Raw genomic sequence first — 72,089 nt, forward strand, 5'->3', positions numbered from 1 at the left:
ATTAATTGGTCCTTCGATGCCGGCTCCCTGGGATCGCATTCACCGAGGGGGGGGGGAGGCATGCTGAAAGACTGACGTCAGCCAGGAAGTTCCTGTGGATTCGCTGTCTGTCTTTCTCCTCGATGAATGGCGATCGGCGGGATTCAGGCTGATATTACACGCTAAGCAACGCCAAGTAAGTTTAAAGAGGCCGACTCTATAACCGTGTCGTTGTGCAGTCTCCGCCATTTTGTGAGGCGTTGAGAAGTTCGCTGCTTTGTGGAGCGATAACTGGGTTAGTGTCCCGAAAAAGAAGTTTTGGTTAAATCGCCCAAGGGTCCCAAGCGTCCGGTGAGTGTCCGGTTTTGAAATCGCCCTGGGTGTGTGTCCCGAGCGTCCCTTCATTGGGTTTTGTCGCGCGAGTGGGTGAGCGTCCCACAACTGGGTCAGGGTCCCGAGCGGTCCGGTGTGAGTCCGGAGTAGGCCTATTTTGTGTTGTTGTCATTGTTGTTGTCGTCGTCGTCGTTTTTGTTGTTGTTGTTGTGTGAGTGTGTGCGGAGCAGAACACGTGGTCTGTAACACCGACTGTTGTTGTTATCATGGGTTTCTAAGCAACCAAGAGTGAGTTAGAGGGAGAAAGACGTTTGTGCTGGACTTTGCTCCTGGCAGCACAAAGTATTTATGTATAAAAGAGAGAGAGCGAAGGCTCCACAGCTGCGTGGGTGCACGCGAATGCGGTCGCGCGGGTTTCACGCGGACCTGAGCCGTGCGGTTAATCGCAGGCTTATAAATGGAAGAGATTCAAATGTTAGAAGTTTTCAGAAAACACACCAGCCTTGAAGAGTGTGTGGAAAAGGCCAGCCCACATCAGCAGCTGTGCTCTGGTGGGTGGCTTTCCCCCCACCCCTTCCTGACACAAAATGTTAACAGCCTGTGTGCCAAACCATTGAGGTGGATAGTTGTTAAAAGTAACCTACATTAAACTTGTGGTTGCTTAAATTCAGTACAATGACATGTGAGGAGAAGTGATATAGGTAAATATTTAAACTCATGAAGTGCATAGAGGCACTTGACCTGTGTGGAAGACTGTCGTCTTATTATGAACCATTGTTGAGATGTAGAGCACATCTGTGAAAACAACTAATATGCTCAACCCTGTATGAAACATCTAAAAATACATGATGGAGAAGCTGTGTTGAATATGAAAGTGTAAGACTTTGCCACTGTGGGCAGAGCATGCAACTACTGTGTGATGTCGCGTTGCAGTTTTGTTTTTGTTTTTTGAGCTGATGAGCAAGCTACACATTATCAGATCAAGAGCTGTCTGAGAACTACTCAAAGAGAGGGAAACAGAGAGTGTGCAGCGTTTCCATGAGCAGTTTTTCTGCACCTTGACTCGTGTGTGTGTGTAGCATCAGCATCATGTTTTTGTTTATTTGTTTTGTTGGATTAAAAATAATTAAATAAACTGGTGATCATGCTTATGGATCACCATGGCACATATCTCCAGCCATATGGTTTATTTATGCAGATGAAAAAGTGAGTGTGAATGTGTCTGACATCACAGTGTTTTTGTGCACTGTGCAAAAGTGATTGCCTCTGATTGTGAGTGAGAGCGGTGATTTTGCAGACCACCAGCTATTGTGAAGAAAAAAAAAAAAGAGTGAAAAAGAGACAAATTACTACATTGTAGACGAAGAGAAATAATCATAGGAAAAAGGTTTTGTGTTGATCAGCCGAAAAACAACTACAATGTCATTTTCTGCTTTTAAGAAAGGATTGTTCACACAAACACAGACAGAGAGAGAGAGAGAGAGATGTGTGTTGATTAAGCAGTGATGATAATAATGAAATGTCTTAGTTTGTCACTTTCAGGTGAAAAGCAGACCTGAATCAATTTTCCACATGCAGCGGTCGGAAGAAAGTTATAGTTTAACATCATTGGAAACATGCAGGCCAAGTTTCTGGCTGACTTATTTACAGTGCCATGTGTTTCTCAACCTCACAAGCGAGCTCACTCCTCCCTGAAGATAAGGAATGCAGCTCCAAAGCAATAACATGATAAAGAGACAGCAGCAAGTCCTGAGCACAAAAAGTCCCAGCAAAGCAGCAGTAATGTGGACAAACAGCAGCAGCAGAAGAAAGCAAACCCATCTTCCTGTCTGATTGGATGAATTCCACGGAGGGGCGAGCAAGATGGCGGTGGCAGCATGTTGAAATGCTCAAAAAGGACTGAGTGACTCGGGCAAGCCACATGCAGCTAGCATGCTGGCTAGCGACATGAAAGAAATGGACCCTTCATGATGCGTTCAACGTGCCAGCGCTGTGGTGGGAAAGGCTCCATCATAAACACGCCCTGCGCCCTGCGCTGAGGTTCAGGCCAAGAAGAAGAAGATGATGACTTCCAAGCCCAAGAAGGTCGGCCTCAGCGTGGGCGAGCTGATTGTGAAAGCCGTGGCCGCTTCCAAGGAGCGCAACGGCCTGTCTGTGGCCGCTCTCAAGAAGGCTCTGGCTGCCGGAGGCTACGATGTGGACAAGAACAAGGCCCGTGTCAAGACCGCAATCAAGAGCCTGGTGGCGAAGGGCACTCTGGTGCAGACCAAGGGCACCAGGACCTCCGGATCCTTCAAGATGAACAAGGCTACTGAGAGCAAAGCCAAGAAGCCCGCCGCGGCCAAAGCCAAGAAACCGGCAGCAGCTGCTAAGAAGTCGCCCAAGAAGGCAGCAGCAGCACTTCAGCTACTAGACAGGACAAAGCTGAAGGAGAACTGCCGGGACTGTTGAAGTGGGAGAGGACAAAAGAGTGAGAGGACAACAGAGTGAGAAGACTAGGTGAGAACACATAGGAATTATTTAATGTGGGAAATCAAAATTTGGGTTAGCAAACCTGGGGAAAAGAAAACTGACTGCTTAAGTTGGAAAATTGAGACGGAGTCTGAAACATTGCGAAAATAGAAACATATACAGAATCACACACACACAAGCAGAACATGCATTAACCCTACTAACAATTCCAAACACAAAATGACTCATGAAGACTCATAGCACATTAGTTAAGAAATGATTAAATAATAGCAGAGAAGTGTGTAGGAAAGGCAGCTTTAAGAACATGCTCTGCTGGAGATGCAGCTCCACAGACATGCATTAGACCTGCCTAATAACACAAACCCATGCAATGAAAATTAGCTTGTTATCTTTCATCAGTGTTAAAATAGTGTCAATTTAGCAGACACTTGTTATTAAATACTGAATTTATCCAATGCAAAAAATTGACTCTCCAGGTTGCAGGACAACAGTTTAACTTTTGTGGGAAAAAAGATCCTGGTTTGACCAACCAGTGATCAGATAATAAATTTAGTTGTTAAAATGGTAAATTGGGAGAAGCTTCCTGCTTGATTGAGGCAGCACATGTAATTTACTGTATGAGGGAAATTGTCTTTTGTGATACTATTTTGAACATGCTTTTCTGTCGTCCTGTCAACTTAGTGGGTTAATAGCTGATATGCAAATTAGTTGATTGGTTTTAGATTAATGAAAGGTGACTGAATTCTAGTACGAGTGAATGAGATGTGTTGGAGTTGTTGTGTGTTGAGTGGAGACTCTAAAACACTGAGTTTCCTGTTTTGATGTGCGAGTGAATCCTGTATTTAGATACACAACTCTGAATACATCAGAACAAACGTCTTTTGTGAAGTGCATGACAGCATGTCACATGTTTTATGATGAAGGGAAAAAGGAAAAATTGAATAAAATAGATCTGTGGCTTAAATGAGTGAAGAGCACAGACCTGGTGATTAAACTCATAGCTAATATGACATTAGGGTTATGTTGTGTGTTGTGCAGTTGATGGTTGGTTTGGAGTGAATCTAGCTGATGATTCTTCTCCTGTTGTGAAGATGATGAGGAGTTTGTGTCATGACTTAACAAGGCCTTTTTATTTTGATACTTTCACAGTGCACTGAGAGTTTGGTTTGATAATCTCTGTTATTTTTTATTTTTCATTTTTGAACAAGCACTGATTTTTGCTTGTGAATTTCTTTTCTTTGAGCAGATCTGCAAGTCGGGAATTAAAAGCGTTACACGTCGTCAAGAAAATTGTTGCAAGTGAGTTTCTCCACATTTAAAATGGGTTCAGGAGAAAGCCACTTATTTGGGACAATTAGGAAATGAGAGTCCCCCCCAAAAAGGATTCAACGAGGAAATCCAGTCTAAATTATTTTTCTTTTTGAAATAACGTCGTTTTGCTGAGCGTGGAAACGAATGCGATGATAATTTCCACAATTAGCAAAAGAAGGAACCACTGAGTGAATGAGTAAGACTTTTAAAATAACTGACTGACTGACTGAACATGACTGTGTGAAGTTAACCCCCACCTGACAAAGGTGCAGATGAACCCATGTGTTTCCTTTTACAGGAGCAGAAAGATGACAGCAACACTCGAGGTTGCATGATGATTTAACCTTTTAAATGCCATTTTCTGTGTCTGTGCATTTATCAGGTGTGTTATTCATAGGCTTGAGTTGCTCACAGAGATAACTGTGACAAAGTATGCATACGCCTGCGCAAGCGCTAATATTTGCATTTTCTTTTCTTACAGCATGCCAGTTCTTCATGTGAATTGATGATGCGATTTATACCAGGACAACTGGTTGATGTTTTTTCCTACTACAGGATTTCTGGGTTTATGTGTGAGGAAAACTGTGTTTACAGGTTATGAGTGGTGATGCTGTTGCGTTGTGTTGATGGGAAAATGTGAAGGTTACTTTGATAATGTGAATAACCTGTGTGAAATTTCCTGTGTTGAGAACTGGTGTTACTTCTTTCCACAGCTATAGATGGCTAACTTTATGGTGTTTTTATGGCACCTCTGGAACCTGTTGACCTGTGTCTGACCTCTGTCTGACTACAGTCAATGTGTATTGCTAATGTTAGTTTCTTTGAGAATGCTGTGGAAGATTCAGCTGAAACGGACAAGTGACATGAGTAAAACAAATAAGAGATACAGTGTTTCTGGGATAGTTTGATATGGGCTCATTAGCTGGCCACTTTTGAGCCCATAGTAATATATAAGTGGAGTGACTTTGCTTAAGAGCAGTCACCGATTACATTAATGTTGCCTGAGTACATGGGATGATCCATGTCTGAGGCGACTTATGAAAATAATTGTAGTTTACTGATTTGAGAAAACCTGCACATGACACTTGTCTTGCTGATGTTGAATGCTTCTTGTCCTTATGATACAATTGTTTACAGGTATGGAGTTTGATTTTACTTCCAGATTTTGTTTTCCAGGCCATGATGGTGTGTATGCAGGCTCCTGGGAGAGCCGGGTGTTAAGCAAACTTAATATGCAAAGCACACTAACATTTTCATTGCAGGATTATAGGTCCAGGGTGGTGCTGCTCCAGGGGAGGAGATGCCCTGATGTTGCCTGGGATATGATCTAGCTAATCTTTTTCTTTAAGACTGGAATCCAGGTTTGGTGAGTTGACGCATGGGTGTGTCCATGCGTCAAGAGGAGGGGTCCAAGGATTAACATTAAACAATGTTTTTTATTATTGTTGCAGTGATTTGTGTGATTAGCCGTTTTATTTACAAATATTAAACCTATGCAAGTGGTGCATCCATGTTCAGATGAGGTTTTGATGGCCTATAAGTGAAGTTCACTGAACTAAAGAATGTGGTTTGATGATTGTTGACATACTCTCCAAATAGTTTGTCTTCCTAGCAAGGAAATACAGGTGCAGCAGTAATCTCCTGAGAAATCTTCAGAGGCCCAGTGAGAAGCGCATAGCTGACAGGACCAGGCAGTGGTTGAGGTCAAAGATCAAGCTGATTGGGGCCCATCATGAAATCAGACCTTGGAGCCACAGCAAGGACCATGAAACTGCCTGCAAAATAGAGGAGAGGATCGTCCACAAGATGGGAGAGAGGCTTCAGGAGGATCAGAGATCATCTTCAGCACAGCAGTAGCTGTGCTACTAAGCTTCCAGGAAATCAAGAGGAGACTTCCCACAGCAAGATTTTAAATACATTGAAAGATTCAATATTGACGCTGAGGAAGACGACTAAGGTGTACGACGTGCTCTGCCTTAAACCTTCAGCAGCGTTGGAACATAAACACTCAGGGGATGAGGAGCGTGCCAAGCTCCATCGACAGCGCAGAAGGAGTTCGAGGATGACATCATGATTCTGTGAAAAGCACAGGAACCAGAAGCTATGGTGGTGATAACAGCAGTTTCCTATGAACATCACCTAACGCTGTGCCACTGTACTGTGCATACGATGACACTCTGAAGGCTGCTGGGATCATAATAGCAGTAAGACAACCCTGCACCCTTTCCACAGAGGTGTTTTCTGCAGAGTATGGACAATGAAGGACAATGAAGGAGTCATAAATATCCCCCTCACAGGACGAAGGCCTGAAGTGAGGTAATGGGAGGCCATAAAACTAGAGTGCTGAGAGGTCTGCAGCTTTGGAAATAGCTGAGAACCATGTTGACAAACAACAAAACCAACTGGTATGTTTGAATGTCTATTCTACATACATTTGGACTCTGGTCCTATGGACAACGATGGAAACAACTGGAAGAGACATTCATGACGCCCTGCAGAACTCAAACCACTCTGCAGAGAGACATGTGATGTGCACACCTGGAGGAAGCATTACCAAGCTGAGATGTTTTTGAAAATGTTACTTTTTTATTTTCACTATTAAATTAACAATTTCTTTGTTTGCTCGTAAGATGCAGTTTGCCATGAGATGAGCTCAATGAATGGGATAACTGCTAATACATTTGTTGAACTGTGTACCTTTTCAGTAATTTAGGGTGATTTGACATATGCTGAGTATAAAAATGTTTGCATTGAAACTGTCAGACATGAGGTATTCATACCTGGGAACTTTTCAGGCATAAAGGTCAAAAAGGGGGGAAATGTTAGATTTGTATTGTTGATTGTCATTTATGCTTAGAAATATTTACTTATATATGCTTAGAGTTTTGTAATTAGTTGTAGATTGGTAGAGGTTTTGATCCTTGATAGTCTGCAAACTTTGTGTGTATTAGACAGCACTTTGGGAGCATGAGAGGTCATACCGTGTCTTATTATTTTATGGTAGGATTAACGTAGTTGCGTCTGTTCTAGTCTAAGTGCTCTTTGTTTAGATGAACTGCAGGACTTCCTCACCGTGTTATCTAGGATGAACCATCTAGGGTGAGGGGGAGGCTACCCTCTTCCTGACCAAGGATGTTTGACCCTTTGATCAGCAGTCCACACACACACACACACACACACACACACACACACACACACACACACACACACACACACACACACACAGGCAAGGTACTCTTTGTGTATGTAGACGTCATATGTTAATGAACTTATGCATATTCATGTAACCTCAATAAAAGGACAGTGATACGGGAGAACGGACGAGAGCTACTGGGGTCAAGCGAAGGAACGGTGCCTGTCCGGTTCTCTCCCGTGCACGAGTACCATGAAGAAGTTTGCCTACTTGTGTCTTGCTTGCAGTGTAATTATATTGTCTTAACGTTCCAGCGAATAGGTTCAAGCTACAAACCTAACAGTTGGGTATGCAGGACTCACATGCGACGAGCGCTCATTTTCAAAATTCTCTAATACCTTTAATTTAGCATCAGAGGCAGCAATAGCAGTTTGCAGATCTAGCTGCTCTCTTTTTGCTTTCAACTCAGTTTTCTGTCGTTCAAGCTCTTGTTTTTGTTTGAGAGCAGTTGCTTGTGCAAGCAATGTGGCTCTCGCCATTTCAGCTTTGAGGCGTACTGAGGAAGCAGTGAACACTTGGCTCCCAACGGCTGACCTGCGCCTCCTGCTTTTACTGCTTAATGCAGCGGACATCACAGAAACACTGTCGGAAGGCTGGATGTCTGCATCACACTGTCTAGCTTGTTCTGTGCGCTCCTCAGCTGCTTTAACCCACGTTTCCACATGTTGCATGAATCCACGAATACGACTAGCATTAGGTTCATACCAAGAACTTTGGTCCTTTTCAAATTCGGAGGAGATTATCCCCACTGCGAGAGTCACCACATTCCCAAACCAGAAACCGTGGATGGACAGATCGATCCGCACTGCAGTCAACGCCAGGACCGCCTCCTACAACGCAGGTCTCGCCACTGGCGATATGAGCGCCTACAAAGCGGCCTCATACGGCGTGCGGCACGCGGTGAGAGATGCCAAACGCGGTACCGGGAACGTGTGGAGTACCGCTTCCACCAGGGCGACACACGGAGTATGTGGCACGGACTACGCACCATTACGGACTACAAAGCCAGGGACACTGCGCCGATCAACGCCGACTCAGCATTCACCAACGAGCTGAATCAGTTCTACGCCCGTTTCAAGGTTAGCCAGGCGGCTAATACTATCTACCGCCTGACTACCGAGGACAGTGACGTCATCAGCGAGAGACCGGTGACCAGCATCGCGGAGCATGACGTCCGAGCGACATTGAGGAGAGTGAACACAAGGAAAGCGGCGGGGCCAGACGGCATCACCGGCCGTCTGCTGCGCTGCTGTGCTGACCAGCTAGCAGGTGTGTTCACTTACATCTTCAACGAGTCCCTGGCGAAGTCTGTGGTCCCCACATGCTTCAAAAGATCCACCATCATCCCTGTGCCCAAGAACAGCAAACCCTCATGTGGCGTTAAGGTCATTTCAACGAGATTAACCTGAAAGCACTAGTGGGAACACAACGAATATGACTGCACATTTACGCCGACATCATCCTAGTGCAAAGACAAGTGGAAGCAGAAAAAAAACAAGCAAGCATGCTACTAACTTTAGCCGAGTCATTTAGACAGCTGTTTAATATGCTGCTGACAATATAGCCCAGAAGAAGCGGATAGTATAGCTTTTATTTTGGAAAGAGACATTTCTCTGTAATAAACTCTCTTTTCCAAAGATGAGTGATTCCTCAATCAGATACAGGGCTCGCAATATCGCTAGCCCGACGTCCCGGGGCTAGCGATTTTTTTTCAGTCGGGCTACCAAAATCTATCGCTGCCCTGCCCATAGGAAGGAAAAATATATGTCAATGCTTTTGCATTCTTTCAGAAATGTAGCTGGGTAATTATGTCATTGGCATCGGTGAGCCACTGTCAATATGTGACATATTGCAATCGCGTTTGAATTTGCGCTTATTTTTTTGCTTTCACTTTGCAATCGCGCGAACTGTGTATAGAGAGCGACAGCACTGATCTGTGAGTGATGATAATTTGTGCACCAATTCCTCTGACATCGTCTTATTAATCGTTAGCTTACTATGCAAACATGACAAGTGAAATCTCCCGCAGCAAGCTTAAACATGTGAGAGGTTGATCGCGCAGAGAATCGCTGAGCTTATGTGAGTGAAAACTGTACTTTTGAGTTAAAATATATATTTATAATTTTAATAAATGACAAATTAAAAAGGCATGAACATTTTTTTTGTATCGAAAAAATATCGAACCGTGACACCAAAGTATCGAACCGAACCGAACCGAACCGTGAATTTTGTGTATCGTTGCACCCCTAATATATATATATATATATATATATATATATATATATATAATGTTCTTCCTCTACAGCCCCCCCCCCCAATTTTTGCACATGTCGAGGAGCGTGTCAGGCTACATTTCACTGTGTGTTATAATAATAATAATAATAATAATGGATTGGATTTATATAGTGCTTTTCAAGGCACCCAAAGCGCTTTACAATACCACTATTCATTCATTCTCGCATTCACACACTGGTGGAGGCAAGCTACGGTTGTAGCCACAGCTGCCCTGGGGCAGACTGACAGAAGCGAGGCTGCCATATCGCGCCATCGGCCCCTCTGGCCAACACCAGTAGGCGGTAGGGTAAAGTGTCTTGCCCAAGGACACAACGACCAGGACAGAGAGCCCGGGGATCGAACCGGCGACCTTCAGGTTACAGATACGCTTCCCAACCCCCTGAGCCACGGTCGCCCCATAGTTATACTTGTATAACTATGCATGTGACAAATAAGGAACCTTGAATTCTTCCTCATGCATTAATACTCAAACTATCATTTATCTTACACAGTTCTCCAAATGAATTTTGGTAGTCTAAACGCAATTTCTGCTTAACAGCATTCACGTTAGCATCATCTTCCATTAGCTGTTCGAGCTGATTAGCTTGGCTAGTTAGGTGGCCTAGCTTAGCCTTTCTAGACTGGGTCAACCTGTGCAGCTTTTCCTCGACAGCCTTTTCTGTCATTTTTTAATTCTCTTTTTCCACACACTAGTTCTTCATCACTCTCATGCATTATGACAAATTTCCACAGTAGCAAAGCTTGTTTTCACTGCTTACCGTGATTCTTCCTCCAAGTAGGCTATTACCTTCAATCCACAGTGCACGGCCATTCGTTGCTAAGCATGATCCTTTTCAGTATTCCTTTTCCCAAAAAAGGAGCAAGAGGGTTTTCTGACTAAATGTAGGGTAATTTCCAATAAACCAAGTTCAAAAAAAGGGAGTCTATGGCTGACGCGTGTTCCTGGTTTCCAAAAGAAATGCTTCCAGTTGCATTATGATTTGAAGACTGTTTATTTATTACAAACTGAAGATGTAACAATGAACTCCTTCCTAAATAAGCATGAAAGTTCCAGAAAAATAGCAGTTATCCAGAACTACCTGTGCACACGGTCAGAAAACCATGAGACTCCGAAACCTCTCTGTCCATGCTCCTCCCCTTCCCTCTTTTAGGTTCCAATCCCAAAACAGTGACTTAAAATTACTTTATGTAAACACATATATTTTCACATTTATTAATCCTGAAAAGATGACTTATGTAATGAATCTATGAATTATAAAACAAACATGAACTCAATTGTAAATAAAAATATAAAGCAGACGTCTGGCGCTTACAATTGGTGTAACCAACATGTGGTGACATGTAGGATCTGATAGGCTCCATTTACTGAAGATTTTGTTGAGATCAGAGCTCAGACTAGTCTCAGTTATACGGAAGAGAAACTCACACAGTCACTGACACTGAGAGGAGAAATGGCACAGAAAGGAGTTCAGCTGGACCGAGAAACCTTCTCTTGTTCCATCTGTTTGGATCTACTGAAGGATCCGGTGACTACAGCCTGTGGACACAGCTACTGCAGGAACTGTATTAAAAGTTTCTGGGATGAAGAGGACAGGAAGGGAATCCACAGCTGCCCTCAGTGCAGGAAGACTTTCACACCGAGGCCTGTCCTGGAGAAAAACACCATGTTAGCTGAGTTGGTGGAGGAGCTGAAGAAGACTGGACTCCAAGCTGCTCCAGCTGATCACTGCTATGCTGGACCTGAAGATGTGGCCTGTGATGTCTGCACTGGGAGGAAGCTGAAAGCCATCAAGTCCTGTTTATCTTGTCCAGCCTCTTACTGTGAGAAACACCTCCAACCTCACTATGATGCAGCTCCATTAAAGAAACACAAGCTGGTGGCCCCCTTCAAGAAGCTCCAGGAGAACATCTGCTCTCGTCATGATGAGGTGATGAAGATTTTCTGTCGTACTGATCAGCAGAGTATCTGTTATCTCTGCACAATGGATGAACATAAAGGCCATGAAACAGTCCCAGCTGCAGCAGAAAGGACTGAGAAGCAGAAGGAGCTCGAGGTGAGACGACTAAACATCCAGCAGAGAATCCAGGAGCGAGAGAAAGATGTGAAGCTGCTTCAACAGGAGGTGGAGGCCATCAATGGCTCTGCTGATAAAGCAGTGGAGGACAGTGAGAAGATGTTCACTGAGCTGATCCGTCTCATCCAGAAAAGAAGCTCTGATGTGAAGCAGCAGGTCAGATCCCAGCAGGAAACTGAAGTGAGTCGAGTCAAAGAGCTTCAGGAGAAGCTGGAGCAGGAGATCGCTGAGCTGAAGAGGAAAGACGGCGAGCTGGAGCAGCTTTCACACACAGAGGATCACAACCAGTTTCTACACAACTACCCCTCACTGTCAGCACTCAGTGAGTCTACACACTCATCCAGCATCAATATTCGTCCTCTGAGCTACTTTGAGGATGTGACAGCAGCTGTGTCAGAGACCAGAGATAAACTACAGGACATTCTGAGAGAGGAATGGACAAACATCTCACTGACAGTCACTGAAGAGGATGTTTTACTGTCACCACCAGAGCCAAAGACCAGAGCTGGATTCTTAAAATATTCACGTGAAATCACACTGGATCCAAACACAGCAAACAGACGTCTGTTATTATCTGAGGGGAACAGAAAAGTAACATTTATGAAGCAACAACAGTCTTATTCTGATCATCCAGAGAGATTCAATGGATGTCTACAGGTCCTGAGTAGAGAGAGTCTGACTGGACGTTGTTACTGGGAGGTGGAGTGGAGAGGGGGAGGAGTTTATGTAGCAGTTGTATACAAGAATATCAGCAGAGCAGGGTTTGGCAATGAATGTTTTTTTGGATATAATGAAAAATCTTGGGCATTAGATTGTGACACAAGCAGTTATACATTTTGGCACAACAATGTCCAAACTGACCTCTCAGGTCCTCGGTCCTCCAGAGTAGGAGTGTACCTGGATCACAGAGCAGGTATTCTGTCTTTCTACAGCGTCTCTGAAACCATGACTCTCCTCCACAGAGTCCAGACCACATTCACTCAGCCGCTCTATGCTGGACTTTGTTTTTATCCTTCAGCTGGAGCCACTGCAGAGTTGATTAAAGTCAAATAGAGAAGACAGGTTCATGTTTATCCCTGACCAGTATATGTACTTGTGTAGTTTCTAAATGAGGCTTTACATTTTAGAAGCTGAGAAGTTCAGTGGTCCATTGATGTGTGAAAATAATATTGCACTGATTCAAACTGTACTTACATTTATATACCTTACATCAATATAAATCTGAATTTGTTCTTATGGCTGATAACCATGTGAGTTTAAATGATACTACTCTTCATATTCAGCATGTTTGAAATCTGTCATCAGTCTGGTTAGTGGTTTTATTCTGTAGTTGCTGTAGTGGGTTGTCAAATGCAACAATATATTGGAGCTGCAGTGATTCATCAGTTAGTCAATGATTAGAGAATTGATTGTTTTATCATTATTTTAGTCACATTTAAAGCTGGTTCCAGTTTCTGAAATGTGAAGATTGTTGATTTTCTTGATGATATATGACTGTAAACTTAATGTCTTTGAGCTTTGAACTTTTAAAATGTAACATGTAAGTGATGACATTTAACGTCATTTTTCTAGATGTAAAGTTTGATCACACTCGATCATTTATACATGTAAATATAAAAACTAAATAACACAGGCCTGTATATTGTGGAAAATAGACATGTTTCTTTGCCCTGAGCTGTGTCTGGCAGGCAGAGCGTCTCCACAAATCTGATGCAGAGCCATGGCGGGGGGGTGGTATGAAAAGGGGGGCAAAAAAACAAAACGCTTGGACACTGCTAGCACAGGGCACCTACACAAACGCAAAGCAGGAGGCTGAATATGTTTCCAAACCAACTTCATTCTAAGCCAAAGACTAGAAAATATGGTGAAGCATGTCTGCCCTTTGGTTTCACCTGCACAAGTGCCAAGGTAGGTCTCCCCTGCAGAATTGGTTTTCGCTGGGCTCTTCAAATCACGGACAAACAGTATCCCACATTCTTGATTTTTAGTTCACGAACACTTGTTGTAATGACTAACTACTCCTGACATTTTGGAGATGTTAGCTCTTTATACAGTAAAGTTACAGCGGGATACAAATAATATCAGGCTGATCCTGCCACGATTTGTTCCCCGGTTCAAGTCACAGACAAACAGTATCCCACAGCTGTTTATGTTTTTAAACCCATTTTGCACAGAGAGGCATTTTTTGATTTGATTGCATTGTTGAATATTATTACACAAGGAAAAAACCCAACTACACTTAAAATAGTCACACCGTGATGCCTCTGCCTTTGTAAATGGAGGGACAGTAACTGCGTGTGTGTATGTAAGTGTGTAAAACCTGCAGATAGTCAGATTAACAGTATTTTGTCTCTATCTGCCATTCTGCAATTCATCTCATGTAAACAATAACGTGGCACACAACGTGACGTGAAAGAAGGCACATACCTTTGATGTTGCATGACGAACTCTGTATTCCTCGTCCACACGTAAACGCAACCCGTTTACCCACCTACCCGTGTAGGTGTGGACGTAGCGTAAAAGAGTTAGTAGTGTATTTTATTACTGCCTGTCATTTATTGCAGATTACTTTTATTTGCTTAATTGTTTACTAAATGTTTGAGGTGTGAAATAAACCGCAATGGAGCAAAATATGGGTGTGTGTGGTTGGAGGATATGTGCGTGCGCGCATGCGGGGGGGGGGGGGCGAACATTTTTCTTGTAAAACAAAGGGGGGCAAAAAAAGTTTGGGAACCACTGGTCTAAGCAATCGTGAAGAAAACAAAACCAGGCAGATTCTTGTTCAGTTCTTCTTCATAATAAACAGACACACTCTGGAAGCGGACCAAGACCTGCCATCTGTAAAAGAAATGGCCATTGGCTTTATAGAAGATCTCTTCAGCACTGGCAGGTAGTCGTGAGTTTTGCTGTGGCCAAAGATTCAACAAACAAGTGCAGCTGGGAAATGGGCTGGCCCCATTACTGACCTTTATTTCTTCATTTAACTCATTCCAGAATTTAACTTCGCTAGTGAAATAGACATCCTTTTTCATGTTGTTCTTACTCTTTGTATTTTTAAATTCCACTTCCCTCAAAAATTATACCTCCCTTCCCTCTCTAAGAACCATTTACTTATTTCGATTGGGAGCATCCTTTTCCTTGCCTTATATATTATTTGCACTGTTTTAAACTTCACCAGATCCTGGAATTTTATAGTTTGCAGCTTAATAAGGAGTGCATTTGTGTGAGCCCTATACTCCTCCTGATTTATTAATCTAATAGCGCTTTTCTGTGTTATGATTATAGTCTAGGGTGACCATATTTTGATTTCCAAAAAAGAGGACACTTAGCGCAGTTATGAAGAACTTGCTTAAAGAAACATATTTAACATATTTAAATGATGCCTTCTCTGTGCGGTTAATGAATTATGAAATAAAATATGTCATATAGGCTTTTACAAGTCAACAAGTGCAAAACACAAACAAACTTAAAAACGTCTGGAATTAAATAATGGTACAGAAATAATGCCTCATCTGCATAAGAAAAATTACCAGTACTGGGTCAGTATGAGGGCTGAACTGGGACAAAAAATTGACCAGGGCATTTTGACTAGAGACCGGCCCACCAGGTATTATAGGAAAAGCCAAAAAAGCCTTTGAATGAAAACAAACACTGTTGTGATAGTGATGTACACTGTCTTGTTGGTATATGTATGATTTCTATACATTTTACATCAGATGGAAACTTTGGTTGTAAGATTCAGGAAATTACTTATTAAAAGCTAAACATTTTAAATGAGAATAAGAAAGAAAAGTATTTCTTTGAGCCCCCCTTTCCCTGTTAAAATATTTCAGTCTCTAGATGTGCAAAGCTGGTAGAGACATACCCTAAAAGACTGGAGCTGTAATTGCAGCAAAAGGTGGTTCTACAAAGTATTGACTCAGGGGGCAGAATAATTACGCACACCCCACTTTGCAGTTATTTATTTGTAAAAAATATTTGGAATCATGTATGATTTTCGTTCCACTTCTCACGTGTGCACCACTTTGTGTTGGTCTTTCACGTGGAATTCCAATAAAATTGATTCATGTTTGTGGCTGTAATGTGACAAAATGTGGAAAAGTTCAAAGGGGCCGAATACTTTTGCAAGCCACTGTATTTATCATACGTATACAGACACACCATTTCATGAGTTTATGGGGGTCTAAACAAAGCGCAAGCGAAAAAGGAGAGAAGGCACACACAACAGCCATGGTTCGTATTTGCTGTGTGGTCGGCTGCAATGTTCGATTGCACGACCGGCAAGAGAATAAGCTTTAAAAGGGTTTATCTTTTAATTCTTTCCCAACCTGGAAGCAACATGAGGCCGCTCGTGTATCGATGTTACCAAACAAAGGCGTCTAACCTGGATAGCAGCTGTGAGACGAGCTGATATCCAGTTCTCTTCCATCTCCAAATATCTGTTGGTGCTCCAGACAGTTTCATTCCGGTAAGCTCTAAATATGTTCCTATCACTCTTTATAGCCTATTAGTTTTATTTTCGATGCGCTCTGAGCTCATAGCAAATTAGAACAAACATCCTACTGAGTGATTTTGCAGAACTACCTTCTATTTATAGAGTTGCTAATTATTTGGCATTATTGCAGCAAACCAGCCTATGAAATGGATGAAACACATTGTGACTGGGTTCCAACGCTACACAAGGGGCACTACAAAATCCCTGCTTCAAACTACATGCTCCATACCACCATGCCAATCAGATTATTTCTTCCATGTGAGGGTGAAGAGGTGACCCTTCTGGATACAATCGTGAAGGTTTGCTGTGTTTTAAGATAAGATAAGATAAGATAAGACTTTATTGATCCGACAATGGGGAAATTTTTGCGTCACCTCAGCTCAGGTACAGATATCAGAAGGAAATACAAAAATACAAATAAGTACAATCAATGAAAAAAAGTAAGATACACTATATACAATGGTAGCATACTGTTATGGTTCGTTCGATTCAGGTAAGAGAAGAAAGCAAGCCCAGGCCGAAGTAGGTGTCAAAAAATAGTGATCTTTATTACACACTTTGCGCAGTCAGTGTGGGAAAGACAATTTGCAATACAATCCTTCGTCGACTGGACCGTCCCGTCTCCTTATATTGCCATCATGACATCACAGTTGGATCTTTACTGGAAATGATAACAATTGCCCTCCTCTTCAAAACCTTGTCCTTATATAGACATCAACTGCTACTCTTAAGAGAAAAACAAGTGTGTATTACATTGTGCATTTTGTGAAAGTGTATCTATCAGAAAAACTGTCCTCAGACGACCCTCCTATTATTACTAAGTGTGTATGTGAACGTGCGTGTGTTATATAAGTGCGTGCATGTGGTTACAGGCCGGCGTACGTGCAGAACTGAACGCAGACGGGCCTGGGTCCAACAGGACTGGTGGGTCTGAGCGGTGTGACTGCACTAAAGTGCAACAACTTAAGCAGATAACAAGAATGATACAGAACCTCAATAGACAGTCAGTGTGCATTAATATTTGCTCAGAGTAACACAGATGTAATTAAAAGATTATTCTGTCCACTGATTCAACAATGGTAAATGATTAACCAATGATAACTGATTATAAGAATACAAAATAAAATATCCCCTGATCACACTCCTCCTCTTTGGCCTTTAGAAAAAAGGCCAACTTTTACCCAGATGTTGTGTCACTCCTCCGTCCAGGCGGCTTCCCGCAACGGCATCATATGTTCCGGACCAGCTGACCCAGCTGAACCAGAAGCTATGGCCCTGCTCACCAGATTACCCAACACCTGCCTCACCAGAGGAATGAGACAACACCCGATCAGCAATAAACCTAGAAAAACTAAAAGAGAAAACATGGCAGACATAAACACTCCCTTCCATTGCCCAAAAACAGATGTGATCCAGTCTCCCAGCCTCGAGTTCACGCCTGATTGCTCATGCATGGTTCTAGATAACGCTTTCAAATTCTCCAGCGCCCGCGTGACCGTTCCGTCCGGAGCTGTATTGTTGGGAATAAAGGTGCAACATAAGTCCCCAAACATCGCACAGACGCCTCCCTTCTCAGCCAATAACATGTCCAGCGCCATTCGATTTTGGATTCCCATTAACGACGTCGGACCTAATTGTTCTGCAAGACCTTCCACCGCGTCCCTAGTGAGATTAGAGAGTCTCAACACATTATAATGAACATAGTTAATGCGATCAACGTTTTTATTTGGAGTTACCCACAAAAACACACTTTCAAACCCGGCCGCTATCTGATCAACTAACTTATACTCATCTGGAACTCCTCTGGGAACTCCTATTGAGTCAATCCAGGTTGGCGAGTCCCGTCTTGGATCATACCTGTGGATACCCCCTGTGGCTCTCCTTCGTCTGGCTGTAGACACATCCGCGCCTCGCTGTGGAACTGTCTCTAGCCTACTGCCTATGAGCATCAAAGGTGCAGCTAGGCGCACCAGAGCACACGTTCCCACACTCCCCAAGGGAACCTGCACCAAAAGGGTGTACTCCCCACAATAATAATATAGCCCACCTCTCGCCCAGGTGCCTATAATTGTGCTTGGGTCACTTACATCATTGGTAGTCCTACCTGTGATTGTCCTCTGACACCAGCTTGGATCAATCCTCCCTACCCTAAATCTCACTCTGTCTGTAGAGAACTCAAAACATGTATAATTATCTCGTTTTGGTGTGAATGAACCTGGTTGTGTACGTTTATCAATTGGCGGATATAAACCTGACAAAGTGGTGCAGTTACCTGTGTCCACCGCCTCTCTAGTTAATCTCAGCATGCAATTATAACCCCACTCATCCTCTGGATACAGAGGAGCGGGTTCAGTAAACAAATGAGGTCGAGCGGTAGCACAAGCAACACAATCAACCACTTCCTGCTCTTTAGCATTTTGAGCCACCCAATCTAACCAAAGATTCCTATCTCCGAAACCTGTGGCACGCTCTATCAACTCCTGAGGTTTTAACCTAGTATAATCAGTGGCAACAAACCATTTCTCTTCTGAGTCCTTGTAAGTAACTGTCTCTAAGGGATCCATTTGCTCCGTGAGATTCAGTGCTGAGTCATTCCCCAGCGGTTTAGACCTGGGATTAAATAAATTCACCCGAATTAACCCGAATGGATCTGTCCCTACTTTATCTACCCCTACTACTAAATAAAACGCACCTCCATCAAACCCAGGTTCAAGGAGTTCACTCCATGGTCCTAAGGAAAGAGTAATAGGGTTATTTGTAACAGAATAATCTCTCTGAATAGCTATTCCTTCAAGGGCCGGTGGCACTGTTGGCTGCCATCCTACCCCTGTCCATGCGACCACATCCTGCCAAGAACACCACTGATCCGTTACATAGGTGTAAATGTCACTATCCCATGATGGGCCCCACACCGACTTAGGGTAACACATCATTGGATGATAACAAACCCACACATTATATGTTCTCCAGCTATTCCCGTCACCCGAGCATTTAATTACCTCACACAAATCGAATGTGAACGCTGTCGTGGACCCATTAACATACCCAAACTCGACTCCGCCACTGGCTTTGAGACACCCATCATCCCCACCTGAACCAACCGCACGCTTGACTTTTTTCGACGATTTGATCGGTTCGGACTCTGGAGCGGATAGACCTCTGCGTCTGGGCAATTCACCTGTCTGCCAAAAAACAAAGAAACACGTTATAACACTTATTAACCCCAACACCCCCGTTATTTTCCAATTTTCCCACAATTTCATGATGACTGTTCCCAGGCTCGTTTACTTTTACTCTGTACTAAGAAGATAAAGTTACAAAAAGAAGAGTATAAAGTTATGAGTATAAAAATATGCGATTAACATACAAAACTATTACGATTCCTTTAAACTATCAGATACTTTAGACTAGAGCCCTAGCCTATTTAAGAGCCTGGAATGGATTCCTCCTTGGCGCGTGACGCTCCTCTTCTTTCTTCGCCTCAACTCAGGTTAGACTACTGAGGAGGACCGTGGCACAGGGGGAGAGAGGATTATTCTGCCTCTATGTTCCCCCCTGCGTCGATGGGGTGGAGGTTAGCTCCAGCAAGCTCTCGTCCGCGACTGCACACTGAGACCAATGGAACCAGGTCTCCCCTTTCCCCTTCAGACGGACAGCACTGGTGGTTCGGGCAGTTACTTCGAAGGGTCCGGTCCACCTCGGGTCTCTCCACTTTCGCTTAATGACCTTCAGCCACACCGCCTTGGCATCGGGGATGGACCTGTCCTCCGCTTTCACCCCTTCTCCAACCTGTTGTGTGAAACTAGACACAAGAGCTTTTAATTCTTTCCAACATTCAATATGTTTTCTGTTACTTTTTACACTTTCTTCCGCCGGAACTGTTGTCCAAGGACCTGGAAACTGTCGTCCTGTCAACAGCTCATATGGTGTGAAACCTGTGGATTGATTAACACAACATCTTATTATCATCAATGCAATTGGCAGGGCTGCTACCCAATTTAGCCCCGTGTGAGCAGAAATTTTAGCAATTTTATTCTTCAGGTTTAGATTCATTCTTTCTACCTTTCCCTGCGACTGGGGGTGATATACCATGCCAAATCTATGTTGCAACCCCAGCTTCTGTTCTACCTCTGCCAAATCTTTGTTTTTGAAATGAGTCCCATTGTCGGACCTAATCCGCTTCGGGAAACCATAGCGGGGGATGTAATGATTGATTAAACACTTAATCACACTTTTTGCATCCTCCCTCTTGGTAGGCCATGCCTCAGGCCAGCCCGTCAAAGCATCTACACTTACCAGTAGATATCGAACTCCTCCTGGGCCTGGATCAATCATGTCAGTGAAGTCAATGACAATCTCTTCACCTGGTCTTTCTGGAATGGGGAACTTACCTGCCTCTGGTTTAATCACTGGCTTCGGATTGTGCCTCCCACAGATCAGACACGTCCTGGCCTTCTCCTTGATCATATCCTTCAAAAAGGGATGCCACCAATGGCACAGATGTCTCCCCATCTGGGCGACACCTACATGTCCAAGGCCGTGCGCTTCGGCAATCTTCTGTTTTGCCAAGTTGGCTGTCAACACTGGTCGACCGTCAGGTCCTCACCAGAGACCTCCTTCTTCCCAGGCTCCTCGACTCTTCCAGATCCCCTTCTCTTCTGGGGCGGCCTCCCCTTGGGCCTTCCTGGCTTCCTCTAGCATGTTAACTCCTAATTCTTCCTCCACCGTTATTTGTACCATCTGTCGTGATGCTTTATAACCCGCTGCCTCTTTTGCAGCTCGATCGGCTTCCTGATTTCCTCTGGCCAACAGGCCGGTCCCTGAGGAGTGGCCTTTGCATTTTATGATGCTCACCTCCTCTGGATCTCCCAAGGCCTGCTCAAGTTCCTCCATTTCCTTTTTGTGGCAGATTGGTGCGTTATCTGCTGTCCTGAATCCTGCTCTTCTCCATTGGGCCAGCTCCACATGAGCCGCTCCAAAGGCATAAGCTGAGTCCGTGTAAATGTTGACTCTTTTTCCTTTTGCAAGTCTCAAAGCTCGACTTAGAGCAATTACTTCTGCTCTTTGGGCTGACTGCTGCCCTTCAAGTCTTCCAGCCTCCTTCACTTCAAATGCAGCCCCTTTTCTGCAAACTACCGCGTAGCCTGCTTTTAATCCTTCGTCATCCCTGTAGCAGCATCCATCCGTGAACCAATCTTCAGCTCCTGTCAGAGGTTCTGCTTTCAAGTCTTCTCTTATCTTCTCGTCCACTTCAGCTCTCTTTGCGCAGTCATGAGGTTCTCCTCCTGACTCCATTAAATCTGCCATGTTAATTCCTTCATGTGTGAAGGTCAAGTTAGGAGCGTCTAAAACTTTACACACTCTCTGTTGTGTGAGAGGTGTCATGGTGAAGGCTTGTGAGTTAACATATGCCACCACACTGTGGGTGGTCAGCACCTTCAACGGATGGTCCCTATATGTGCTGTCTTTTGTATAATTTTTGACACCCCAATGGCATGCTGAGTGCATCTCGGGTGCCTTGTCTCTAATGGATTCAGCCTGATGCTGACGTACATAAGTACATCTCTTCCTCCCCCTTTTTTCTGAAACAACACACCATTAGCTATCCCGTGTGTTTCTGAAACATCAAGATAGAAGGGTTGTTCATAATTAGGGATAGCAAGATCAGCCGATCTGGACAAGTCCTGTTTTAATGCACTCCTCCCCAACCGGGTTTCGGCACCAGGAATTGTTATGGTTCGTTCGATTCAGGTAAGAGAAGAAAGCAAGCCCAGGCCGAAGTAGGTGTCAAAAAATAGTGATCTTTATTACACACTTTGCGCAGTCAGTGTGGGAAAGACAATTTGCAATACAATCCTTCGTCGACTGGACCGTCCCGTCTCCTTATATTGCCATCATGACATAACAGTTGGATCTTTACTGGAAATGATAACAATTGCCCTCCTCTTCAAAACCTTGTCCTTATATAGACATCAACTGCTACTCTTAAGAGAAAAACAAGTGTGTATTACATTGTGCATTTTGTGAAAGTGTATCTATCAGAAAAACTGTCCTCAGACGACCCTCCTATTATTACTAAGTGTGTATGTGAACGTGCGTGTGTTATATAAGTGCGTGCATGTGGTTACAGGCCGGCGTACGTGCAGAACTGAACGCAGACGGGCCTGGGTCCAACAGGACTGGTGGGTCTGAGCGGTGTGACTGCACTAAAGTGCAACAACTTAAGCGGATAACAAGAATGATACAGAACCTCAATAGACAGTCAGTGTGCATTAATATTTGCTCAGAGTAACACAGATGTAATTAAAAGATTATTCTGTCCACTGATTCAACAATGGTAAATGATTAACCAATGATAACTGATTATAAGAATACAAAATAAAATATCCCCTGATCACAATACACAGTATGTGATTATGGATATAGTTGGAAATATTGAAGACATAAACTATATAGCTTGATATAGCTATTGTACCACTAGTATTCCTATTTATAGACATTGGTGAACAGTGAACAGATTTTGGTGAACAGTGTGGTAGTGAAACCAGGGAAAAATGAAACTTGCTCTTGTTAAATACTCTTTATTGGCGACTGTCAAGCCTTTGAGTCGCCGAGCAGCTGAATAGGGGAATAATGTTGACGCGCCCGCTGTTTAAAACGTTAGTCAAAGTTCCAAGTTAAAACTCCTTTATTTGTTATCAAATCCTTAAAATCTGTAGAAAAACAGTGATCAAAAACATTCCAAGCTTGAGCGGTCAGCAAAAGTCGACTTCCCCCATCACCCACTCATTCACAAAATTACCCTCAGGCCGTGAACAGGTGATATAGCAATCACTATTACTGACACCACGTGACCCAAAGCTACGCCTATCCACAACACTCTTAAAAGTCTTGTGTTGTATATATAGCATTAATTTTTCAAAAGCTACAGTAAATTAAGTAGTGTTAATAGTGGGTGATATCATGTAAACGCTGTCATGATTTTTCATGAACATTTTGTCATTTGTAAGCTATAAATGAAAGCAATTCTACACTGTAACTGATGTGATTTTCTTTAAAGTGGTTTTAATTAGAGATGGACCGATCCGATATTACCTATTGGTATCGGTCCGATACTGACCTAAATTACTGGATTGGATATCGGAGAGAAATAAAAAGTGTAATCCGATCCGAAGTATCACAAAATCACCTCACAAAACACGCTACTTGGCGTAATCGAGCTCGGCACATCGGAGCAGTATGCGTCACGTGATAGAGCGGCTGTTGTCTGTGAGACCTGTCGGCGGTCTGTTGGAGCATTTGGAGCCTCGCTGCATGCTTCCTAACCCCAGCATTTCAAGTGAAAAGGGAGCGAAGGCACACACAACAGCCATGGTTCGTATTTGCCGTGTGGTCTGCTGCAATGTTCGATCACACGACCGGCAAGAGAATAAGCTTGAAAAGGGTTTGTCTTTTCATTCTTTCCCAACCTGGAAGCAACATGAGCAGCTCGTGTATCGATGTTACCAAACGAAGGCGTCTAACCTGGATAGCAGCTGTGAGACGAGCTGATATCCAGTTCTCCAGATATCTGTTGGTGCTCCAGACAGTTTCATTCCGGTAAGTTCTAAATATGTTCATATCACTCTTTATAGCCTATTAGTTTTATTTTCGATGCGCTCTGAGGTCATAGCAAATTAGAACAAACATCCTACTGAGTGATTTTGCAGAACTACCTTCTATTTATAGAGTTGCTAATTATTTGGCATTATTGCAGCAAACCAGCCTATGAAATGGATGAAACACATCGTGACTGAGTTCCAGCGCTACACAAGGGACCTGCTTCAAACATACCACCATGCCAATCAGATTACTTCTTCCATGTGAGGGTGAAGAGGTGACCCTCCTGGATAAGATGGTGAAGATTTTCTGCGTTTTGGTGAACAGTGTGATAATAAAACCAGGGAAGAATGAAACCTGCTCCTATTAAATATTCTTAAGTCTTGTGTTGTTAAAATTGCTGTATTTTTTCAAAAGATACAGTAAATAAAGTAATGTTAGTAGTGGGTGATGTCATGTAAACATTTTGTCATTTGTAAACTATAAATGACATGGATTCTACATTGTAACTGATGTGATGTTCTATAAAGTGGTTTTAATAAAAAATAAAAAAAAAAGAGGCAAAAATTAGTTTGTTTCTTTATTCAACTTTTGAACAGCGGGACTCAGTCAGTACATATTCAGTAAATGCAAGTTATTTACATGGCAGTGCACTACAGGCATAAATCTAGTCCCCTGGATAAAACATTAAGCATTATAGCAGTGACAACTCCTCCACAGCAGCAGGTGGGATTTTTCTTTTTTGAGGACGACTCCTTTTACCTGTCACTACAGATGGTCTGTTTATGTTTTGATCAAGAGCCTTTTTTTGGGCAGCTGAAGAGGAGAAGTCTATCTTATGGCCAACCTCTGACTGTATCTTGGTCACATTACACAGCAAAACCCAGTATGCAGGTTCATCTGTATCAGTCCTTGTGCCACGGATCAACACTGTTGCTTCTACATTAAACAGAAGAGCAGTGAAGTGGGTGCAGGTCTCTGCGACTCCGGCCATACAGGTGCAGTGGGCGTCTTCAACCTTCCCTGTGATGCTCACAGTGACCCATGGATGCAATGCTGGTTCGTTCAGTCTTTGAGAGTGCAGTACCTGAAACACACACAAAGTTCATTTAAAGACAAGAACTATGAGCCGAGGCAGACATAAATGTGTTTTATCTACTTTATCATAAATGTAACAAAGTGTTTAGAAAGTTAGCACATACATGTAATTTTTCATTTCTTTATGTGTCCATCTATAGAACGCTGCATGTTATATTCTAAACCTGCCTGTTCTCTGTCAGAAACCTGCTTGCAGAAAATGAACCTAAAGTATGTAATGCAAGGATGTCATCACTTTAGAGATGGAGAAAGTATAAAGTGACAATTATGAATCACTTAACATGATAAGGAGATTCTGCAGGTCATTAATCAATGTATAAAACTAAAATAAAATGTATTTTTAGTGACACAGGATACAAACATGGGAGCAAGATGTATAATTAGGATTATTTATAATAAATATGAATAAATTAGTGCAATTTCTTAAACCATAAAGAATAACTAAATCCTTCAGGACAATGTCACATCAATGCACTGAACTCACTATGTTATCCACCTAACAGCCTCCACATGTTCTCACTGTAATTTCCCCTCATGAATGAATTTATGCTGCACTAATCTGAATGTTTGCAGGGAAATCAAACACATTTCACACGCAGTACTCAAGCTGACTTACCTTTGTTTGAATGACGACTTGTACGCGCTGACTCCACAGACAAGGTACGAAAATATGTCAGGCTACGTCAATAGCGGTTGGTCTTCAGGGTTTCTACTCCACGGCCGTATTTCATACGGGTCCACATTTCCAATGCACGCTATTTTCTACAAGTACAGCTGCTTCGCCTCTGGACGCAATCAGTCTCTATACAGTTCATTCTCTTTTGAGCTGATTTTAAGCATCTTTCTTGTAGTCGTCGTTCCAACACAGTGTGTTGTTTCGATTCGTAGACCCCAAAAATGGCGCTGGGCTCCCACAATGCATTGCGGCGTGACGTCAACTCCAAAGCCCTATACACCCTAGTAAGCTATAGTAGGGCTGGGCGATATGGCCTAAAATCCATATCACGGTATAATTTGAAGCACGTGCGGTAACGATATATATCGCAATGTATTCTTTTCTTCTGTATAACGTATTTTCCACACTATAAGGCACACTTAAAATCCTTTACTTTTCTCAAAAATCGAGAGTGTGCCTTATGTATGAATTCTGGTTGTGCTTACTGACCTCGAACCAATTCGGGCGTGCAGAAATCTGTTAAAAAATGTTTTAGTACAACTTTGGTAAGCCGCACTGCTTGATGGATTGTCAGAGCATTACGGCTGCCGTAGCGAGGAGCTTCGTGGAGTAATCTGGGTCCAAAACTCCGTCAGCTTCAGGTCTAAATTCTTTCATCTTTAATAAAATCATCAGTGTTGCTGCTTTACCAGGTGTAACAATTACGTTTAACATCCAGGCATCCATGAAAACAGAATTTATTAAATTCAACGGAGTTACAAGTTAACAGGAAGTTAGCTCGCTAGTTTCCACCTAAACATGACATACCAAGTTCTGACTGAGAGACTTTTGAAACTAATTAAAACGTACAGCTCTGCTACCACCACTTCCAACATAAATGAAGACAGAAAACTAAACAGCAGTGACGTTTGCAGGGTTACTGAAGTTGGAGTACCTGGTATATAATGTTGTGCTACGTGATTGCTAGCGACACAGCTATGTTAGCATAACATTAGCACAGTGAAGCTGGAGGATGAACGCCAACTTTTTTCCCACTTGATAAAAGTTAACATGAGGGATTCTGGTGGTTAAGGACAAATGCAATCGCATAGCAGGATGCTATACACGGGCCAAACTTCAGTCAGGAGAACATGAGATTCTTCATCCACAATACGAGGTTAGTTATTAATATATTGCAACAACATGGGAATAGAAAAGCTGCGAGAAAATTAATGAACATTAATGAATCAATGTTACGGAAGTGGAGGAAGCGCAGTTTTTGTCTTTCCCCATATTTCAAAAGTGCTTCATCTCTTTGCTATGACTGTTGCGCGGCATAATTTGCAGATGATAATGGTTGTAGCCGCTGCGATGCTTTCGACCAAAACAGGTGCAGCTTGATGACATCATCTACATGCGCTATCGCGGTAGAGCGGTATAGTCAAAATCTCTATCGTTGGCCAAATTTATATCGTTTCTATCGTATATCGTTTATATCGCCCACCCCTAAGCTATAGTACTTTTTCCTTTGGGAAGGTACCATCTGTGCAGTATGCAATTCTGTTGAAAAAAGATGTTGAATCTTTTTAAATATTGTAGAAAAATAATTGATTTCTGTGCATTTGTTTTACACTTGCATTAAATTAAAGTGGATTACATCAATTAAGGGTGGGGTGTGGTTCCCTAATATTTTTGCTGGGAGTTGGCAACCCTATTAGTTAGGTTGCTTAATATTTCCACTAAGTACTCTTTAAAATACCAGAATAGGGAGGATGGTGTAGGTTTAAATTTATTAGATTGATCAGTGTTGCTGAACTATAAAATGTTTGGGGTGGAGTGTTTTTTTTTTTTTGCATACAGGTATAACAGAATAGCTTCAGTCTCTTGTTTTTTAAAACTTGAGTATGAACTTATACAAAATGCAGCAAGATATTTATAAAACACAGTTTTATTGATTACAAAATACGCTATATCAGATTCATATCGGTATGGGCAGATATCCAAATTTATGATATCGGAATCTGTATCGGACATTAAAAAGTGGTATCGTGCCATCTATAGTTTTAATAAAATAAAGGCACAAATTTGTTTGTTTCTTTATTCAACTTTTTGAACAGTGGTACTTAGTAAGCACATATTCATTAAATGCAAATTATTTACCATAATTGTCGGGCTATAAGCCGCTACTTTTTGCACAAGCTTTGAACCCTGCGGCTTTTAGTCAGGTGCGGCTTTTCTATGGATTGTCCATGATTTTTGTCATATCGTAAGAGGATTTTGTTTGTTCCGCTGTTGTACGGCACTACGTTGCCTGGCGGAAGGATCGGGGTTCAAGAGTGGTATGTTAGTCACATGTCCGTCCGCCAGGCAACGTAGTGCTGTACGAAGTAGCGCGAAAAACAAACTTCAAAGTAGCACTACGCGTTCAGCTGGAGTCGTGGATGACGAGCGGCGATAAACTTGCGAAAAGCAAGTTATGCCCAATTCCACCAGTGGATTCTGACAGCGTGGAAACAGCACAGATCTGATATTTTCAAATCCGATCTGGGTCACTTTCAAATGTGGTGCTGAATCCGATACATATCTGATGTTTTAGAAAGCGACTGCTGTTTGAACGGTCAAGTCGCATTAAATTCGTCTTTTACATCACTGACACAAGACAGATGCCGATTTGCAACTATCCTTTGAAACACTACTCCTGTCTAAAACAGCAATAAGGATAAGTATTAGGCCATATATAAATAACAAAATAACAAAACAACTTAAAGCAAAAATGGGAAACGTAAAGTCCCAAACAAGTCTTCATATTAAGGGCCATCATTCAAACAATACTGTTTGGTCTGGGTCTAAACGAAGCGCGTTATGTGAGACGTCTTCTTTTGCACATGTGGGCCGCTTTGAGGGTTCACAATAGAGCGCGTTTGCTGTCACATTTTATTTGTAGTGTGAATAAGCAGACAAAAAAATCTTATTTGATCAAAAAATTGGAATTGAGCATTAAGACCTGCAGTGTGAACTATTAAATCCTGTTTCTTTGTATTCTTCAACGGCCAAGAAAGACACGGCTCAAAGTGGTCTAACTCAAAAGATGATCTTTAATTTTACATTTTCTGGAAAATGGAGACTTAGCACTAGGGATGGGTACCGGTGTCCGGTGCCATTCTGACATAAACGGTAGTAACCAGACCGAAAAGCAGCGCACATTTCGGTGCTTTATTTCGGTGCTTTTTTTTTCCTGAGCTGTGATACACTTCTAGCCAATCATTTTACGTTTCCGAGGATAGTAGGCGGGTCCAGGTACGTACGTTTTTTTAGAGCAGAGCTACAGATTAAAATGTCCAAGGCGAAGCGGTCAAAAGTCTGGCTGTACTTCACAGCAAAATATGCAAACTCAGCAGCCTGCAACAAGTGCTTTAAGCTGATACTGTGATACTGTCAAAGGAGATAACACCTCAAATCCGATGAAACACCTGGCGACGCACAGCGTTTTTTTAAAAAGCCGAGAAATGCGCCGTATTTGATAGCTTGCTGCGAGACCTCACACCTAGCACATCTACTGCGGGTGGGTTGCCTGTTATCGGACCCGGAGTTAGCAACATCCCCCAAAAACACGAAGAGGAGAGTCCTGGCCCCTAGCCCTGCCAGTGTAGTGATGTAGTGATGACGGATGATGACGGCAGCAGCAGCCGTTCTTCTCTGCGTGAGTAGCTTAATGTTGTTCGGGTGCAATTTACGTTGAGTAGGCTAACCACGTTATTAAATTAATGCATGTAAGGTGAACTAGCAAACATCATCATAGCTACATGCAGCTGTCTTCTTGTTTGATGGCAGATGCTCCCTTCACCCTGGCCAAAAAGGCTAAAATGACCAAAGAAAAAGAGGGAAACAGCTAAACATGAGGTTTTTGGACAAAGTTTGTGTTTTTTCCATTGTTTAAGCACTGCTTCCAGCCAAGAGTGATACCATATATGCCCCACAGCTGCAGAAAAGGCTAACATTGTTATCTTTTTACAAAAAAACCACCTGAACATGAGAGGTTTTTGGACCAATTTTGTGTTCTCCATTCTTTAAGCACCGGTTTGAGCACCGTTTGAGCACCGGCACCGTTTCAAAAGTACCGGTTTGGCACCGGTATCGGATAAAACCTAAACGATAACCATCCCTACTTAGCACACCCAGCAACGCCAGCTCAAGTCTCAAGCAGAAAACAGGAAGCCTGATTATTTATATTCTTCCTCTAGACATCACACACACTTTAAGTTTCGATCAAACACTCTACTTAGTTTCACTTTCTGCCTGCAGCTCCTATTTTCTGCAAAAGCATGCAGTTTCCTGTCAGCCTGCAACCAAGTTTTACACTGAAGTCTGGGCCTCTCATAAAACAATCTAATCAGCAAATAAGCATTAAGAATATATATTTATTTCTTAACAGAACGTAGACTAAGAGCCCATGCTACCATCCACGATGGTATTTGTACATGCTGCTGGACCCTTCAGAGTTTTAGGTCAGTGGTGCTCTCTGTTCAACAGAGAGCACCACTGACCTAAAACTCTGAAGGGTCCGCTGTTGCTCTTCAGGGAGAGATTGACCATCCTTGAAGCTTCTTTCCAGGATAAAATGCACATGTAGGTAAAGCTGTGGAATTTCAGCCAAAACATGGCCTGGGTATGGTTTCAATTATGTTAATCTATCATTTTGCTCCAGCCACTGTGCTCGTGAAGTAAGTTGATCCAGGTCTGTGGTTACCTGTACTAACACACTAAGACATTTATTTAATGTCATTTTCATCACTTCTATCCACATTTTAAAACGTCTCACTCTCATCATTCATTCCACTCACATCAGCCAATTTTCTTCAGAGTGCATGCAGACACTCTTACTTCCTGTTGTTACACACACACACACACACACACACACACACAGCGCATCTTACACACACACACACTCTCCACGTCACTCTATTTCCTCAGTTTCTACACCCTTTCATTCCTCAAAGTCTCTCAGTCACCCCTGACAGCTGGTTGTATCACTTCCTCTATTCAGCACTCGCTGCAATCACACACCTCACTTCCTTTCTCTACCTTGGTATTTTCTACTTTTACACTAACTTGACAGAACTCAACACACATCTACAGGGAGTGCAGAATTATTAGGCAAATGAGTATTTTGTCCACATCATCCTCTTCATGCATGTTGTCTTACTCCAAGCTGTATAGGCTCGAAAGCCTACTACCAATTAAGCATATTAGGTGATGTGCATCTCTGTAATGAGAAGGGGTGTGGTCTAATGACATCAACACCCTATATCAGGTGTGCATAATTATTAGGCAACTTCCTTTCCTTTGGCAAAATGGGTCAAAAGAAGGACTTGACAGGCTCCGAAAAGTCAAAAATAGTGAGATATCTTGCAGAGGGATGCAGCAGTCTCAAAATTGCAAAGCTTCTGAAGCGTGATCATCGAACAATCAAGCGTTTCATTCAAAATAGTCAACAGGGTCGCAAGAAGCGTGTGGAAAAACCAAGGCGCAAAATAACTGCCCATGAACTGAGAAAAGTCAAGCGTGCAGCTGCCAAGATGCCACTTGCCACCAGTTTGGCCATATTTCAGAGCTGCAACATCACTGGAGTGCCCAAAAGCACAAGGTGTGCAATACTCAGAGACATGGCCAAGGTAAGAAAGGCTGAAAGACGACCACCACTGAACAAGACACACAAGCTGAGACGTCAAGACTGGGCCAAGAAATATCTCAAGACTGGTTTTTCTAAGGTTTTATGGACTGATGAAATGAGAGTGAGTCTTGATGGGCCAGATGGATGGGCCTGTGGCTGGATTGGTAAAGGGCAGAGAGCTCCAGTCTGACTCAGACGCCAGCAAGGTGGAGGTGGAGTACTGGTTTGGGCTGGTATCATCAAAGATGAGCTTGTGGGGCCTTTCCAGGTTGAGGATGGAGTCAAGCTCAACTCCCAGTCCTACTGCCAGTTTCTGGAAGACACCTTCTTCAAGCAGTGGTACAGGAAGAAGTCTGCATCCTTCAAGAAAAACATGATTTTCATGCAGGACAATGCTCCATCACACGCGTCCAAGTACTCCACAGCGTGGCTGGCAAGAAAGGGTATAAAAGAAGAAAAACTAATGACATGGCCACCTTGTTCACCTGATCTGAACCCCATTGAGAACCTGTGGTCCATCATCAAATGTGAGATTTACAAGGAGGGAAAACAGTACACCTCTCTGAACAGTGTCTGGGAGGCTGTGGTTGCTGCTGCACGCAATGTTGATGGTGAACAGATCAAAACACTGACAGAATCCATGGATGGCAGGCTTTTGAGTGTCCTTGCAAAGAAAGGTGGCTATATTGGTCGCTGATTTGTTTTTGTTTTGTTTTTGAATGTCAGAAATGTATATTTGTGAATGTGGAGATGTTATATTGGTGTCACTGGTAAAAATAAATAATTGAAATGGGTATATAATAGTTTTTTGTTAAGTTGCCTAATAATTATGCACAGTAATAGTCACCTGCACACACAGATATCCCCCTAAAATAGCTAAAACTAAAAACAAACTAAAAACTACTTCCAAAAACATTCAGCTTTGATATTAATGAGTTTTTTGGGTTCATTGAGAACATGGTTGTTGTTCAATAATAAAATTATTCCTCAAAAATACAACTTGCCTAATAATTCTGCACTCCCTGTATTTTCTCCGCAATAGTACAATTAACACAATTACTACCTCAACCACCTACATACAAACATTATTTCTTAGACACACCTATTTTCTGCCGTGTTCCCTACACAATTTCGACGTCTTAAGAAGCGTTCAACGCCCGAGGTCCAACCTCTGCCACTCAATTAAGCCAGTGCTCGATCACGTTCAAACAATAACAATCTTTTATTATTCACATATGTGCATAATAAAAGATTTCAAAATGATATATGTTAATTTGGGTTGAACCCAGGACTGTATAGGCGTTGGCTGAATAGCAGTGGTGTTCACCTTGGGGTGTCGGTCAGAACACACAGGACGCACAGATAAAGGTTATACCATCTTTACTGTGATTCCTCAGCTTAACAGCACAGTACAGCAACACAGTAATGGAACCGCAGGCTTACAGAGTGGTGAGGGGTGTGGGTGTGTGTGGTCTGTGAACAGAACATATACAGAATACTGAATGTAATAAACATCTAAGTCATGAATTATGATGCATTAGCGTTCTTCGAATCTAACCAGAACTACAAATGGGAATTCCTATATGAACATCTACATGCACGAGTTTCATACACTACTCCCAAACCCTTACAGTACATGACATTGATTGCCAATACACCCAACAACAATATATCACAAACACCAAATCGTTTAATTTACAGCTAGCAGGTATGTAGCATAACAGGTAGCATTAGTAGCATGAACTAGCCACATAGCGAACAGGTCGATACACATTGCACTTCTACATCCACTAAATGTCTAATTGGCATAAAAGACTAAAACTGTCCTTTTCAGGCATGGCTCCACGTCTACTCACAGTTCTTTAGCGACGCACACGACTCACACCTTGTGTAGACATCCCCTGCAGAGTCAGTCTGCCAGGCGGCTCTTGCTATGTGTTAGCTCCAACTCTGATCACTGGAACATGTGCTCAATAGTGCAACTGTGCTCTCTCGCCACAAGGGCCCTCCCCCCCCCCCCCCCCCCCCCCCCACACACAGCTGACAGCCTTTCCAACAATATAGGTTAAAATAAAAGAAAAAAATCTTTCATAGAGCCATAGTAGTAGCTGCATTAAAGATCTTTCTATACATAGTATACATTGTACCCTAGGCAAATTTGCCTCCATTTTTATTATTTTTTAATTAATATTTTGTACATTTGTACATTATAAGGACTCTCCTATTTTTGGACTGTATTTTTTATGTATCTGTATTATATTATACATACACATTAAAAGTGAATCTCTGTCCAAAAAATGCACTCAGTTTACTTTTTACTCACTGATCATCATTCATTATTCTCCCCCAGTAATTAAGGTTAGGATATGTATTTTTTTTTATTCCAATCCATTCTTCTTTTGCAGCATTTAAATAACCTTTATCAGATTTGATGGTTTTGTTTCAGACTTTTCAAAAAGTGTTTTGTTTTTCTTTCACAAATGTGGGGATTAAATTGTGTTAAAATGTACAAAACAGTGATGTCATGTTATGTGACGAGGACCCCGGCACAGAGAGACTCAATGAATTTAAGAATCTTATGATTTAATAAAGAAATTTGCAGACTTGGTAAAATTATGATGACTGATAACAGAGATGAGGACAACCAAAGACAAGGACAGGGAGGAACAGGGGTTTAAATGCACCAAGGAGACGGTCAGAGAGAACTCGGGACAACTGGAGACATTTAAGGATGCAGGGACTGACAGAGACAGGGAAGACGTCTCATCGTGACGAGTAAAGTTTATCTTGCCTGGCTGGGCAGTTCTCTTAACTGTTTTTTTGGTTTCTTTTTTTGGGGGGGGGAGTTACGTTAACCGGTTTGTTTACATATTCCACTCTCCGTGTTCCACATGTTGCATTTGCAGATTCTCATTTTCACCAAACGATTGTCTCTTTCCGCCTGGTCTTGTGTCTCTGTGCTTCTGTAACATAAAGAACGAGCTGACATTTTTCTCACGACACCAGCGATCAGCTGAATAGGCCCTCAGGTTACCTGCATGCATCCTCCTCCTCACCTGTCAGCAGTTGTTTAACACCTGCTGCTAATTCAAGAAACACACCCACATTACCTGGTGATAGTCACAGTTTAACTGGGTGCTCCATATAACGCAATGTCGAGCACCGGCTGTCCAATGTCCCTGGATTTATTTGCTCTCTCTCCTCCTTAAAAAGGTTTTTAATGTTAGTTATAATTCAGAATTGGCGACTGGAACAGGTATGACACATACAAACATCAGGAAGTAAAAACCCGATAAATATAACCTCAGTAAATGAAGTCAGTGTACTGCGGGGGTTATGGCAGCTGTGTGCCGGGGCCTGCGCTGTGAGATGTGAAATAAATAAATAACTAATTAAATGTGTCAAAAATATTTATTTAATTAATTATTTCCAATTTTAATTCATTATTGCCACATTTAATTAATAATTTCATGGTGTATTTAATTAATTCATTATGGCAGTCCTGGCGTTCCATAGCTACAGCTGCGACAAAGGTTGTATATTTGATGAATTCATCAAATCCCAGCCTCTAACACAGTGCGCTGAATCTTAGCTTTGAATGTCCAGTATATTCTAATCAGTGCAATTTAAGCATTCACTGAACCTACAGTATCTACATCTGTGTGGGAAATGTGTGGTAAAGACACAGATAATGAAATTTAATTATTAATACAATATACATCATGAAAAACGAAAGCTTTATTTGTGAAGAGCACATCAGCTTACAAAACATACAAACATCGTACAACTGCGACGTAAAAATTTCATAAGCTAAGGTGACCTTAAAATAACGGGGCTATGTGCAGTGATGCTAGTGTTACCCATGATAGCACGTTACCTTCACAGGTGGTCAGACTGCGTAAACGGGCACTCAGTCAGAGGTTGCGCTCTCCGTTTCGCTGCAGGGTCCCTTCATTCTTCACATATCCGTGTCGAGCCGAGTGTAAATCCTGAGGCTGAACGGCCTTTGTACAAGCACACGCTTCTTAGCAGGGCGAAGCTATGAGCTAGAAAAATCCAGGCTGGCAGACAGCCTGTGTCTGACCAACCAATCAGAGAGCTCCTTACATCCCACGGTGTAGCTAATTTGAATAGCCGCAGGATTTTTAAAATGAAGTTGTTTTTCCAACTGCTAATCCAAATGTTAATCCCTGAGCGAACAGGAAAGGGAAATGGATTTTGACATGAGGAGTGGAATCGCCATTTTAAAAAGCATTTTGAAAATCACTTTATTAAATTCATTATTTAAGCACAGAACTCTTTATTTTGATACGCGTGGCCACAAGCCAAAACGTGTTGGTCACTTAATAAAACTGTTCCTTAATACTGTAAGTGTCGCTGGAGTCTTCAAGTCATCAGATCTTTGACTTCTCTATGAACTTTGGAAGTAGGTGAAGTTGTGCCAGAAAAGTTAGTTGTTATTTTTATATAAAGAACATGGTTATTTCTCTTGCAGCAGGTATTATAAATGCAAAACCAAAAGATAATGCAGGATTCTTTTGACTTTTTGCAGAAATATCTGTAATTATATGTGCAGACTCTGCTGACTTTATGCTGTTCAAAGCAGTGCAGTGGCATTTATCAGCCCTCATCTTGTTACAGCAACATAAAAAAACAACATTGGACAACAACAATATGTCTGCTAACATATTGTAGCGGGTCAGGGCTGTCGGGGTTCTGTTTGTACAGTTATGTTTTGTTTATGTTGCCATAGTGATGGGTGACGCCCTCTCGCTGTGACGGTGTGTCCTTCCGGGGTCAGAGGGCGCCCTGTGTGTTGTCGTTGTTGTTGCCGCGCTGAGCAGTTAGCTAGCGGCAGTGTTCTTCTGCAAATGTTAATAAACGGCTGTGCTCCCTGGCTAGCTCACGGGAAGCAAGACCAAACGATACCTCCATCTCCTCCTTATCTGAGTTCGCCACATTGGTGTCAGAAGTGGGATAGCTCACCCTCGTCGTAATGGAGAGAGACATTCAGAGGCTGGAGCAAGCTGTCGAGGAGAACATTCCCCGCTTGGGAAACGGGCGATTGAAGAGAGAGGATGTGAGTGGCCATGTAAGTCCCCCGACGGGTCCCGATGGCGCGAGCGCACCGCGGCGGTGGCCCGTCGCGACAGATGCTAGGGCGATGCTTCATGGGCTACCTCTGTTGACCCACATGCCGAGCCCCCAACCGCGAGCAGTCATGCCTACCACGCCAGTTAAGGTACCGAAATACAATGGGCTAACCCCGCTAGAGCCCTACCTCATAGTGGCCAGACATAGTGGCTGGAGCGAAGAGGAGACTGCTACACACCTAGCGCTAGCATTAGAGGGAGATGCACTGCAGATACTCCTTGACCTAGCCCCGGCAGAGCAGCATGAGCTCCAGGCCCTCACCGCGGCACTCGAGAGGCGATTCGGGCAGCGGCACTCCACTGATCAAAGCAGAGAGCAGCTGACCAACCGGAGCCGTCAACCGGGGGAGAGCCTGGGCACCTTTGCAGCAGACGTGTTGCTCGTCGTGGCTACCCGGAGTTTCCAGCAGCAGCCCGTGAGGAGCTTAGCCTGCATGCTTTTCTGCAAGGACTTTTCCCAGAGCGACTACGCCAACACGTCCGCCTGGCCATGCCTCAGACCCTCCGTGAGGCGCTCCTTGAGGCTGAAAGGGCCAAGCCGGTGCTCACCTCGCAACCTAACCAGCAGGCAGAATGTGGACATCTTTGCCGCCAGTGACAAAGACTGTAGGCAGACGAGTCTGGTCCAGCACACCATCGACACCGGCTCTGCTCAGCCCATCCGTCTGCGTCCACACCGGCTGCCTCTCTCAAAACGGCAGGTAGCGGAAGAGAAGATCCGTGAGATGACTGCGGCTGGGGTGATCGAGCCGTCCAATAGCCCATGGGCGGCACCCGTGGTTCTGGTGGGGAAGAAGGATGGCAGCCCGAGGTTCTGCGTGGACTTTCGCCGTCTCAATGCAGTCACCAAGAAGGACTCGTACCCGCTGCCGCGGATCGATGAGGCCCTAGATTACGTTACCGGCTCCAGTTGGTTCAGCTCCCTCGACCTACGCAGCGGTTACTGGCAGGTGGAGCTAGCCCCCGATGCAAGGCCTAAGACTGCATTCACCATTGGACAGGGGCTGTGGCAGTTCAGGATCATACCATTTGGGCTCTGCAATGCGCCAGCGACGTTTGAGAGGCTGATGGAGAGGGTGCTCATGGATATCCCTCGTAGCCGCTGCGTTGTGTACCTGGATGACCTGTTGGTGCACGGTGGCGACTTCAACAGTGCACTGTCTCACCTGAGCAAGGTCTTGAGTGCCATCCGACGAGCTGGGCTGCGGCTCAACCCCTCAAGGAGGTGCTGGGGGTGGCTACTGCTCAGGCCACAGCCGGCGGAGGAGGGTGGCTCCCATTGACAACGCAGCAGCTGAAGCGGGAGCAGGAGGCCGACGCGACGTTGGTTCAGGTGGGGGCCTGGCTGGAGGCGGCGCAATGCCCCGCCTGGTGAAGGCCTACTACTCCCAGCACAACAATCTGGAGACCCACGACGGCCTCCTGTACCGGAGATGGCGGGCCCCCGGTCAGGGCAGAGATCTCCTGCAGCTGTTGGTGCCTCGGTCGCTGCGGTCGCAGGTGCTTGAGCTGGTCCACGGCTCGGTGGGGGCAGGACACAATGGGAACGCCAAACCTCTCCGCCGCCTCAGGGGACGGTTCTACTGGCCACGGGATGTGGAACTTCATGTGCACTGCTGTGACACCTGCACGGCACAGAAGGGCCCAAACCAACGATCCACTGCCCCCCTTCAGCAGTACCTGGTGGGGGCCCCAATGGAAAGAGTGGGAGTGGACGTCCTAGGGCCTTTCCCCGTCACAGAGTCAGGGAACCGGTATGTGTTGGTGGCTATGGACTATTTCACGAAGTGGCCAGAGGCCTACGCAGTGCCGGACCAGAGCGCAACGACAACGGCCAAGTAGCTGGTGGAGGAGATGTTCACCCGTTTTGGGGTGCCGGCTGAGCTCCACAGTGACCAGGTGCGTAACTTCGAATCGAAGGTCTTCGGGTAGATCTGCCGGCGACTGGGGGTGGAGAAGACGAGAACCACACCGCTCCACCCACAAAGCGATGGCTTGGTTGAGCGCTTCAACCGCACGCTGGCCACCCAGCTCGCCATTCTCACCAGCCGCCACCAGCGGGATTGGGACCGATATCTGCCTCTGGTCCTTTGGTCGTATTGGACTGCGGTGCAGGAGTCCAGCCAGTGCACACCTGCTGCTCTGATGTTTGGACGGGAGCTCCGGACACCTGTGGATCTGGTGTTCGGGTCCCCCCCCGAGCCGGAGATTGATGGTGGGCCAGAGATGGACTACTACAGGAGGCTGAGGGAGCGGCTGCAGGTGGTTCATGACTACACCCGCCAGGCCCAGGCCAGCGCCAGAGTACGACAGAAAAGAGCCTACGACACCAAGTGCCGAGGGGGGGTTTTCATGCCTGGCGACAAGGTTTGGGTGTACTGCCCGGTTCGCAAGAGAGGAGTGTCCCCCAAATTCTGCAGTCACTGGCAAGGGCCGGCAGAGGTCGTGGAGCGGCTAACAGACGTGGTGTACCGTATCCGCATGCCGGGCCCGGGGCGCATGGTGGTGTTGCACCGGGACAGGCTCTCACCGTACCGACCGCTCGCTCCGGCAGACGCCGGGGCAGGGGATGATGGTGGCACCCCACGTTCTGACCCGAGTGACTTTTCCCCCACCGGTCGTGACCGGCTGGTGCGGCAAAAGAAGGCACCTGGACATTTGCAGGACTTTGTGTGGGGTAATGGGGTCGTCAAGGACGACTGACACTTTAGGTGGGGGCTATGTAGCGGGTCAGGGCTGTTCGGGGTTCTGTTTGTACAGTTATGTTTTGTTTATGTGACGGTGTGTCCTTCCGGGGTCAGAGGGCGCCCTGTGTGTTGTCGTTGTTGTTGCCGCGCTGAGCAGTTAGCTAGCGGCAGTGTTCTTCTGCAAATGTTAATAAACAGCTGTGCTCCCTGGCTAGCTCACGGGAAGCAAGACCAAACAATACCTCCCTCTCCTCCTTGTCTGAGTTCGCCACAATATCCATGCTATATATATGCTTTCATTAATGCAGCAGACTCTGACAGTTACAGGTTTAGAATCTGGTCATGTGACTAAAACCATGAGACATTTATGTCCAGTGTTCATTGATACTGGATTTTTTAAATTCATTTCTGTAGAAGAAAGGGTTAATAAGCTTAAAAACTGAAGTAAGCAGAAAATAAAACGAAAGTTAAACACACAGTATCGCTCTCTAACTGCTCCTCTTCCTGGAATGAAGCACAACCTGATAACCCTCCCTCTTTTTCCTGCTCTTAAACACATCACCTCCTCTCTGTCCATGTGTTTCCTCGTTCCCTTACCTTCAGATCTGCACTTTGAAGATGGGTGTAACCAACATGTGGTGACATGTAAGAGCTGACAGGCTCCATTCACTGCAGAAACACATGTTGTTGAGATCAGAGATCAGAATAGTTTCAGTTATAAGGAAGAGAAACTCACACAGTCACTGACACTGAGAGGAGAAATGGCACAGAAAGGAGTTCAGCTGGACCGAGAAACCTTCTCTTGTTCCATCTGTTTGGATCTACTGAAGGATCCGGTGGCTACAGCCTGTGGACACAGCTACTGCATGAACTGTATTAAAAGTTTCTGGGATGAAGAGGACAGGAAGGGAATCCACAGCTGCCCTCAGTGCAGGAAGACTTTCACACCGAGGCCTGTCCTGGAGAAAAACATCATGTTAGCAAATTTAGTAGAGAAGCTGAAGAAGACTGGACTCCAAGCTGCTCCAGCTGATCACTGCTATGCTGGACCTGAAGATGTGGCCTGTGATGTCTGCACTGGGAGGAAGATTAAAGCTATCAAGTCCTGTTTAGTCTGTCTGGCCTCTTACTGTGAGAAACACCTCCAACCTCACTATGATGCAGCTCCATTAAAGAAACACAAGCTGGTGGCCCCCTCCAAGAAGCTCCAGGACAACATCTGCTCTCGTCATGATGAGGTGATGAAGATTTTCTGTCGTACTGATCAGCAGAGTATCTGTTATCTCTGCACAATGGATGAACATAAAGGCCGTGAAACAGTCCCAGCTGCAGCAGAAAGGACTGAGAAGCAGAAGGAGCTCGAGGTGAGACGACTAAACATCCAGCAGAGAATCCAGGAGCGAGAGAAAGATGTGAAGCTGCTTCAACAGGAGGTGGAGGCCATCAGTGGCTCTGCTGATAAAGCAGTGGAGGACAGTGAGAAGATGTTCACTGAGCTGATCCGTCTCCTCCAGAAAAGAAGCTCTGATGTGAAGCAGCAGGTCAGATCCCAGCAGGAAACTGAAGTGAGTCGAGTCAAAGAGCTTCAGGAGAAGCTGGAGCAGGAGATCGCTGAGCTGAAGAGGAAAGACGGCGAGCTGGAGCAGCTCTCACACACAGAGGATCACAACCAGTTTCTACACAACTACCCCTCACTGTCAGCACTCAGTGAGTCTACACACTCATCCAGCATCAATATTCGTCCTCTGAGCTACTTTGAGGATGTGACAGCAGCTGTGTCAGAGACCAGAGATAAACTACAGGACATTCTGAGAGAGGAATGGACAAACATCTCACTGACAGTCACTGAAGTGGATGTTTTACTGTCACCACCAGAGCCAAAGACCAGAGCTGGATTCTTAAAATATTCACATGAAATCACACTGGATCCAAACACAGCAAACACACATCTGTTATTATCTGAGGGGAACAGAAAAGTAACATTGATGAAACAAGAACAGTCTTATTCTGATCATCCAGACAGATTCACTGGATGGTTTCAGGTCCTGAGTAGAGAGAGTCTGACTGGACGTTGTTACTGGGAGGTGGAGTGGAGAGGGGGAGGAGTTGGCGTTGCAGTCGCATACAAGAATATCAGCAGAGCAGGGTTGGGCGAAAAACGTGGGTTTGGATACAATGACAAGTCTTGGTCATTATGTTATGATTCAAATGGTTTTAAATTTTGGCACAACAAAGTCCAAACTGTCCTCTCAGGTCCTCCGTCCACCAGAGTAGGAGTGTACCTGGATCACAGAGCAGGTATTCTGTCTTTCTACAGCGTCTCTGAAACCATGACTCTCCTCCACAGAGTCCAGACCACATTCACTCAGCCGCTCTATGCTGGTCTTTGGCTTTATTTTTCAGCTGGAGCCACTGCAGAGTTGATTAAAGTCAAATAGAGAAGACAGGTTCATGTTGATCCCTGACCATTATATGTACTTGTGTAGTTTCTAAATGACGCTTTACATTTTAGAAGCTGAGAAGTTCAGTGGTCCATTGATGTGTGAAAATAATATTGCACTGATTCAAACTGTACTTACATTTATATACCTTACATCAATATAAATCTGAATTTGTTCTTATGGCTGATAATCATGTGAGTTTAAATGATACTACTCTTCATATTCAGCATGTTTGAAATCTGTCATCAGTCTGGTTAGTGGTTTTATTCTGTAGTTGCTGTAGTGGGTTGTCAAATGCAACAATATATTGGAGCTGCAGTGATTCATCAGTTAGTCAATGATTAGAGAATTGATTGTTTTATCATTATTTTAGTCACATTTAAAGCTGGTTCCAGTTTCTAGATAACAGAATGAATGTTTTATTTATACTAATAGTTGTTAATAAATTGGTTTTGCTCAATCAAATTATGTTCTATTGTTTTTATCATCATTGTTACATAACATCAATATCCTATGGAAACCTGTTTCTGCCACACAAAAAAAGGATCCATAACTCGAAATTTTGACTTATTTTCTCAAAATTTCAATTTATTATTTCAGGCCAGATATGGCATGCCATCATATAAACAGTGCCATCTACACCAGGCCGGGCCCATATCTGGATGACATACAACTTACCATGCCAGCAGTGCCAGCTTGACACCAAATCCGGGCCAGACCTGTCTGCTATATGGGAGCATCATTACCAACAATATTAGTCCCATACATATTACTCATGAGCAGAGATGGGCAGTAACGCGTTGCTTATAACTTTTTTCAAGTAACGAGTAAAGTAAGGGATTACTATCGCAAAAACGGTAATTAGATTACCGTTACTTTCCCGTAGGAACGCTGCGTTACTAAAACCGTGATTTTTTTTAGCAGAATGTCTCATGACAGTGACGTAAGCGAGTGCGACGTTCGTGACAACATGCTTGCTATCCATTGTGCAGATCAACAATGGATAATATATAGAGTGCGGGAGAGAATATAAGCGTGTAGCGTTTAAAGCGTGGAACTACTGACCTTACTTTAAGTTTTATTCCATAAAAAGTGACAAAAACATTGGCGTCTATTGTACATGGGAAGAAAACTTCTTTTTACACCGAAAAAAACACCTAAACAAGCACCAAGTGCACAACAACGTAATGGGAAATTCACAGAGAAACTCATGGATTCTTCCACTGACCGCTGCGGCACACTTGCACCAGAGCACACCTCCGCCTACCACACTCCTGCTTTACAGGTGAAAATAGAGAAACAGGACAGCTAGTCTTTGATTTTATTTATTTTCTGCTGTGTTTTACTTGCATCTTTTTGAAAGACTGAGTGTAAACACAAAAAACATTTTATTTTATGTGCTGGAATGTACAGAAAATAGGTTTAAATATTAACCCTTTAAGACCTACCATAGAACCAAGTCCGCCAGAGCTTACTTTATATTTTTACATGTTGTACCCATATGGAAAAGAAATAGTAAAAACATATATGATTTACTCATGAAAGTGGCCACTTTCTCATTACTTTCATATATTTTTTAGTAAGTATACAAAACATACAAGTTTCATTATATAATTTTTCAAGGGATCTTATATGTGTTTTCACTCTTGTATGCTTTTCATACAAGTTTCATACAAGACAGATAAAAACTTTATAAGATTTATATATATCTTTTCCATATGGGTAGTGCCATTTTTGGGAGCATTTCAAGTTGCTATACATCAATACAACCATTATAGCCCATATTTTAATAATATGTATGCATTAAGTCCATAGTAACTACATTAATTGCAAAAAAGTGCAATAAACTACAAAAAAATTGAAAATCGTTTTTGGTTTTTTTACATATATTTCTACTTGGAGAGATTTAAGAGGCTTATCCCTCAAAACTTTAAATACAAAAAAGTTGCAAAAAATAGTTTACAACAACAGGAAATTTATTTTGAGTGTCTTCATAGTTTTATTTTTGAGATACACCAATTTTTTTTTTTTTTTTTTTTTTTTTTTTTGTGTCCCGTTTGGATCTTTAGCCATCAGAATTGTTGTCTTCAGGCCAAGAAAGATGCCAAGCGGATTTATTTTACCAAGTGGATCATCATGGCCTTGCCATATTGGTCCATTTGATTGACCTTTATTATAATTATGAATTTATTTTATTTTCAGTTGCTACAAACGGGACAGACATGACTGGGGGATAGGACAGGGAGAAAGAATGAAAGAAAGAGAGGGAGAGAAAGAAGACCAAAGGGGAGAAGAGATGGGGGGGGAAGAAAGAAAGAAGAAAAAAACCAAAAAAAAAAACCACCTGGGTCACCTGTATGGAGAAAAAAAACAGAAGAGAAAGCAAACAACAAAGAGCAACATAATAAAAAAAACGGCACCATCACAATAAACTAGCTAGCAGTAAATATCAGTAGATACTAAGTAATAAACGATATTGTGCAGCACGCAAGATAGACAGCGCACAATGTGCTTTGAGGCAGCAGCCAAGAAAGCTGTAGTCTGCGTCTGTGAATACCCGTGTGTACACCTGTGTGCACACCTGTCAAGTCAAGTTTATTTATAGAGCACATTTAAAAACAACCAAGGCTGACCAAAGTGCTGTACAGTAAATACAGATAAAATACAATAGAACACAATTTCGTAATAACACCTCGCTGATAAAAATAAAATAAAAATATATAAAACAAATAAATTAAACCTTTCTAAAAGCCAATGAAAAGAGGTGAGTTTTAAGAGCGGTTTTAAAAGTTTCTAGGCTTTTGGAGAGTCTGACGTGAGGAGGTAAACTGTTCCACAGTCTGGGTGCAGCCACAGCAAACGCCCTCTCTCCCTTTGTCTTTAATTTATACCTGGGAACATCTAAAAGCATCAGGTCGGCTGACCTCAAAGATCTCCTGGGGCGATAAGTACTAAGGAGTTCTGACAGGTAAGAAGGTGCAGTGCCATTTAAAACCTTAAAAGCCAGCAATAAGATTTTAAAATCAATCCTAAAGGCAACTGGGAGCCAGTGGAGAGAGCAGAGAACCGGAGTGATGTGGTCTCTTTTTTTTGAACCGGTCAACAGGCGAGCGGCAGCGTTCTGCACCAGTTGTGTGGATCAGCATGCTTGCATTCCAAAGGTTTCTCCATGTAACGATCTGCTAGGGAGTGTGGGGAGCCACAGCCCCGTCCTCCAGGGTATGAAGCAGGTATGGAGGAGATCAAAACTCCAGACATCCAGAGGCCCCCAGAACACAAGAGACCAAGGAAGACCCACAGAGGGGCAGCTGCGCCACTGTCCCAGTAAGAGCTGAGGAGAGTCCCAGATGAGGGCTCACTCAGCAGCCGCGGAGCAGAAGCCAGGGGGAGTTGCAGTGACGCGCCCGTGAGCTCCGCCGGCAGCCAGCCGTGCCTGAGTGACCGAGCCCCAGGCCGAGAGGCCGGGGGCACCCCACCTCCGAAGTGGCCCGAGCGAGCCCCAGGCTCCAGGCCCCGATAAGCGGCCGCCAAGGAGTGAGCCGGTGTGTACCCGGACGCCCACCCCCAGACACAAAGAACCACCAACGCACCGACACCTGAGGGAGTCCGCCACCGGCAGGGGAAGTGGTGGTGGGTGGAGATAGGCCTCCAAACCTTGGAGGGCCTGAGATGTCCCCAGAGAGGTGGCGTCTGATACCCAACCTGACATATAGATACAAACATACAGGCACACACAGACACAAACATCCATTCCCACCCTCATGCTCTCATATGCACTTACTCCACACTCAACCAACGTGGAGACAGACATAAAGAGACGCTGTACACACGATCACACTCCCCAAGCGTACTCTACCAACCGGGTCTAGGTACCCTTGCCCCTGGAGGGGGGAACTGCACCCAGACCCAGGTGGTGTTACCCTTTTCCCTGCGGTGGGGAGAGGTAGACCGCCCCGACTCCGCAGCAGCAGGGAGGCCCCACACTCCATACTGCGGTCAGACGGGGGTGAGAGAAGACTCCAAACCTCCCTCCACCCGCTCATTGTAGTGTTGATGCATGTGTGTTCTAAGGTGCATTTAAAACCCAGGAGGGCATGGAGCTACCTGCCAGAGAGCAGCAGGTAAGCGCATAGTCCCTCCTGCTAGCCCTCAATGTCTACGTGTATTCAAAATTGAGAGGTGGGCAACGATGCCAGGGGTGAGGTGTACACCCTGATGGTAATTTGGACTCCGTGTATCGTGCCCACCCCCAAGATCCTATATGTATGTGTTATGAGAGTGTGAGAAATGTGAATGTCTAAGTTGTGGGATAAAATTGAGGCAGAGGCAGCCAGAAGGGGACAGAGGGGGGGGGGGGGAGATACACCAATTTTTATATACTGCAGGAAAAACGAAAAACAATCCTATGATGCAAATTTGCAAAGAAAACAGCATGTGCATCAAAATAAACTATTTTAAGCAGCGCAATTCGAGTTCTAAGCATCCCAGCAACTATTCAGAAAAGCATAAAGTCAAACATGACTTATAAAAACACCAGTATAGGCTCTTAAGGCCTACAAGTAAAAAACTACATTTTCCGTGAAAATGACGTCACTTCCGGTTTTGGGCAGGAAATGGTGGACATGCGATCGTTCGCGCTGACGTCTGTTTCAATGTGGGAAGTGTTACAAACAGCTGATCAGCTCGGCAAAGCGTGTTTGAATATTATGTTTTTGTTCCTGCAAGAACAAAAGGTGTGCAATACTCAGAGACATGGCCAAGGTAAGAAAGGCTGAAAGACGACCACCACTGAACAAGACACACAAGCTGAAACGTCAAGACTGGGCCAAGAAATATCTCAAGACTGGTTTTTCTAAGGTTTTATGGACTGATGAAATGAGAGTGAGTCTTGATGGGCCCGTGGCTGGATTGGTAAAGGGCAGAGAGCTCCAGTCCGACTCAGACGCCAGCAAGGTGGAGGTGGAGTACTGGTTTGGGCTGGTATCATCAAAGATGAGCTTGTGGGGCCTTTTCGGGTTGAGGATGGAGTCAAGCTCAACTCCCAGTCCTACTGCCAGTTTCTGGAAGACACCTTCTTCAAGCAGTGGTACAGGAAGAAGTCTGCATCCTTCAAGAAAACATGATTTTCATGCAGGACAATGCTCCATCACACGCGTCCAAGTACTCCACAGCGTGGCTGGCAAGAAAGGGTATAAAAGAAGAAAAACTAATGACATGGCCACCTTGTTCACCTGATCTGAACCCCATTGAGAACCTGTGGTCCATCATCAAATGTGAGATTTACAAGGAGGGAAAACAGTACACCTCTCTGAACAGTGTCTGGGAGGCTGTGGTTGCTGCTGCACGCAATGTTGATGGTGAACAGATCAAAACACTGACAGAATCCATGGATGGCAGGCTTTTGAGTGTCCTTGCAAAGAAAGGTGGCTATATTGGTCGCTGATTTGTTTTTCTTTTGTTTTTGAATGTCAGAAATGTATATTTGTGAATGTGGAGATGTTATATTGGTTTCACTGGTAAAAATAAATAATTGAAATGGGTATATATTTGTTTTTTGTTAAGTTGCCTAATAATTATGCACAGTAATAGTCACCTGCACACACAGATATCCCCCTAAAATAGCTAAAACTAAAAACAAACTAAAAACTACTTCCAAAAACATTCAGCTTTGATATTAATGAGTTTTTTGGGTTCATTGAGAACATGGTTGTTGTTCAATAATAAAATTATTCCTCAAAAATACAACTTGCCTAATAATTCTGCACTCCCTGTAATTTGCCCAAAAAATGGATCATCCTATATGTTTCTTCAAAACTACTGTAACCAGTGACTGTTCTAAAGTAATGTCACTCACTTGTCACTTACTTTGTTCTAAAATGTTTTGTAATCACTGCACATCCTGCTTTATTTCACTCATGTCTGTCTGTGTGATGCCAAATCCTCCACAAAAACCCTTAGAGAGAAAACCAACATTAGCCAGTGGAGTGTCCCGGAGGTCAGACTTGGATCAACAGATTCCAGAGGTGCTGCTGTAAATCATGTAGTCAACAATCTGCTGCTGTGAACACTGTTTTCAGTATATTTGCACATTGTATGCACATTTTCCCACTGTAATGTTTACAATAATACAGTGTGATACCATAACCAACAAGCAGCCAGTAAAACCAAAGTGTCCTTTACACAAAAATCAGTAACACAGAAAAGTGGCAGCTGAAGGGTCTGCAGGGCCCACACACACTCATTTGAACCTAGTCTCCTCCCTAGTCTCTGTCATCCTTCTGCTCCTGCAAAAACACATACACAAAAAAACATACATCCACCCTTCTTTCACTGTTTGGAGTGGATCAGGGATTAGAAGTGACTAATCCTAAAATAGTTCCAGCCTTTAGTCTCCATTTCAAGTCAGTCACACTTAATCCACATCATCAGTCCAGTCACATGCATTCATTCTTACATCTAATATGGTCAGTGTCTCAAGTAGGTAACTTCCTCCAAAGCCCATTGTAATCTGGAGAAGCTCACCTTATATTTGCTCTTAATAAATTATTTTATAGCGCTTTTAATTCCAAAAACTAACTGGCACGATCAGCCTAGTACTAAAAAAAACAAAAACTCTGCCAGATAAATCACAGAAAAGTTTTTGCTCCCTGGTAGAACAATGGGATGTAGGGATTAGAACTTCAGGTGCCATGACATGTGCTGCAGTCACTACGCAGTCAATTATGTACTGATGCTTACTTGGTCTGAAATCAGATTTAAGAATCAGTACATCAGTTCATTTTCCCAACATCATATTTACTGGTTGCCCACAAGTGCTCAAAAATATCACACAATCTCAGGCCCTCCAAGGTTTGGAGGCCTATCTCCACCCACCACCACTTCCCCTGCCGGTGGCGGACTCCCTCAGGTGTCGGTGCGTTGGTGGTTCTTTGTGTCTGGGGGTGGGCGTCCGGGTACACACTGGCTCACTCCTTGGCGGCCGCTTATCGGGGCCTGGAGCCTGGGGCTCGCTCGGGCCACTTCGGAGGTGGGGTGTCCCCGGCCTCTCGGCCTGGGGCTCGGTCACTCAGGCACAGCTGGCTGCCGGCGGAGCTCACGGGCGCGTCACTGCAACTCCCCCTGGCTTCTGCTCCGCGGCTGCTGAGTGAGCCCTCATCTGGGACTCTCCTCAGCTCTTACTGGGACAGTGGTGCGGCTGCCCCTCTGTGGGTCTTCCTTGGTCTCTTGTGTTCTGGGGGCCTCTGGATGTCTGGAGTTTTGATCTCCTCCATACCTGCTTCATACCCTGGAGGACGGGGCTGTGGCTCCCCACACTCCCTAGCAGATCGTTACATGGAGAAACCTTTGGAATGCAAGCATGCTGATCCACACAGGTGTGCACACAGGTGTACACACGGGTATTTACAGACGTGGACTACAGCTTTCTTGGCTGCTGCCTCAAAGCACATTGTGCGCTGTCTATCTTGCGTGCTGCACAATATCGTTTATTACTTAGTATCTACTGATATTTACTGCTAGCTAGTTTATTGTGATGGTGCCGTTTTTTTTATTATGTTGCTCTTTGTTGTTTGCTTTCTCTTCTGTTTTTTTTCTCCATACAGGTGACCCAGGTGTTTTTTTTTTTGGGTTTTTTTTTTTTCTTTCTTCCCCCCCTTCTCACCGTCTCTTCTCCCCTTTGGTTTTCTTTCTCTCCCTCTCTTTCTTTCATTCTTTCTCCCTGTCCTATCCCCCAGTCATGTCTGTCCCGTTTGTAGCAACTGAAAATAAAATAAATTCATAATTATAATTAAAGGTCAATCAAATGGACCAATATGGCAAGGCCATGATGATCCACTTGGTAAAATAAATCCGCTTGGCATCTTTCTTGGCCTTAAGACAACAATTCTGATGGCTAAAGATCCAAACGGGACACAAAAAAGAAAAAAAAAAAAAAAAAAAAAGAATATCACACAATTCCTGGAAAGTCTGGCAAAGTTCCACCTGCTAAATACACAGAGAAATTTTTTTAGAAGCTGCACAGTTCATACAACACTAATGTTCACCATTAACACTTCAATGTTTAATCACTGGAATTTGAGTTTCTTCTTCAGGCCTGTACTGTTGCACTAATTATGATCACAGAACCAATTATTTGATGCTCAATCAGCAGAAAGTGTCTCCGAATTTACAATACTGACAACTATATTTATTGTCTGATCAGTGGTTGGTCATACCAGTCTCTTTTACAAAACTTAAACTGTTTTCCTGCAACCTGGAGAATTAACTGTCAGCAGTGGATAAACTCAACACTTGATAACAAGTGTCTGTTAAATTTTCCCTTCTTGAACATCAGTGAGAGATATGGGCATATTCATGAGTGTAATCTTCATTGTGTGTGTGTGTGTGTGTGTGTGTGTGTGTGTGTGTGTGTGTGTGTGTGTGTGTGTGTGTGTGTGTGTGTGTGTGTGTGTGTTAGTAGGCTAGCATGTGTGCATTGGAGCTGCGGATTCAACAGGGCCTGTCTCCTCCCCAGCTCCCGTTTCTCCCCCAAAAAGGTATTTCCTTGGAAGCTACCTTTCTCTCATGTCTCTCCGTTTATGTGTGTGTAAAAAAAATTTTAACCTTTTGTTGCAATGCTTCGGACACTTTCTCAACCTCCACAAGACAGTCGGCCTCATTTTTCAACCCAATTTTCACGTGCTCTCACAGTAACAACAACAGCCTTCATTTTTTCCTCCATGCTCTCTTTCCACTTCTCACTGCTGCTATCTGCCTCTCCCACATCTGTGGCATGCCAGAGGCCCAGTGGGCTGTTCTTCTTCAGCTTTACCTCATTTTTTAGTCTCTTCCTTTGCCATTTCAACTCTCAGTATGGCAAATGTCACTCAGACAGTCTTCCCAAGTCCATTCACACACAGTGATGTCGCTGGTGAACCTCCCACCTTGTGATTGGGAGTGCATGCTTCCACCTGCCATAGTATTTATACATGCTGCTGAACCCTTTAAGGTTTAGGGCAGTGCTGCTGTCTGTTCACCTGGTGTTGATTCTTGAAGTCGATGCCGTTGCTCTTGAACTGCATTTTGCCTTCAGGGAGAGACTGATTACCCTCAGAGTTTCTTTTTGAGGATAAGATGTACATGGAGGTGAAGCTGTGAAATATGCAGCCAAAGCACGGGTTGGGTGTGGTTCCAATTATGTTAATCTATCATTTTGCTCCGGCCGCTGTGCTCATGGAGGAGGTTGATCAGGTTCCGTGGTCATCTGCAACTGACGCACTAAGACATTAATTTAATATCATTTTCATCACTACTTATTAACACTTTCCTTCTCTGATTCAGTAAAAACACTACTTTTCCCACATTTCAACACACCTCTTCTCTTCATTCATCCCACACACATCAGTTGATTTAACTCTTTTCTTTGTCGACATCTCTCCTTTTCTCACACAACTATCTTTCAACATCTTTCTTAAAAATCATACCATAAAAATTTTGTTTTCACCCAGATCACCTAGAGGAAAGCCCCCCATGGCTCCACTAGATGTTTTGTTGAACTCAGCTTCCATTGTACAAACAAGCACATCCACTGTCTGGCCTTTCTGCCTCTTTTCACTGGTGCAAAAGTGCTAAAATACTAGTCAAAGTCAAGTCAAAGTCAAGTCAAAGTCACCTTTATTGTCAATTCTGCCACATGTACAGGACATACAGAGAATAGAAACTACGTTACTCTCAATCCCTAGATAAAATAGCAAATGAACATTTAAATATAAGAGTGATTAAAAAATGCAGGTAAAATAATTAAAAAGTAAAAATTTAAATAAATACAATACAAATTTACATATAAGAAGAAAGCTATACAATATACAATATAATGGGTAAATGACATTGGGTGTAAACCAGGCAGAGTAGTGCAAATAGGCAAATAGTGCAAATGGAGATTTGGTAATGTACGGTAAGAGATAGTGTAACTACAAAGTCTTATGAGGTAGTGGCAGTCCAATGCTCCACAAAGTGACTGGTAACTGGTGCAGGCCAGTGAGTGAGTCAGAGTGTGTGTGTGTGTGTGTGTGTGTGTGTGTGTGTGTGTGTGTGTGTGTGTGTGTGTGTGTGTGTGTGACAGAGTTCAGTGAGACCATGGAGGAGAAGAGGGGAGAGGGGGCAGAATCGGGAGGGAGTTAAGCTTCCTGACAGCCTGATGGATGAAGCTGCCCTTCAGTCTGCTGGTCCTGGCCCGGAGACTCCGCAGTCTCCTCCCTGACGGCAGCAGCTTGAAGAAGCTTTGCATTGGGTGCGTGGGATCAGCCGCTATGCAAAGGGCTTTTTTAGTGAGACGGGTGCTGTAAATGTCCTGGAGGGAGGGGAGAGAGACACCAATGATCCTCTCTGCAGCTCTCACTATGCGTTGGAGGGTTCTATGACAGGACGCATTGCAGGTTCCAAACCACACAGTGATGCAGCTCGACAGGATGCTCTCGATGGTGCCTCTGTAGAAAGTGTACATGATGGGGGCTGGTGCTCCTGCTCTTCTTAGTTTGCGGAGAAAGAAGAGACGCTGCTGTGATTTCTTGGCCAGTGCTGTGGTGTTGTACGTCCAGGAGAGATCCTCTGTGATGTGCACACCCAAGAACTTGGTGCTGCTCACTCTCTCCACAGACGCTCCGTCAATGGTCAGAGGAGCATGTTGGGTGTGCATTCTCCTGAAGTCCACAACAATCTCCTTCGTCTTCTCCACATTCAGAGAGAGATTGTTGTCAGCACACCACGTGGCCAGGCGTCTCACCTCACTTCTGTAGTCGGTCTCATCCCTGTTGCTAATGAGACCCACCACCGTTGTGTCGTCCGCAAACTTGATGAAGAGGTTGGAGCTGTATGATGGAGTGCAGTCATGGGTCAGCAGAGTGAAGAGGAGGGGGCTCAGCACACATCCCTGCGGGGCCCCCGTGTTTAGAATGATGGTGCTGGATGTATTACTGCCGACCCGTACTGCTTGAGGTACTATACACTATGCCCAGATCTTTGAGCTTCTAAGATCCTGCAATCACTAACGCAACAAGGAGCAATTTCTCTCCACCTTTTGCAATAATAAGGAACCGAGGCTTTTCCCGTCGATCTGGTTAAAAACCCTCCCCAAATCAAAACAGCTCACAGTGCAGATTCTTTGCAGTCCCTTGGTTCGTTAAAGATTCCTGCATGTGTGAATCGCTGAACATCACTGAAGCACACCTTCTTTTTTGAAAACAATTTTACCTCAGGATGGCCAGTCACTGCGTGCCGTGATTCAGCTAAACTTAACCGATGAATCCTGTTTGACAAAGCCAAATTGTTATAGAAATGTTAACAATAACCTGCAACACACCCAGTGAGCGTTTTTAAATGGTTTAATAACATATTGCAATATGGAGAGAAACATCCCAGCCAAAACCCTAGGGCGATCTCTGAATTGTGGCCGCCGCCCTTACATCTTATATGCCCAGAGACAGACAAAGACATTCCACAGAAGATCATATATCCCTATAGCTTCAGTCCAACTCATCCTTGACCCCCTCCCACTCTAAGAAAAGTTACAACTACCTGAGAAAGTCATATTACTATTACTAATGTGATATGATTAAAATATATAATTAATACATCAGAAAAGAAATCTGGCACCACACTATAAAAGCAAACAAAATTAAATAAAAGATCACAGTATTGCTCTCAAACCGCTCCTCTTCATGGAATGAAGCACAGCCCGATAACCCTCCCTCTTCTTCCAACTCATAAACACAGCACCTCCTCTCTGTCCACGTTTCCTTGTTCCCTCTCCTTCAGATCTTCACTTTGAAGATGGGTGTAACCATCAACATGTGGTGACAAGTAAGTGCTGACAGGCTCCATTCACTGCCGAAATACAGGTTGTTGAGATCAGAGCTCAGACTAGTTTCAGTTATAAGGAAGAGAAACTCACACAGTCACTGACACTGAGAGGAGAAATGGCACAGAAAGGAGTTCAGCTGGACCGAGAAACCTTCTCTTGTTCCATCTGTTTGGATCTATTGGAGGATCCGGTGACTACAGCCTGTGGACACAGCTACTGCAGGAACTGTATTAAAACACACTTTGATACAGAGGATAGGAAGGGAATCCACAGCTGCCCTCAGTGCAGGAAGACTTTCAGACTGAGGCCTGTCCTGGAGAAAAATGTCATGTTAGCAAATTTAGTGGAGCAGCTGAAGAAGAGTGGACTCCAAGCTGCTCCAGCTGATCACTGCTATGCTGGACCTGAAGATGTGGCCTGTGATGTCTGCACTGGGAGGAAGCTGAAAGCCATCAAGTCCTGTTTATCTTGTCCAGCCTCTTACTGTGAGAAACACCTCCAACCTCACTATGATGCAGCTCCATTAAAGAAACACAAGCTGGTGGCCCCCTCCAAGAAGCTCCAGGACAACATCTGCTCTCATCATAAAGGTCATGAAACAGTCGCAGCTGCAGCAGAAAGGACTGAGAAGCAGAAGGAGCTCGAGGTGAGACGACTAAACATCCAGCAGAGAATCCAGGAGCGAGAGAAAGATGTGAAGCTGCTTCAACAGGAGGTGGAGGCCATCAATGGCTCTGCTGATAAAGCAGTGGAGGACAGTGAGAAGATGTTCACTGAGCTGATCCGTCTCCTCCAGAAAAGAAGCTCTGATGTGAAGCAGCAGGTCAGATCCCAGCAGGAAACTGAAGTGAGTCGAGTCAAAGAGCTTCAGGAGAAGCTGGAGCAGGAGATCGCTGAGCTGAAGAGGAAAGACGGCGAGCTGGAGCAGCTCTCACACACAGAGGATCACAACCAGTTTCTACACAACTACCCCTCACTGTCAGCACTCAGTGAGTCTACACACTCATCCAGCATCAATATTCGTCCTCTGAGCTACTTTGAGGATGTGACAGCAGCTGTGTCAGAGACCAGAGATAAACTACAGGACATTCTGAGAGAGGAATGGACAAACATCTCACTGACAGTCACTGAAGTGGATGTTTTACTGTCACCACCAGAGCCAAAGACCAGAGCTGGATTCTTAAAATATTCACATGAAATCACACTGGATCCAAACACAGCAAACAAAGAGCTGTTGTTATCTGAGGGGAACAGAAAAACAACAAGAATTAATCAATCACAGTCTTATTCTGATCATCCAGACAGATTCACTGAGTATTGTCAGATCCTGAGTAGAGAGAGTCTGACTGGACGTTTTTACTGGGAGGTGGAGTGGAGAGGGAGAGGCATTGTGTTAGCAGTTGCATACAAGAATATCAGCAGAGCAGGGAGCTCAAATGAATGTGGATTTGGATACAATAACAAATCTTGGGCATTATATTGTGTCACAAACAGTTATATATTTCTGCACAACAATGTCCAAACTGTCCTCTCAGGTCCTCGGTCCTCCAGAGTAGGAGTGTACCTGGATCACAGAGCCGGTATTCTGTCTTTCTACAGCGTCTCTGAAACCATGACTCTCCTCCACAGAGTCCAGACCACATTCACTCAGCCGCTCTATGCTGGACTTTATCTTTATGGACTTGGAGCCACTGCAGAGTTGATTAAAGTCAGATAGAGAAGACAGGTTCATGTTGATCCCTGACCATTATATGTACTTGTGTAGTTTCTAAATGAGGCTTTACATTTTAGAAGCTGAGAAGTTCAGTGGTCCATTGATGTATGAAAATAATATTGCACTGATTCAAACTGTACTTACATTTATATACCTTACATCAATATAAATCTGAATGTGTTCTTATGGCTGATAATCATGTGAGTTTAAATGATACTACTCTTCATATTCAGCATGTTTGAAATCTGTCATCAGTCTGGTTAGTGCTTTTATTCTGTAGTTGCTGTAGTGGGTTGTCAAATGCAACAATATATTGGAGCTGCAGTGATTCATCAGTTAGTCAATGATTAGAGAATTGATTGTTTTATCATTATTTTAGTCACCTGTGCATCGAGCTGGAGGAGGAGGTTTGGACACTGCTTTAATGTTATTTTGCTATTAAAAGATAACAGAATGAATGTTTTATTTATACTAATAGTTGTTAATAAATAGGTTTTGCTCAATCAAATTAGGTTCTCATATTGTTTTTTTTTTTTTATCATCATTGTTACATAACATCAATATCGACATTGTACACATGCAGTTATAGTGATGACACAGTGTAATTTGTGGCTCAGCTGCAGGGGAGGGGTTGAGCAGTGGGTTCAGGGTGTAGTTTCAGGGGAGCCTGGTTGTTGCACCCAACAAGTATCATCTAACCATACCTTCCCTGTTTCAAGAAGTGAATCAAAAACAGTGAAACAAATGAGATTCATGGTATAATCTAGAGGATTTCTGAAACGGGTTTGCAGCCTTAAGTTTCCAGTTTGAAATAATGACACATTCTCTGAATGTCCTTCATCAGCTTCCAGCTAAAGCAGAATAAAGTGTAACACAACTGTTATATGTGGTGCACAATTCCCTAGATCACAGCGAGTCTGTTGCACAAAGTCAGAAGCTTTTGGTGTGGGAAGCAAACATTTAACAGGCATCCACTGCTTAGTGTTTTTATGTGATGGGAATGAAATAAGAAGATGTGTTAACACTTACAGTCTGAGCATTTGTGTCTCATAGCGATCGTGGAAAACACATGACATAAATGATATCATGACCCTGCTCACGTGGTGGGTTTGGGCAGTGTGAATAAGCTTCACATTGCTGCAGGGGAATCAACAGGTGTAATCCTGCCACTATAGGAGCTGAAACACTTTTTATGGGGGAGGATACTTACACACTTCATAAACCAACAAGAAGACTCCCCGGTACCAAATAAAGTAAGGGACAAGGACCAAATGGCTATCCCAAAATCTTTGAAAGAGTAGAGAAAACTAATTTCCAAAACTGATGAAGCATTGAACATGTCCAGAACGTATGCAGAAGGGTGGCTGTAGCCTGCTCACATTTGTCACAGGTAGGATCCAGATCTGGTCTAAGTCTTGAAATTTAGTCTTTGACCAGTGTAGTCGATGTACAATTTTAAACTGAATAACAGTATGACGTTGGCAAATTGAAGATGAATAAATCCTTCTTATAATTTTCAGCCAGTCTTCCCCTGAGATTTCAACGTGTAAATCCTTTTCCCACTTTACCTTTAGATGATTAAGAGTGGTTGAGCTAGTGTTGGATTAGTTTATTATATATGTTACCCATAATTTGTTTATGATCGAATGCAACTTTTGAAAATATCACCACTTGGATGAGAGGGGAAGCAATCAGTATGCGAGGATACAAAGTTTTGTAGTTGTAAATATCTAAAAAGATTATATTTGGGTATTGAACACCTGTTTACCAGCTGCTTGAAAGAGGCAAATTTGTTGCTTATATAAAGGTCTTATATTGACAGAATGCCATTTTTACACCAAACCTGAAAGCCTCCACCTGACAAGGAGGGGGCAAACATATTGTTTCCAATAATTGGTACAAAGAGAGAAAGACTATGTAGTCTAAATGATCAATGTCACACCTCCAATGGAGCAGTACTCTAATATTGGCTGACCAATAATAAAACTGAAGGTTAGGCAGAGCCAGTCCACCCTGTGGACATGGCCTTTGCAGGATGTTCTTTCTTAAATGTGGGTTCTTCTTGTTCCAATTAACTTGTCATAACTTGTCTAAAGGGCTGAAGAAATGTTTGTTACAAATATAGGGATAGGGAAAGGAGCCTTGGCAACACATTCATTTGAAATAAGTTAATCCTCCCACAGAGGGAAAGGGATAATAAATTCCAGAAATGGATGTCCTTTTTCCAGATTCTCCAACATTGGCAGGTAGTTTGCTTTATAAAGATATTTGTAACAGCTGGAGATCCCGATTCCAAGTGATTTAAACTTCTTATTATTGATTTTGAATTAGATGGGATATTTTTTGCAGCTGTACTGATTGGGATGAATTCACTTTTCTGAGGATTTATTTTGTAGCCAGACATTGAACCAAACGTTTGCAGACAGCTAAGTAGTTTTGAGGTGTTTAGTGTGGGGTCAGTTATAAAGAGCAATAGATCGTCTGCGTAAAGTGAAACATTGTATTCTTGGCCTCCTCAGACGACTCCACTAATACTAGTATCTTGCTGTATGGCTGGTGCTAAGGGCTCTATAGCGGTGACAAACAAATGTGGAGATAGGGCAACCCTGGCTAGTGCTCTTATAGAATTTAAAATAACAAGCAGCATATTATTAGTATGCACAGCTGCCACTGGTGAATTGTAGAGAGTTTTAACCTATGATATGAATCTGGGGCCAAAGCCAAATCTTCTCAAAGTATAGAAAAGGTAGTCCCACTCCACCCGATCAAAGGCCTTCTCATCAAGTGCATCAAGCATCAAGTGACCAGATCAGGTGTATCAGTTGAGGGAGAGTCAAGAATTATACTTAAGAAACGTCCAATGTTAAAGAAAGAGTATCTGCCCTTGATAAAGCCAGATTCGTCTGTGGAAATGATTGTTGGTAATGCTACCTCTAAGCGCTGTGATAAAATGTTTGTGAGAATCTTCGCATCGGTGTTTAACAGTGAAATCGGCAGGTATGGGCTACATTGGAGAGGGTCTTTATTCTTTTTCAGAATGAGCAAGACAACCGCTTCTCGCATGACTGGAAGGAGAGTGCCAAAAGAATAGGACTCTGAAAAGACTGACAGCAGAAGTGGTGCAAGTTCATTAGAAAACATTTTTAAAAATTCAGATGGGAAACAATCTGGTCCAGGGGTCTTGCCACTTTGCATTCCACCAATCGCCATCATGACCTCCTGGATGGAGAGGTCCCTTTTGAGTTCAGTAACCAGTTTAGGGTCAACTGTGGTTATATTGTGGCGACTACAGAAGGTGTCCATAGCAGACTCATCTTGGCTTGACTCTGTAGTATATAAATCATCAGCTATTACAGAGATAAACTGTTTGGATGACTTTTGACGTTTTTGATATGCTAACACTCTGCTGATTTTCTCTCCTTACTCGTAAAAAGTACATCTAGACGTTAGGATAAGTCGCTCTGCTTGCTGTGTTGAAATAAGATCAAATTTGATTTTGAGGGCTTGAGATTCTTTAAGGATGCTTTCCAATAATGAGTGACTATAGTTATATCTAGCTGCAAAATGCCATCTAATAGCTGTTTCAAGTGCTCAGTGTCAGCTTTTTTTCTTGCTGCGGAAAATGAGATAATATGGACTCGAAGATAGGCTTTCAGTGATTCACATTAAACTGAAAAAGACATTCCAGAGGTCTGGTTTCGTTGAAGAAAATCTTTATTCTCAGATTTTGTGACATTCACAAATGTTTCGTTAGAGAGTACAAGAGGATCAAGCCTCCAAGGGCGGCATATGCGATTGGCACCAGGGATGTGCATTCTCATCACTAGGGGACCACAGTCTAAAATAATAATTGATTGATAATCGCAGGTTTTAACCAATGAAAGAGCATGTTTATCAATAAAAAAGTATCTAAGTGAGAGAACGTTTTGTGGACAGGAGATTTAGGAGTATGCACTTGATGGGTTATGAAAACGCCAAACGTCAACAACACCATAGGATTGGAGAAAGCATTTAATAATTTCTGCTGATTTTGATTCAGGAGTATACGTATTGGAGCTTTGGTCTAGGTTAGAAAACACACAGTTTGTGTCAAAATCACAAAGGTCAAGACAATGCAGGATTTACTTAATTCAATAGTGGACATTGGTTGCACACAATTGTTTTACTTTGGCACCTTTCATTTCCTTTTTCAGAGCAGAGGTGGGTTGTGGCAGACAGAAAGGCAGGCAGGTGAGCTTCCTGAAGAAGTACATCCTTTGTCTAAGAAGTTGCTTGAAGACATTTCACCTCTCATCCGAGAAGCATCTTCAGTTCTAGGGTCAAATGGTGGAGAGTAGGACTGGGCGATTTGGCCTAATATCCATATCACGGTATAATTTGAAGCACGTGCAGTAACGATATATATCGCAATATATTATTTTCTTCTGTATAACTTATTTTCCACACTATAAGGCACACTTAAAATCCTTTAATTTTCTCAAAAATCGAGATTGTGCCTTATGTATGAATTCTGGTTGTGCTTACTTACCTCGAACCGATTTTGGCGTGCAGAAATCTGTTAAAAAATATGTTTTAGTACAACTTTGGTAAGCCGCACTGCTTGATGGATTGTCAGAGCATTACGGCTGCCGTAGTGAGGAGCTTCGCGGAGTAATCTGGGTCCAAAACTCCGTCAGCTTCAGGTCCCAAAGTCAAACAAACACTGAGAGTTAAAAACGGTCTAAATTCTTTCATCTTTAATAAAATCATCAGCGTTGTTGCTTTACCAGATGTAACAATTAAGTTGTCTGTGAAGGTTCTCAGTCATCCAGGTCATCGTAGTCAAAGGAGCTTGCAAAGCAAAGCGTCTGGACTTCTTTAAGTTACTTGAAAACGTTTCACCTCTCATCCGAGAAGCTTCTTCAGTTCTCTGAAGAAGCTTCTCGGATGAGAGGTGGAACGTCTACGGATTTAGATTAGGTCTACTTCTGGTAAAGTAAAAGATTATGTTCAAAGTTTTATGCCCTGGAGGCCAAGAGTTGTGTGTAGAGAAGAACATTATTAGAAAAGGACATTTAAGGTCACATTTTGTCTAAGATGGGGAGAATTGTCCCATATGTGTTTATTTCTCTTCCCTTTTAAGAGGACATACGCACTTAACTGGGTGTTGTCTACTTTGTCTTTCTGATTCTAAAAAGCATGTTTGATAAAATACTCAGGAAAGCGTATTTTGAGTGATTCTAAGTGTGTGAATGTTGTGAGTACTGGATTTGAGTGATTCTGTGTGATTTGTACAAAATAATAAATAAGTAATAATAACACTACGTAGGTTCATAGCAGAGTGCGTAAAAAGAGGAAGTCTGAGAGAAAAGTGTGTGTGAGACGACGAAGTTCAGGGAAGGATTGTGTGGATGTCAGGGGTAGACATTTGTTCAAACACAAGTAAGAGAAAATAAGACACTGGCAGACCGACTCAGAGAGTATTAGAAACGTGCGCACGGGTGAATGTCTCTGAGAAGACACACACACTGAGTGCAGGCTTGCTTGCTTTATTTATAGGGCAAAGCGGGTTACATAGTACTTCCTCTTCTGTGGGAAGTCGAAGAGAGGTTAGACGTTAGCTCAGCCTTATCTGACCTTACACACATACACTGAAAATAACAATGCAGAAGTATATCATGCTTTATCTTGACATCTCACACACTGAAGTAAGGAATGCATCATGTTCTCTTTAACAATAAGCTCAGTTATGTGAAAATATATGAACACTTGAATATAAGGCATATTTGATTATACTTGAATATAAGGCACACTTGATTATATTGTATTTCAGAAAAATCTCCTTACATTTCCCTCCTGATGTTAATATATTTCACATGTTTTAAATCAATGCATAGTCACTTGTCAAATCACATTTTCAACTTGCATGTCATTCAGTTAAGTATTTAAACAACAGCTCTAGCAAGGCTAGAGTAGGGATTTTCCACTCTTTCCTCAATCATCAGCATATCATACTCGCGAAGGGGATCTTCCATATTTCTCTGGATCAGGACATAATTTCCTAAAGCACGTTTAAACATTTTTACCATTATGCTTCTCAGACATGGGATAATACAAGCAGTGAAAATGCAAAACAGTAACATCATACTGCAGAGGGCCAACAGCAAGAATTTCCAGGAGCCGCTCAGTAACCAGTCCCACCAGCCTTGCTCATTGGCTACGTAGTCCTGTTGCTGAGCGTCTCTCAATTGTTTCAAAACATTCAAAGCATTTGTCATGTTTAATGAGTGTATGTTGTCAGGTATGTAGGTGCAACATGTCTTATTAAACAGTACGCAGAGACCTCCTTTCTCTGCAAGAATGATGTCTAAAGCCACTCGGTGTTGCATGACAGTGATGCGGATTGCATCAATTTCTTCATTCTGTGCTTTGTCAATGCGGGTGGAAGCATTCAAAAATAGTCCAAAACGATAGTCTAAAGTCTCTATTTGTAGTGCATGTTTTCCTACTCCTATCCAGGGAAACGGGGCATGGATCATCTTCTGACCAGTGGTCCAGAGCTTGAACTTGTCTGGTACATCAGATCCATAGAAAGGATCGTGAGGCTTAAGTTCTATGTTGCGCTTAACTCTGGCGTTGTTGTGCACTGTTATCTTAAAGGTGTGATCTGAGATGAAGATAGGTGCACAGCATCCTGACCAGTCGGGTGGTAGCATAAAGTATGCACGCTGTCCGCACAGCCATGCCATACCTTGTACCCAATAGGTGCCATTTACACGTTGGTGTCTTTTGACTGTTCCATACTCCACTCCTCCATAGGTTGCGTTGCAGTTGCTGGTATAGCCCAGGGGGTGGCGCCCTTGCTCTGCTGCTTGGTAGAAGCACAGAGGATGCTGTTTCTCTGTAGGGGCCATAAAGACAGGGAAATGGGTTGAGACATTTCTATTCTTCACTGTCATGTCTACCCAGAATTTGTCGTCACAGGTTCCATTCTTCAGGCCTTTTGCACCTGGGAGTGAAGCTTCAATTCTGATTGCAACATGTTGTCTTCCAATGCTGGCGAAACTTGCAGCACATTTACTTTGCCAGTGACTGTTCATCATACGACCATATATGGTTGGGTGTACAGATGTACTGGGCATATGAGAGCAGACATAACAGCCTCTGTCTTCTATTCTATCATATAGGTATCGGTACCAGGCGTTGTTCATCCAGGGGTGAATGTGGTCTTGCGTCATCTCAGAGAGGTGGGAGTTGTCATGGGTCCACCTCTTAAGTCGGGGAATAGTTTGTTCTGTCCTGGGGGCTCTACCAGGTATCAGCCAGAAGAGCATCATCACTGGGATGACGGCCATCATACAGAATAGGCGACACATCAGCCGTTTCCGTTTAAAGTTACAAGCACCTAAGCACAACAGCTTTGGGGCTGGGGCCGGTGACTCTTCTTCTTCTCCTGGATTCATCAGGCTGGTTTCCTCTATCTTGTTTGTGTTCAGGCATCCCTGGTGTTGTTATTGGTTCTTCTCTTTGGTGGGATGGGTCACTCTTTGTTATGTGTTTGCTCTTCAGGAAGACCAGGCACACCCGTGCTCCAGGTGAGTAGACCACTGGCGAGAAGAAAAAGGGCGGGATATACCCAAGCAGCCCTTTCCTTCACCAGGAGAACACCTAGGAGTTGGGGGAACCGGCGTCTATGCTGTCACTCACTTTTTTGCAGTGACTTTGGTGGATCCAAGATGGTCTTTCAGCTATCTTACAAGCTGTCGGTGTAGTCAGTAACACCTGGAACCGCGGAGAACTCCAGTTTTTTCGCTGGAGGACTTTAATCAGAATCCAATCACCGGGGTTCAACCTGCAAGAGACTGGAGATAGATCATCCGGCAGTTGATTGTTTAATATCACTTCTTTATTCTCAAATAGTTTTGTCATCCATTCTGCCATCGTTGTTTCTGTGATGGACTTATTAATTGGCTCACTAGTGATTGGCAGAGGGAATGGTCTGCCATGTATGACTTCAAATGGGGTCAGACCACCTGCTCCTTGAGTTATTCTCATCCATAGCTTAACTAAGCTCAAACACTCGGGCCATGGTTTTCTTGTTTCTTCTATACATTTTCTCAATCTCTGTTTAATTGTGCCGTTAGTTCTCTCGACTAATCCTGCGCTTTGTGGATGATAGGAACAGTGATGTTTTATGCTAAAACCTAGAGCTTCTGAGACTTTGCTTATTACTTCATTTACAAAATGTGTGCCGTTATCAGACCGTATTAAACTTGGAATGCCATATGTAGGTATGTAATGGTTGCACAAACATTTTGCTACTGAAATTGCATCTGCTTTTTTCACTGGGTATATTTCTGGCCACTTGGAAAATACATCTATTATCACAAGTGCATACTTGGAGGATTGAGATTCATTTAGTTCTATAAAATCCATGTGGATAGTGTGAAATGGGTGTGGTGGTGTAGGGAAACGACCTCGCTTGGGTCTTAAGTTTCCCTGTGCATTGTGTTTTTGGCAAATCATGCATGTTCTGATAAACTCTTTTGCTGAACTTTCAAAATTTTTTGTGTAGAATTGTTTATTAAGTACATGAATCATCCCTCCTGATGACACATGAGTTTTCGAGTGTGTCACTAAAGCTGCTGTTTTATGAAGGGATTTTGGAAGTATTGGTTTGCCATTGCACATCATGAGATTGTCTTTTAATTCTGCTCCATCTTTCAACCAAGATTTTTGTTCACTCAGTGATGCTGTTTTTTGTGCATCTGCTAGTATTTCTAATTGTATTAAATCTATGGTTTCTGTTGTTAAAACATCAATGTGTTTTTCTGCAGCTGCTTTGGCTGCTTTATCAGCAAAGTTATTTCCTCTCGTTATTTCTGTGTCATCTTTTTGATGAGCTGCACATTTGCATAGTGCTAGTTCTTTTGGCAACGTTATCACTTCTAGTAGCTTTTTTAGAAGGTTTGCATGTTGAACTGGGTTGTCTGTGGAGGTTGTCATTCCTCTGTTTTGCCATATTTTCGCAAAATGGTGAACTGCTGAATAGACATATTGGCTGTCTGTGTATATATTGACACTTTGACCTTTGTACAGTGTACATGCTCTAATGACCGCAGTCAGTTCCGCACTCTGGGCAGAGTTTGAGGAACTGAGAGATTTTGCCTCTACCACTGCATCAACGGTTGTGACCGCGTAACCCACACAATTTCTACCGAAAATGTCTTTTGACGCTGATCCGTCCACAAAAACATTGGTGAAACTGTGCTGTGGGGAACTATGTATATCAGTTCGAGGTTTTGTGTCTTCCTCTAATTTTTTCATGCAGCAATGTTGTTCCCCATCTTGAGGGGTCGGGATAAGTGTGCTCGGATTCAGTTGACCACACTTCTCTATTGTTATGTGTGATTGCGAAAGTAAGATTCCTACATATGACAGCTGCCTGGCATGTGTTAGAAAAGATAGTTTCGCTTGCAGCAAAATGGAGGTCACAGCATGTGGGACTTTGATGATTAACTTATGTCCTAGAACGATGTCTGCACATTTTTTAACTGCCTCTGCTGCTGCTGCACACGCCTGAACGCAGGTGGGTAATCCAGCAGCTACAGAGTCAAGTTTGCATGAGTAAAAGGCCAATGGACATTGTTTGTCTCCAAAAGCTTGAGTTAAAACTGCCTTCATGTACCCTGCTGCTCCATCGACATGGAGAATGAAAGGTTTTTCATAGTCTGGTAATGCTAAGACAGTACATGTTTGCAATGCTATTTTTAAATCAGTAAAAGCTTTTTCTGCTTCTGGGGTCCACTGTATTTTGTCTTTTAATGCTAGGTCTTTTCCATAAATTAGGTTCTGTAGTGGCTGGGCCAGCAGTGCATACTCTGGAATCCAGCATCTACAGAAATTGCACAGACCTAAATAACTCATCATTTGTTGTTTGTTAATTGGTTTTGGTGCATTCTGGACTGCTGTCTTTCTGCTTTCCAGTAAAGTGCGACCTTGGCCTGTTAGTTGATGTCCTAAGTATATTACTTTGTTGCTCCACAGTTGTAACTTGTGTTGGGACACTTTGTGGTCTTGTTCTGCCAGATGTTGCAGAACCGTCATTGTGTTTTCTCTGCAATCATCTTGTGTATGGCCTGTAATCAATATATCATCTACATACAACAGAAATTTTCCTGGAGCAGGGAGGGAGCAAGATGACATTGATTTCTTTAAAGCTTCTGCATACAGCGTCGGGCTATTTTGAAAGCCTTGTGGCAGCCTGGTGTACGTGTATTTTTCATTATCAAAAGTGAATCCAAATAGATTCTGCGAATCTTGGTGTAAAGGAACAGAGAAAAATGCATTTGAGAGGTCTATTACTGAGAACCATTGTTCCTTTGGAGTTACTTGGTTCAAGATGGTGTGTGGGTTAGCAACTACTGGAGGTATTTGCTCTGTTACCTCGTTTATTGCTCTGAGGTCATGAACTAGGCGATATTTTCCTGTATTAGCCTTTTTTACTGGAAAAATTGGCGTATTACATGTAGCTTTATCAGTTTTCACGAGAATACCTGCTTTCTGCATGTCTGCTATTACTGGCCTAATTCCTTCTCTTGCTTCTGCACTCAAGGGGTATTGCGGTTTCACAGGCTTATATGTGGTTGTAGTTTTCACCACTACTGGATCTGCTCCTTTAATTAGGCCGACATCTGTTGGCCCTTGAGACCATAATGTCTTTGGTAGCTTTTCTAGCTCGGGGTGTGTTTCAAATGTTAGTATTTGTCATTCATCTTGTTCTGTTGTGGCTAAATGTGTAGCTGGTGTGGTGGTCAGCGGCCAGCATAAAGTGTATCGCATGCAGCCTGTTCTGCGGCCTTTTTGTCAGACTTCACACTCTGTTTTGTCATATCTGTCTGTTTCTACAGATCTCAGCACTGTACCTAACTCCTGCCAGGACGTTTGGTCGTTACGTGCTACAGATACATGAGGGTTGGCCATTTTGTTTATGCGCTGCACTGCGTCTGTCTGTAACACTGAGCATACTGCATTGCCACTCTGTGTCACATACAGGTGCTGTAGGACTAGCTTTTGCGGTCCTAATCTGTGTACTTGTTGATCATAAATTTTGTCTGGGCCTGGGATGTGTTTATACCACAGGGTGTTGTGGTATTTTGCTGGGTCTTGCCTGTACGAGTGCTCAGGTAAGTACATACTAGCCTTGGCCTCTAGAGGTTCAAGTTGTGGTAAGTCTAGAGTCCAATAATAATTAGGCTCACCTAGCCCTTCACAAACAAAAATGTCTTCAGTTTGACTGTCAGACAGTAGGAGTCTGGCTTGCATGCCACTTGCTTCAGGGATAACTCCTATTTTTAATTTTGTTAAAGCATCTCTTCCTAACAGATTCACTGGGCAAGATGGGTCATAAATGCACTGATTTTTGCAGCCACGGCCACTATTTCTATGTGACATAAAGAGGGGAACGGTTAAATGCTGTTTTGTCACATGTCCTGAGGCTGATTTCACAATTATGGTGTCTTTTGAGAAAGTTACATTCGGGACTTCTACTGTTAGTACCGTTTTACATGCTCCTGTGTCGCAAAGGAATTTTAATGCTACACCATTCACATGTACTACAACTGTTGGCTTGGCCTCTGATCCTAGCAACAGTTGTTCTGTATTGTAGACTTCCGCTTCATCTGTTTCACTTCCTTCCTCTCGTGCTAGTCATTCATCACGCCGTCTGCGTCTGTCATCATCACTTCCTGTTCTTGGCTCACACTTCTACAATCTCGAGCAAAATGCCCATTTTTTCCACAATTGTAGCACTTCATATCTCTTTTGTCTTTTCTCTGTCCTGCTTTTTGCTTTCCCTTACGTGGCTTGTAGCCTGTTTGGTATCTTTGCTGTCCTGAGAAAGCTATAAAGCCTGTCTCTGGGTCAATCATGAAAACTCCTTCTGTTTTTTGCTTCTGTTTTTGTACTTTCACTGCATGTTCTGCATACTGCAGAGCATCAGGCAAAGTGCCTGTATTTTGAGTCACCCACTGTTTGTCTACAACTGCTCTTATTTTGGGCAGTAGGCCGTTCAGGAAGGCATTTTTTAATTGTTGTTGAAAAGCAGACTGTGGATCGGGATCATGATTCAGTCCTGAGTTTTGTCTGAAAACTGGACGTAAGCGATCCAAATAGTCTGATGCTGTCTCTCCATCCTTTTGTTTGCACTCTCCTATTTTTCCATAATCTGGCCTTGGGGCTAAATTAACTTCTACTCTGCCGTACAAGTCATTTAGTTGTTGTCCTAGCTCATGAGTATCTGGTCCAAGGACGTGGCCGTCCCGGTCATTTCCTGTAAAGGCGCCTCTGGCTCTGGGAAAGCGTAAACCTAATAAATCTTGAAGTACTTGCAACATTTCATGTCCATTTAATCCCCAGCCATGTCGGATTAATTCCACTGCAGTTCGCCATGGCTGGAAACCTTCATTAAGGGTTGGCACATCTTCTAGCACATTCTCCCTATCCTTATGGGACCAGGGTCGGAATGCATATAGCAGGGGCTCTGCATCTATTGGTATGACTCCTGCGTCATCGGCGGGACCACTGGGTTGCCCATACCTAGGATTTGATAATGCGACCATTGGAAACTGTCCTACAGTTCTTGGAGGGTCAGGATGGTTACGTTTAGTCATAAGATTAAGGTGATGTTTTGCATCTGCATAGGGGTCTGGGAGAAATGGGCTGTGAGGAGAAATAACAAAAGGTGGTGACGTAGGAATGGGTGCAGCTGCTGCTGCTGTGAGTGGGACCTGCTGAGGTGCATATGGCGATGGTTTTTTGTCATTTCCTTCAGCTTTCTGTTTATCTTTATTTTCTTGTTTTTGGGCGCGTTTAGTAATGCGTTTATCATTTTCTGCCATCCATGCTTTAAAAAGCTGCCATTCTGCTAAACGTTTTGCTTTTTTCTTCTGACTTTTTTCCTCATATAGCTCTTTTTGCAAAGCCGCTTTTAAAGCATTTATTGAATTTGGGTTGCAATGGCCTTGCCATGCCGGACAATATATTTTGTGTGGATTTCTCCACCTTTTTGCACTGACTATCCCTGCATTTGGACAGTTTTTTTCTAGCCACTCTTCATCTGCTGTTAATTTTACTTTAGTTTTAGAATTACCCATTTTGAACTAATTACGTCAGAACTGTGACACTGTCTTTGGCACAGAGAAGTGGGGGGTTATCAATAACAGCCTTCTACTCTCCCGCTATCCGAGAGAGCGGTTATTGATTTTACGTGATGATGCACAACCGAATTCCCACTTCAACCAATACGTGAGTGTGCACAGGAAAACAATTTGAGGAGCGGTTCGACCGCGTATTGGGTCGTAAATGACAACTCACTCCTTTATTTTTAACACAAACAGAGCGCGTTTTTATAATTTTTATTGAGATTTTCCGTATTTTTATGTAACACCTTCTATTTGTTCCGTTACAGCTACTTCCCAGAGCAGCCGGAACAGCGATTTCTCCTAGTCCCCTTATGGACTGAGAATTTCGCTCTTGCCTGTTGTCTCTACCGGTAAGTCCCTCTTGGACTGAGATCTGTCGGCGCTCCCAGGTTTACACACTATTTTGATGGAAAATCTCAATATCAACGTATTTTAGCGCTTGATGGAATGCAGTGTTTCATATTCACCTTACTGTGGCGCTGCGTTTTGAATCCGGCACATCGGGTCCTGTAGCCGTGGTGGCCTGTGTAAGACGCTGACCGGAAATCGAATTCACGAGCCCGGATTTTTCCTTTTTACTGTGCACAGATTTTTTCCAGCGCAGGCAATCACGACGTCAGGATCTGATGAAGACCGTCTGTGGACAACTAGACGTTAAAAATAACAGTCAGTTCTCCGGCTCGGAGGACCAATTAAATGTCAGGGGTAGACATTTGTTCAAACACAAGTAAGAGAAAATAAGACACTGGCAGACCGACTCAGAGAGTATTAGAAACGTGCGCACGGGTGAATGTCTCTGAGAAGACACACACACTGAGTGCAGGCTTGCTTGCTTTATTTATAGGGCAAAGCGGGTTACATAGTACTTCCTCTTCTGTGGGAAGTCGAAGAGAGGTTAGACGTTAGCTCAGCCTTATCTGACCTTACACACATACACTGAAAATAACAATGCAGAAGTATATCATGCTTTATCTTGACATCTCACACACTGAAGTAAGGAATGCATCATGTTCTCTTTAACAATAAGCTCGGTTATGTGAAAATATATGAACACTTGAATATAAGGCATATTTGATTATACTTGAATATAAGGCACACTTGATTATATTGTATTTCAGAAAAATCTCCTTACAGTGGATGATGCTACAAAAACTGAGCTGAAAGAATGGTGATATGTGTGGGAAAAACAAAAACAAAAACTGTTAATTGTCCTGAGGTCTGAAAGAGCTCTCCTAAGCACGCTGAAGATTTTGATGTGAATGCTTGCAAATGCAAAGAGCTTAGTATATTTAAGTGTGTGTGCATGTACTGAGGGTACATTCTTTTTAGATCAACACTTACAGAGTTACAGAGGGTTTATAGACTGTAAATATAAAATAAGAGTTTGTTTAAGTTATAAAAGTAGATGACAATTCACTGAGATAAGAAGTGTGTGCGTAGGCAAACTGCGGGGTGTGTGTGTCAAACAGGATGTGAAACAGCAAGTCTGAATATAGCTTGTGAGCTGGTGAGAGACGTTGCAACATGAAAACAGAGGAATTAGAGACTGAATGTCTTAAGAAAAAGTAATAAAATGATATTAATTACATGTTTTAGTGTGTCAATACAGGTGGATTCTTCTCAAACATGAGTACAGCGGCAAAAGGATAGACTAAGAGAATTGAGATGACAAACAGGCCAGGCTTTGGCTTAAAATTTTACAGCCTGACCTCTCATTCTGTCCTCACCCTGAGAAGAAGCTTAAAGGACAGTTAATCTCCTGATGAAGACAGAAGACAGACAGAACACCGTGGACTTGAAGAGTTAACAGCAGGCAAAAAGACAGTGCAACTGACCTATAACACTGAAGGGTCAAGCAGCAGCATGTATGAATACCACTGATGGAACATGAGCTTTGAATTACAAGCTGGAAACCTGACAAGTGACATGACTGTTTGAAGGCACTGGACGTGATATTTGCCATGCTGGGAGTTAATCTACAAGAAAAGACTGAAAGATTAACAGAGAAGAAACAGAGAAGAAGAAACAGCTGAGTTGAGCCTGTGTTTCCTGGAGATTTGAAGGCCACACAGGACACTGTGAGAAGAGGGACAGTGAGAGGTCAAGCCCGGACGAGTTTGAGTGCGAGAGTACAGGATATAATTGGATCGAAAATGGAAGCTAACTCATGGAGGTTTAGGATTGTCCACCACATCAAAAAAAAAAAAAAAAAAGAAAAGAAAAGAGAAAGACCGAGAAAATAAATACATGAACTAACAATTACATGAATGAATAGAAAACACACACACACAAATTGTTACATGTGAAATTATTTTTGGAAAGAATCAGAAGTGAGACAGTTTGAATCCACAGCTCAGTGCAAAGAGGCATGAATTAAACCTGATCATAAAAATACATATGCAATGAAGAAGCAGCTTACACTCAACATTAATATGAACACATAACATAAATGTAATGAAGAACTTACACTTAGATACATGACATAAATTGGTATTTCTGACCGGAGAGAGAGAAGCGGGTCGGTTAAGCAGTGATGATAATAATGAAAATGTCTCAGTTTTGTTATTTTTAGACGCAAAGCAGACCTGGATCAATTTTCCACATGCAGCGGTCGGAAGAAAGTTATAGGTTAACATCACTGGAAATGTTCAGGCAAGTTTCTGGTTGAAGTGTTTACAGCGCCATGTGTTACTAAACCTCACCAGCGACCTCTAACTCCTGGCTGAACACAGAGGAATGCTGTTATTTAATGTGGGAAATCAAAATTTGGGTTAGCAAACCTGGGAAAGAGAAAACTGACTGTTTAAAGGGAAAATTGGGAAGGAGTCTGAAACACTGCAAAAAGAAACATATACAAACTCACACACACAAACAGAAAATGCATTAACCTTAGAAATACAAGAGAGCTCATGAAGATTAGACAGCATGTTGAGCGTGTGAGTCTGTTTATCATCTTGTCCAAATCGCTTAGTGTGTAGTAGTTTTCAGAAAAGAAAATTTAGAATTTAGTGATGATGGTGTGCAAGTTGTGTGGCTTTTAACAAGATTTTCTGTGTATTGAGCAGGTGAAATTATGTCAGTTGACCTCAGACTGTCAGGATGCTGGAGAACCTGAGGCCACTGAAATATGATGTGGGGAAAATGAACAGAGGGAGTGATTTAAGTCTGATTTCAGACTATGTAAGCATTAGTTAAGCCAAAAGTAGGGCAAAACTTTTGTGACCCTGAAGTTCTAATCCCAACAACATATGGATAGATTAATAAGCAAAATTTTCTGTGTTTAAGATTTTTGAGGTTGTTGTAGTGATGGGTTGATTCGGTCAGTTTGCTTTGGGTGTTCTTTTATTTTAATAGAGGGAGTTTTATTGAACATGGACATGTCTAAGGGGGCCCATTATTTCTGTAACAGAGCACTTAGAGAAAACCAGGCAGGTGATTTTGTTTTGTGCTTTGATGAACTAATAATCAGCTCTCTTTTTTCTGATTTTTGTTCTAAGCAGGCCTGCAAGAGTGAATGAATAGCACTGTAAAAATTTCCGGGAGAACAAACATAAGGTGAGCTTTTCCAGATTACAATGGGCGGAGGAAAAGGCTACCTGTGGGGACTTGATCAGGTTGTAAGTCCCTGTCTAAAAGGATTGCCGCAAGCCAATCCAGTCCAAGAGCATAAAGAACTATTTTCCTAAAAAACTAAATAAAACAAATGAATGAGCTCATGTTGCTGAGGGTGGAGAATCTGATTATATGCGCGGGAGTCTCCACTATCGGCAATATCTCGTGTGAATGCATGTGAGTGAATGTGTGTAAATGGACCGTGACTGGGCGGACGAGATGGACTAAAGGGTGGACCGACTGGACACTGAGATAAAGACTGAGGTTAAACACATGACTGATAACTGTT

The 72,089-nt window shown here is 43.2% G+C and overlaps 3 protein-coding genes and 1 pseudogene across 5 annotated transcripts; all 4 read left to right on the forward strand.

Moving 5' to 3' along the window:
• The first annotated feature begins 2,083 nt into the window (after nt 1-2,083).
• LOC146713755 (histone H1-like) lies at nt 2,084-3,318 on the forward strand (annotated as a pseudogene).
• A 7,704-nt stretch (nt 3,319-11,022) lies between these two features.
• Nucleotides 11,023-13,188, forward strand: LOC146713756 (tripartite motif-containing protein 16-like). Its single transcript, XM_085450091.1, has one exon. It carries the CDS (start codon nt 11,035-11,037, stop codon nt 12,709-12,711), a length of 1,677 nt encoding a protein of 558 aa, XP_085306217.1. The 5' UTR covers nt 11,023-11,034; the 3' UTR covers nt 12,712-13,188.
• Nucleotides 13,189-39,745: 26,557 nt separating this feature from the next.
• Nucleotides 39,746-41,861, forward strand: LOC146713757 (tripartite motif-containing protein 16-like). The gene has a single exon (XM_085450088.1). The coding sequence runs from the start codon at nt 39,778-39,780 to the stop codon at nt 41,452-41,454; it is 1,677 nt and encodes a 558-aa protein (XP_085306214.1). The 5' UTR covers nt 39,746-39,777; the 3' UTR covers nt 41,455-41,861.
• An 11,519-nt stretch (nt 41,862-53,380) lies between these two features.
• Nucleotides 53,381-55,385, forward strand: LOC146713758 (tripartite motif-containing protein 16-like). 3 transcript variants are annotated; one of them, XM_085450093.1, is made up of 2 exons: nt 53,381-53,757; nt 53,863-55,385. In XM_085450093.1, the coding sequence occupies exons 1-2, from the start codon at nt 53,409-53,411 to the stop codon at nt 55,008-55,010; spliced, it is 1,497 nt and encodes a 498-aa protein (XP_085306219.1). In that variant the 5' UTR covers nt 53,381-53,408; the 3' UTR covers nt 55,011-55,385. The 3 variants fall into 3 exon arrangements, with proteins under 3 accessions (XP_085306219.1, XP_085306220.1, XP_085306218.1); XM_085450094.1 differs by having other exon boundaries at nt 53,381-53,708; nt 53,859-55,385; XM_085450092.1 differs by having other exon boundaries at nt 53,381-55,385.
• The last annotated feature ends 16,704 nt before the right edge of the window (nt 55,386-72,089 follow it).

Source organism: Copadichromis virginalis, linkage group LG3 (genome assembly GCF_057382275.1).
Source record: "Copadichromis virginalis isolate Kocher_CV1m ecotype Utaka linkage group LG3, C_Virginalis_male_GT1.1, whole genome shotgun sequence".
NCBI classification, from domain to species: domain Eukaryota; kingdom Metazoa; phylum Chordata; class Actinopteri; order Cichliformes; family Cichlidae; genus Copadichromis; species Copadichromis virginalis.

What these genes read in the sequence shown, in the direction of transcription:
- LOC146713757 (XM_085450088.1), top strand. Translation starts at nt 39,778, where the DNA reads ATGGCACAGAAAGGAGTTCAGCTGGACCGAGAAACCTTCTCTTGTTCC.
- LOC146713756 (XM_085450091.1), top strand. Translation starts at nt 11,035, where the DNA reads ATGGCACAGAAAGGAGTTCAGCTGGACCGAGAAACCTTCTCTTGTTCC.
- LOC146713758 (XM_085450092.1), top strand. Translation starts at nt 53,409, where the DNA reads ATGGCACAGAAAGGAGTTCAGCTGGACCGAGAAACCTTCTCTTGTTCC.